Source organism: Mauremys reevesii, unplaced genomic scaffold, assembly GCF_016161935.1.
Source record: "Mauremys reevesii isolate NIE-2019 unplaced genomic scaffold, ASM1616193v1 Contig50, whole genome shotgun sequence".
Lineage (NCBI taxonomy): Eukaryota > Metazoa > Chordata > Testudines > Geoemydidae > Mauremys > Mauremys reevesii.
The window spans coordinates 225,669-295,704 of record NW_024100863.1 but is presented as its reverse complement, the minus strand read 5'-3'; the positions used below and the strand labels follow the sequence as shown (position 1 = coordinate 295,704).

General features: G+C 51.6%; 2 protein-coding genes and 1 pseudogene across 6 annotated transcripts; 1 reads left to right on the top strand and 2 right to left on the bottom strand.

Annotated features, from left to right (window-relative positions):
• Positions 1–15,906: 15,906 nt before the first annotated feature.
• On the bottom strand, positions 15,907–28,092 carry LOC120394319 (zinc finger protein 391-like). 5 transcript variants are annotated; one of them, XM_039518578.1, is made up of 3 exons: positions 28,043–28,092; positions 19,507–19,580; positions 15,907–18,180 (listed from the first exon to the last, which is right to left on the bottom strand). In XM_039518578.1, the coding sequence occupies exon 3, from the start codon at positions 18,025–18,027 to the stop codon at positions 17,362–17,364; it is 666 nt and encodes a 221-aa protein (XP_039374512.1). In that variant the 5' UTR covers positions 18,028–18,180; positions 19,507–19,580; positions 28,043–28,092; the 3' UTR covers positions 15,907–17,361. The 5 variants fall into 5 exon arrangements, with proteins under 5 accessions (XP_039374512.1, XP_039374513.1, XP_039374511.1 ...); XM_039518579.1 differs by lacking the exon at positions 28,043–28,092 and adding an exon at positions 24,800–24,899 and having other exon boundaries at positions 19,425–19,580; XM_039518577.1 differs by lacking the exon at positions 28,043–28,092 and adding an exon at positions 24,800–24,899.
• Positions 28,093–33,538: 5,446 nt separating this feature from the next.
• On the top strand, positions 33,539–49,082 carry LOC120394317 (zinc finger protein 436-like). Its single transcript, XM_039518573.1, has 6 exons — positions 33,539–33,691; positions 34,096–34,222; positions 36,479–37,354; positions 40,902–41,054; positions 42,500–42,616; positions 46,903–49,082. The coding sequence occupies exons 2-6, from the start codon at positions 34,123–34,125 to the stop codon at positions 47,733–47,735; spliced, it is 2,079 nt and encodes a 692-aa protein (XP_039374507.1). The 5' UTR covers positions 33,539–33,691; positions 34,096–34,122; the 3' UTR covers positions 47,736–49,082.
• Positions 49,083–68,239: 19,157 nt separating this feature from the next.
• LOC120394316 overlaps positions 68,240–70,036 on the bottom strand; it is a 7,276-nt pseudogene continuing 5,479 nt past the window's right edge.

The window sequence follows — 70,036 nt, the reverse complement described above, 5'->3', positions numbered from 1 at the left end:
TGTATGTATGTGTGGAGTCCTGTTGGTTTCTTTCTTGGGTTTGTCTTGCAGTAGGAGGCTTCTGGGTACACGTCTGGCTCTGTTGATCTGTTTCCTTATTTCCTCGTGTGGGTACTGTAGTTTTGAGAATGCTTGGTGGAGATTTTGTAGGTGTTGGTCTCTGTCTGTGGGGTTAGAGCAGATGCGGTTGTACCTCAGTGCTTGGCTGTAGACAATGGATCTTGTGGTGTGCCCGGGATGGAAGCTGGAGGCATGAAGGTAGGCATAGCGGTTGGTAGGTTTTCAGTATAGGGTGGTGTTAATGTGACCATCAATTATTTGCACCGTAGTGTCTAGGAAGTGGACCTCCCGTGTAGATTGGTCCAGGCTGAGGTTGATGGTGGGGTGGAAGCTGTTGAAATCGTGGTGGAATTTTTCCAGAATCTCCTTCCCATGGGTCCAGATGGTGAAGATATCATCAATGTAGCGTAGGTAGAGAAGGGGCGTGAGTGGACGGGAGCTGAGGAAGCGTTGTTCCAGGTCAGCCATAAAAATATTGGCATATTGTGGGGCCATGCGGGTGCCCATAGCGGTGCCACTGATCTGGAGATATATATTGTCATCAAATTTGAAATAGTTGTTTGTGAGGATAAAGGCACAGAGCTCAGCAACCAGTTGTGTTGTGGCATCATCAGGGATACTGTTCCTGACAGCTTGTATTCCATCAGCGTGTGGGATGTTTGTGTAGAGAGCCTCTACATCCATGGTGGCCAGGATGGTGTTTTCTGGAAGGTCACCAATGCATTGTAGTTTCCTCAGGAAATCAGTGGTGTCACGGAGATAGCTGGGAGTGCTGGTGGCATAGGGTCTGAGTAGAGAGTCCACATATCCAGACAGTCCTTCAGTGAGAGTTCCAATGCCCGAGATGATGGGGCATCCAGGATTTCCAGGTTTGTGGATTTTGGGCAGTAGATAGAATAGCCCTGGTCGGGGCTCTAACGGTATGTTGATTTGTTCCGGTGTTGGTGTAGAGAGTGTCCTGAGTAGATGATGCAGTTTCTTAGTGTATTCCTCAGTGGGATCTGAGGGAAGTGGCCTGTAGAATTTGGTGTTGGAGAGTTGTCTGGCGGCCTCCTTTTGGTAGTCAGACCTGTTCATGATGACAACAGCACCTCTTTAATATTGTGTAATATTAAATATGATGTTTTTCGTATCATTTAATGTACACATGCAAAATAAACCTCCAAAAGTTGTTGGTGCCCACCACACTCTTCTGAAAACATGAATGTGCTACTGGACACAAAAAGGTTGGGGACCACTGCTCTATGCGTACATGACCCTGTCCTCCGTCTCTGTCCGTACCACCTGCACTGCCCTGCTCAGAAGACTAAACTGGATAAGTTTAAACAAAAGGCATTTTCTTGCAAAGAGGGTAAAATGAAACTATTTTACAACTGAGTTTATGGCTCTGGTAGCATTCATCTGCATCACTCCTTACTGCATATTTACATTCTTCTAAAGGTAGGACTTTTCTAAAACAAACATTTTGCAAAGGCTGTTGCTTGAGATAAAACCTTGATAGCTTATCACAGGCAACCGTGGTGTGGGTTTTGATAAAACCAACTTGTTGGTCTTTTTTTCCTTTTTTTTTTTCTCCAACCATTCTGCCCTAGATTACAAACTTTACAACTTGCAATTACAACATCATCCGTTAAATATGTTATACAAAGCGCAGATTGCAATAACCGATGCTTTTATACAGCTTTCAAACCACACAGCGTAAGAAAACAGTATAGAAAAGCTGGATAGAGGGAGAAGTTATAAAGGCTGCATTTAATGCCCTGAGGTTTTATGGCTCAGGAAGGTTGAAAGAAGTTGAAAGAAGGCAGATTTCTTAAGAATCACCTTAGCTTGAACATTTCATATAATTAAGTAAGCAACTGAAAACCTGTGTGGTTATTGTGACGAAGTGGGGGGTTTCCTTTTTTTTCTTGTTTTTTTTTCAATGGTTTTCATGCAGAGGTGGTGGGATGCAGTTTCCCTGAGTGTTACTGGCTTAATGAGGTGATGGGAGAGGGGGGTTGGTTGTTACAGAGGACTGGACCCCCACCCAATGGCCTGGAGAATGGATACCCCAGAGACTGGTGACTGGGAGGCCCAGTTTGGGAGTCACAACTGGTTCTGGCCAGTGGGAGGACAATGGGCTGTGAAGAGAGGACCCTGGTGACCTGACCAGCCGGTTCCAGCCAGAGGGGTACAAAGGACGGCTGAGAGGAGAGGAGGCCCAGGCGACCCTGTTTACCTGGAGAGAAGACAGAGGACAGAGGCGGGGCTTGGGGGCAAGTGATATCAGATGCCCAGCTGGAAAGTGGTGGGTCTTGGAACTGAGGAGAGAGAGCAGGCAGAGCTAAAATGGATGCAGGGGAGCCTTACATGTGCTGGGCAGAGGGAGGCCAGGCCTGAGGCCCTGAGAGTTTCCTGTGCTGTGTTCAGACGCTCAATAAACCCTCCTGTTTTACGCTGGCTGAGAGTCTCTCCGGGCTAGAGAACAGGGTTGCATTATTCCCTCTGGGAGTGGAGGCCCCAAGGGTCCAGAGTGAGTGGACTCCCTGAGGGGGCCCACGGCGAGATACAGGTGTGCTAAGTCTCAGAGAGGTGCAGTCCTAGGAGGCAAAGGGGCTTAACCCCCGAGAGAGAGAGTGAACCTCCCAGAAGGGCTGTCACACTGAAGGGGGATCCCCCCAGGGACCGTACAGGTCAAGACTGAGCATGACCTGTGAGTCCATGACACTTATATCCTCCAAGCATTGTTGGTATAAAAATAATTGTAGGTATCTGTTAAAATTAAGGCACCGGCATGTTCGGAATGGCCTAACATCAGAATAAATTATAATAATGGTATGAACAACCATTTCTGCATCAATACCGAGGTCTAGCACCTACAAGTGTCCATTTGGATCATGTGTCTATCTGCAAAAGCCATTTCTCTGTCACACAAAGGGAGGGGGTGGATTCGCCAGCCCTTGAAGTCTTTAACTCAAGGCTGGATGTCTTTCAACCACAAGTCCTTGCACTGGATGAAGACCGCACTGCGGGAGGTTCTAAGGCCTGTCTTATACAGGGGATCGAACTAGATCAGTGGTGCTCAATCTTTCCCGGCTACTGGATCCCTTTCAGGAGCAGAGGCAGCAGTTTATATGGGCTTGAGGTGCTCGAGCACCAGGAATATTCAAGGCTGGGGGCTGTGCTCCACCAATATTTGGAGCTGGGTTTCTCCCCTGGCCCTGCCTGGAGCGTCCCCCACCACCTCGGAGCTTCCCTGCCTGAAAAAAAAACCAAAACAGCCAGTGTCTCTCTCCCTTGCTTGTGCTGCAGGCTGCCTGCAGCTGCTTCTGCCTAAGGCTATATAGATCAGTGGCTAGCAGCCTGTTGGAGCACCGAGGGAGGGGGAGAGGGAGAGAGGAGTGGGGAAGAGGCATGCATGTGCTTGGGAGCTCTCTCTCTCCCACCCCCCCCAACCACCTGGAAGAGACGCCAAGGGGGGCTCTGGCCAGGAGATGGCCAGAATTGTGGGGGTAATGCCGGGGGGCAGCACCCAGTTAAAGGGGCACTGGGGTCTTGGGAGGGACCTCACTCACCTGAGCAGCTGGGGTAGACCTCACTCACCTGAGCAGCTGCTGGGGCTTCGGTGAGGTTTGACTCTGTGATCCACCCCCTCCCCCCACAGCCCCACTCCTGCCAAATGCTGGGCAAGGGGCAACCCCATCCCCAGTGAGACAAGGGTGAGGGGCAGCAGGCTGCAGCAGGGGAGGAAGGAAGCCACATGTGCTGGCAGTTCCCCCTGCCCCCCAGCACCCACCCACCACAGGGGAGATGGGGGAGAGGAGCTTCCTAGACCTGAGCAGCTGGGGCTTGGGTGAATTTTGTGACACCTTACACCCCCGCCCCCCAAGCCACCAACCTGCCGTCCCCACTCCTGCCCCACGCTGGGCAAGGGGCAGTCCCATCCCCAGTGAGGCTATGGTGAGGGTCAGCAACAGGGGAGGCCACACTTGATGGCAAACCCTCCCCCCGCCCCCCGGTACCCACCATAGGGGAGGCGAGTGGGCTTTCTGGACCTGAGAGAGTCCCTAGGAGCATGTGCAGTGACCGTGGTGCAGAGTGAGTGTGCTGCTGGGGGGAGGGGGATGGAGAGGAGGGGTCCCTCCTCTGGAGCTTGCTGCTGCCAGTAAGGGGTGGGGGGAGTCCTCTCTGGCCCGAGCCCTAGGGCAGCCTGTCTGCATCCTAAGTTCCTTATCTCCAGCCTGCCCCACCCCAGAGCCTGTGCCCCCAGCACCCCAACACTGAGCACCCTCCTGCACTGTCAACCCCTCATCCCCAGCCCCACCCCAGAGCCCTCACTTGAGGGGAAAAACACTCAACTTAAAGTTAGTGGTGAGTTTGGAGTATCATTGTGTTTAGCACAATACTTGATTATTTTACACCCTTTAAAGTATATAACTAGTCGTATACAGGTGTTACAAAGTGGGAATGTTCTTAACGTTTTCTCTGAATACTGTGTGGGTGACTCAGTTTCCCCTATGCATTTCTCAAGGATCTAGATGGTGGGATAAGGGGGTGTGATTGCTGAAGAGCCCTAGGGTGCCAGTGTGATGCTGTCTGCACAGAGAATGGCCAAAACCCTGTCTCCGGGCAACTGATGGCCTGGGCTGCACTCCTGCAAGGTGCCAACTGAAGGTGTTGGAGAACAAAGAGATCAGGTGGCCTCCTAATGCCTGGAAAAGAGACAAAGGCCAGAGGAGGGAGTGCCCAGGCCATCAGTTGCCTGGAGACAGGGTGTCAGCCATTCTCTGTGCAGACAGCATCACACTGGCCCTCTAGGGCTTTACAACAATCACACCCCCTTATCCCACCATCTAGAGCCTTAAGAAATGCATTGGGGAAACTGAGGCACACAGACAGAATTCAGAGAAAACACCTGTATACGACCAGTTACATACTTTGAAGGGTGTAAAATAATCAAATATTGTGCTAAATACAATGATACTCCAAACACCTTCAGTTGGCACCTTGCAGGAGAGTGGCCCAGGCCATCAGTTGCCTGGAGACAGGGTGTCGGCCATTCTCTGTGCAGACAGCATCACACTGGCCCTCTAGGGCTTTACAACAATCACACCCCCTTATCCCACCATCTAGAGCCTTAAGAAATGCATTGGGGAAACTGAGGCACACAGACAGAATTCAGAGAAAACACCTGTATACGACCAGTTACATACTTTGAAGGGTGTAAAATAATCAAATATTGTGCTAAATACAATGATACTCCAAAGTGACCACCAAATTTAAGTTGCATGTTTTTCCCCTCAGGTGAGGGTTCTGGGGTGGGGCTGGGGATGAGGGGTTCACAGTGCAGGAGCGTGCTCGATGCTGGGGGTGCAGGCTTTGGGGTGGGGCAGGGCTGAGGATGAGGAACTTGGGGTGCAGACAGGCTGCCCCAGGGCTAGGGCCAGAGAGGACTCCCATCACCACCACTGGCAGCAGCAAGCTCCAGGAGGGACCTCCTCTTCCCCTGCCCCCAGCACACTCACTCTGCACCACAGTCACTGCACATGCTCCTAGGGCCCCTCTCAGGTCCAGAAAGCTCCTCCCCTCCCCTATGATGGGTACTGGGGGTTGCCATAACAGGTGGCCTTCCATGCTGCTGCCCCTCACCATAACTTCACTGTGGATGGGTGATGGGGCTGCCCCTTGCCCAGCATGGGGCAGAAGTGGGGTAGGCAGGGTGGTGGCTGGCTATGGGGTGGGGGAGCAGGGTGTCATAAAATTCACCCAAGCCCCAGCTGCTCAGGTCTAGGAAGCCTCCCTCTCCCATCCCTCCTGTGGTGGGTGGGTTGGTGGGTGCTGGGGGAGGGGGCATTGCCTTCCCATGTGGCTTCCTGCCTCCCCTGTGCAGCCTGCTGTGCCTCACTGGGGGACTGGGACTGGGACTGGGGCTGGGGCAGGGGGGGAATCATAGGGTCAAACACTCAAACATAATAAAAAATCATAGGGTCAAACACTCACAGAAGCCCCAACAGGCAACAGCTGCTAAGGTGAATGTCTGTCTGTCTCCTGGCCCGTTTGTGTCTCCTCCAGGTAAGGGGAGGGGAGGGGAGGCCCCCTCCACTCCCCTCTCCCTCCTGAGTGCTTCAGCAGTCGTTAGCACATTCCTCTTACCCCGTCTCCACCACTCCGGATTGGATTCGGGGATCTGAACCCGACTCCCTTTCAATCGGTCGTTAGCACATTCCTCTTATGCTAATGCTGCAGCCCTTAGGCTACCAGCAGCAGCAGCAAAGGAGAGTGAGAGAGACGTGCTGTGGGCTCTCTTTACATTCAGGCAGGAAAACTCTGGGGAGGGGGAAAAATCTAATATTTCCAAATATTGGTGGAGCAGAGCCCCTGATTATGAATATTCCTGGGGCTTTAGCTCCAAGAGCCCATATAAGTTGGCGCCCATGCCTGTGAGGATTTCCAGGAAGCGCATAGTGTGGAAGGGGATGCTGGGATGCTTTGGAACAACTCCATACAAAGCCAGTCAGGACTCTGGGGGAGCCTCCTCTCTCTGAGCAGACTGTCTCCAGGGCAAGAAGCTTACACCTTCCTGGGTCTGACCTCAGAGCATTCAGCATGCCCTTCCACACCATGTGCTTTCCGCAGCGAGTCTGCCCAGGCAGGTCCTGGGGCAACCAGAGGTCCCTGCACCCCAACTCTGCAGTCAGACGTGACTCTCAGCCAGCCGGTAAAACAGAAGGTTTATTAGATGACAGGATCACAGTCTAAAACAGAGCTTGTAGGTACAGAAAACAGGACCCCTCAGTCAGGTCCATCTTGGGGGGTGGGGAGCCTAGACCCAAGTTCTGGGCCTCTCCCCATTTCCCCAGCCAGCTCCAAACTGACACTCCCTCCTCTAGCCTTTGTGTCTCTTCTGGACAAGGAGGCCACCTGATCTCTTTGTCCCCAACACCGTCAGTTGGCATCTTGCAGGGGAAACTGAGGCACCCACACAGTATTCAGAGAAAACATTAAGAACATTCCCACTTTGTCACAACAGGTGCAACAAAATATAATACTGTATATTGAAGCAGGCAAGTGCTGCTTCTGACTTTCCACTTTTAATTGACCCTTGTAATCTTGTGGTGCCGACGCGTTGTAGCTTCATTTTATATCGGCTTACAGGGCGGGAGCGGGGGGGCACCACCATTTTGGGCACCACCAAAAATTATACAAACCTGCCACCTATGTTCAGGAGGCTGATTTGTCTAGGGTGACCAGACAGCAAATGCGAAAAATCGGGACATGGGGTCGGGGGCAATAGGAGCCTATCTAGAAAAAGACCAAAAATCAGGACTGTCCCTATAAAATGGGGACATCTGGTCACCCTAGATTTGTCTTGTGTACCCCCAAGTTTCTCCTCTCTTAAAAACTACTTGCTTCCAAAATCAGACATAAAAATACAAACATGTCACAGCCCACTAGTACTGACAGAGTGTCTGTATGAAATGTTAAAAGCGACAAAGAGTCCTGTGGCACCTTATAGACTAACAGACGTATTGGAGCATGAGCTTTCGTGGGTGAATACCCACTTTGTCAGACAAAAAGTTACTTTGTCCTGACTTCGCTAGGGCTTTTTATGTGACCTGTTGTAAAACTAGGCAAATATCTAGATGGGTTGATGTACCCTCTGGAAGATCCAGGACTAGAGAAGCACAATGGTCCCTTCTGGCCTGGGAATCTATGAATCTAAGAGAGGAATCCTGTTTGTCTGACGTGTTGAAGTTCCTTGTGAAAATCCTCTGCTTGGTGTCTTCTGCAAAAGTATATATGAGCAGCCAGACTGGGTCAGACCAATGATCCTTCCAGCCCGGTATCCTGCCTTCTGACAGTGGCTGAACAGAATAGGGTGATTATTGAGTGATCCATCCCCTGTTGTCCACGCCTTGCTTCTGGCAGTCGGAGGCAACGGACACTCAGAGCATGGGGGTTGCATCCCTGACCAGTATACACGATGTAGTCGTACCATGGATTTATAGTGGCATTATGATATTTTCTGTCTTATCATCTATCCCTTTCCTAATGGTTTCTAACAGTTTGTTAGGTTTTTTGACTGCTGTGGGACATTGAGAGGATGTTTTCAGAATACTAGCCACTGCCACAGTGACTGCAGACAGTTGAGGCTTGTTTGTAACAGCTAATATCTTCCATGGCTCTGGACAGAAAGCCTGCAATGAACCACAGAACCTTGTCTCTGGGTCTCTCACCCTTTCATGCGCCCCCTTGTGGGCAGGTCTGGTGATGCAGGTGAGCCCTGCCTCGATTTCCCCCTCACCTGGCATATATACAGATCCAAGAAGGCTTTCATAGAATCGGAAGGGACCTCAGAAGGTCATCTAGGCCAACTCCCCCCTGCTCAAAGCAGGACCAATCCCCAGACAGATTTTTACCCCAGTTCCCTAAAGGGCCCCCACGAGGATGGAACTTACAACCCTGGGTTTAGCAGGCCAATGCTCAAACCACTGAGCTATCCCTCCCTTTTATTAAAGAGCACCCCGCTGTGGAGGAGCTCATTTATTAACAGAAAAGGCCAACATAAAATATCAGCGAAAGCTGCCTCTTAGCATCCTAGCTGGGGGAGCAAGCCAGTCCCACTCCATCCGCTGCCCCGACTCTGCACCCACGGCTCGCCTGCGTCCAGACTCTTCCCTGGGGTTCTCTTGACTCTTGGGGTCAGGTCTCTGGCTGCTACCGGGGTAGAATCCTGCCCTGGAGTCTGTGGAAATCAGTCCCGTTCCTGTCAGGCTGGGCTTCCTGCCACTTTCCGAGAAAGCCCCTGCTGGATCTGGCCCGGCTGCACGTCTGCCCTCTGAGCACCTTGCTCTAGACAGCGGCTCTCAACCGTTCCAGGCTACTGTACCCCTGTCAGGAGTCTGATTTGCCTTGCGTACCTCCAAGTTTCACCTCACTTGGAGACACGGGGCCTTGCAGTGTGGGGAAATTGGGGGGAAGGTCTGTGACGGGCAGTAACTGCCCCCCATAGGGATCCCCTGTGCCCCCAGCCCGAGGGCTCTGCCAGGCCTCAGGGGATTGGAGGGATCCCTTCTCTGCAGGCTGGGGGGACGGGGAGTCTCCTTCCTGGGGGCATCTCTCTAACCCTGGAAATTCCCTCCCTTCTCCAGAGACAAGGACCTGGAGGCCAGAGCTGCTGGAGCCAGGTGAACTGGAGACCCGTGGGGAGGGAGTGGGCTTTGATTCTGAAAGAGACTGCAGATAGATAGATAGATAGATAGATAGATTATAAGGGGATGGATAGATAGATAGAGGGGTGACCCAGCCAAGCACAGAGCCCTGACTTACTTGGCGCAGGGCGGGTACTGATCTAGTGGTTTGAATGGGGAAGGGGCTGGAAGCCAGGACTCCTGGGTTCTCTCGCTGGCTCTGGGAGGGGAATGGGATCTAGTGGTTAGAGCGGGGGCTGGGACTCAGATGCTCTTGTTTCAGCTCTGAGGCCCTTGGGGGATGGGGCATGAACAAGTGCTGGCAGAAGGCCTGGAGGTAAATGCCCCAAAGCAATGCTGCTCCCCTCCCCCGCCCTGGTGATGGATGTCGAGGGAGGCACCATTTTTGCTCCCTCCCCAGGCATAGATTACTCGTAGCTCGGTCAATCTATGACTCCTCCCCGTCCGTTTCTGCTCTTGCCCCCCCACCACATGAGTGTCCGTGGCCTCACCCCATGGCTCACCCCAGGCAAGCCAGGGTGGGTGAAGGGGGCTTGTGGCCCCGCACAAGCACAGAGTCAGCACTGCTGAGCGTGTGTCATGGCCCCCGTACTGCTCCGAGCTGGGGGGGTGGATTGCCTATACTGCTGGGGAGGATGGAGCTGAGATCACTTCTGCTGCCCCCCGCCCCCAACTTCGCACTCAGTGTGACCAGCTCTGCCTCTGCCTGCCCAGGTCCCAGCTCAGCTGCCCCTCCTCTCCAAACCCACCCAGCCTCAAACCCACATGCTCCCCAGCTCCACTTGATGGCACATGCCCTCCAAATCCCCTCCCTCCCCGCCACCTCAGCCCCTCTGGCTCACCTGTCCGTTCTCTCCTGCCCCCCTCCCCGTCCCCCACCTGGGCCTGATATAGTTGAGGTGATCACCTGGCCATGAGAGGCCAGGCTGAGAAAGCCCTGTCTTGTCACTGGGGGCCAGCAGGGTTCTGGGACTCAGCCCTACGAGATGGGTGCTGGCCTAGGCCGGCTGGAGATGAGGGGCCCGATTCCAAGCTATGCTTGGCCCAGGGATGGGGGAGCTTTAATCTGCCATTGCACACCCCCACCCCCATCCTGAGCGAAGCGCCCGCCTGGCTGTACTGCCTACACCCGGCTGCCTGGGGCCATAAGGAACTCCCCCACCCCCCACCCTGGCACATCCCCTATGCTGGGTCCAGGCAACGGCTCTGATTACAGGGGTCAATCCGGCTCCACCAGCTCCCTGCCCCCAGGCTGGGCTGCTGGGCTGGGTCCTACAGGTAACCGAGCACCGGGGTTCATCTCGGGGCATCTCAAAAGACACCCCCCACCCCCAGCTCCTGGCTTCGAACGGGGGCAGGAGCTCCTGGGCAAAGGCCTTTGGGAAATATCTGGCACCCGGAGCCTCAGCCTGGAGCTTGCAATGGCAGCTGGTGGCAGAGAGGCCAGGGCCAGGCTGGGCAGGGGCTGGGGTGCTGCAGAACCTGTCCCGGGGCAGTGAGGTGGGAGAGGGGCCCTAGCCAGGCGCCAGGAGTTGGTGCCAAACAGGGAGCAGCTGAGTGAAGCCCACAAAAGCTACCAGGGAAGGGTGAGGAGCTGAATTGATGGGCTGGGGGGTGGGTTATGATTCTGTCCCCAGCTGCCGGGGTGGGGGAGGGGGTCAGGGTGATTTCCCTGCCTCTGCCAGAGCCCCCCACCCCAGATCCTGCTAAACCATCCCTCCCGGACAGCTGATCCCCAAGGCCTCTTGACACACATAATCTCAAGGTTTCCCAAAGCCACAGGAGGGGGCGGGTGAGCAGGTTGGACAGGGCTCCCCATTGCTCTCCAGAGGCTCAGCTTTCTTTGAGTCGGAGGGCAGGTGTCAGTCTTTACCTCTTGTTAAGGCTGGGAAGGAAACCTACGAAAAGTGAGCCGATGCAGCAGCACTGCCTGGGTCTGCAGAGAGCCTGAGCCCATCGCTGTGTGTGTGTGAGCGCGGGGGAATCTTCCCGAGTTTGACCAACACAGTGATGCTGCCTGGGTCTGCCGAGAGCCTGAGTCTGTTGCTGAGAGAGCAGGAGTTGCTCTGGGTGTGGGCAATCCAGCGACGCTGCCTGAGTCTGCCAAGAGCCAGCGCCTGTTGCTGGGAGCGGGGGGAGCTGCCCTGCATGTAAGCGATGCAGCGTTAAGTCTGCAGAGAGTCTCAGCCCCATCGCTGGGAGAGGGGGGAGCTGCACCAAGTGTAACTGACGCAGCAACGCTGCCTGAGTCTGCTGAGAGCCTGAGCCAAGAGCCCTGTGAACTGCTCCGTAGCCGGGTCACAGGGCTGAGGCTGCGGGGGGATTGGCTGTGCTGGGGAATTGCTCCTGCCCATGGAGGGGCAGCTGGGCCCTGCAGACTTTGTCCCTGGCCTTGCTGGGCCCTATGTTGTGCTGAGATTTGGGGGCTTGGCCTCATCCTAGCTTGGCCCTCCAGACTACTATGTGTTTTCCCCCTTCCAGGGTAGCAAAATCTCTGCAGACCAATGATCCAGCTGCCTTTCCAGGCTGCTCTCTAACCTAAGACTATGGCCCCTTTCCTAGTAGCAGCCAGGGGAACATGGGTCCACACATGACTCCAGGGTCCAGCCCACAGACCCTCTATCCAGCAACCCCGGTCTGCTCACTCCCAGACCTCATTGCTATTTCCCCCCCACTCCTGCCTCTGTCCCTCTTTCTTGGTGTTCCAGCCCAGCCATGGAGTCCAACTCAAACTCCCATGGTGTGACTGCGGCCTGTTTCTGCTGGCAGCTTCCTGGCTTTCATAGATAGATTAGAGTTAGAAGGAACCTCAGGAGATCATCTAGTCCAACCCCCTGCTCAAAGGGGGACCAATCCCCAACTAGCCCCCTCAAGGATTGAACTCACAACCCTGGATTTAGCAGGCCAATGTTGAAACCACCAAGCTATCCCTCCACCTATCCATCTGTCTCAGATGGGCTCCATCATCAACCCAGGGTCACTTAGCAGGGGCGTGGAAGATGAAACGTTCCCTGGTAGCTCTTCCAGGCTGCTCCTGTGCCAGTCCCGGACAGCCCCCACCCACATGCAAACTCTCAAGCCAGCGGCGTGTTGCTTTCAAGACGGGCTAGTTGTGGAGTGGGGAGGGGTGAGAAGAGACAGCCGGGCTAGTGCGTGTTCATCCCCCACCCCCCAATCCATGGCCACCAAACTGGACTGGAGAGGCCACCATCCATCGGCATCTGCGGCACCTCGCCTCCTCCTGAGGGAAATCTCCCGCTCCGGGTGGCCTGCTGGATTTCTCAGCACCTCTGGTGCTGTAGCATGGGGAGGTGTCGGCCGTCAGCTCTGCTGGAGGAGCTACGGCGAGCGATGCCCATAGGGCATCTGCCCTGGGGACTGTGGGAAAGACGATGGGGCTACGAGGCGGGTAGGGCAAAGAGTATTTATTTCAGATCGAGACAGACATCGTTAGCACGATTAGAAAATAGAGGATAACCCCTGGAAAACACGGCACCAGGAAAACGGGGGGCGGGGGTAGGAAAAGGAGGGAGCCCTGGGAGGCCACTCCATTTCAGCCAGCCGCCCGCCCGCTGTGCCCCTGGCACTGGTGTGGGGCCACTAACAATACAATCTACCGAAGACGAACACGGTAAAATACCCAGCACCCGTCCCCCCCCACCCTGTCCCAGCATGTCCCTGCCCCACGGCAGCATGACGGAGCCTGTCCTCAGCAATCGACCCCTCCTTGCTCTGTGCCCGGTGGAGCAGCTGCCGTGTTGTAAGGAGCAAGGGGACGGCGACTGGGCGCAAACCCCAGTATCCCCCATGCGGCCTCCATCGGAGAGGAGATCATGGCAGCCCCGAGATGCAGCGGACGCAGCTCTCCATGGGGCCTGGTGTCGCCTGGGACAGTCCCGGGAGGTCACGGCCAAGCCACTCAGGATGCCAGTTCTACCCCACTGCGTGGCCCTGTGGGCGTGCCAGCTGCCCCCTTGCTGAGCCGCAGGCCGGGGACTGGCCACAATTGTGCCCCCAGGAAGAAGTGGCTGGGAGCTGTTGGAACGTGACCCATGGCTGGAGACACTGCCTGACCCGAGGGGCCACGCTCCGGTGCCTGGCTGAAAAATCAGATTCGTTAAAGAATAATAATTAGGGGGCAGGGTTGGGGGAGGGGGGAGGATGGGACCCACCTTGTGGTTCTGAGCTTGGCTGGGGAAAGCGCCGGCTCCCGATGGGTGTGAGAACATCTGGGGCTCCGCCTGCAATGCATCCTGCACCCTAGAGCTGGGGGCTGCCTCTCTCCCCACCCGGCCCGGCCTCTCCGCCGTCTGCCCCCTGCCTGCCCCTGGTTTCCCTGTCTTTTTCCTTTGCAGCCCTCCAGCCGTTCCTTCCTGCACCCACCCAGTGCTCCCCGCCCCTCATCCTACTGCCCCCCATGTCCTCCTGAGCCCTCCCTCCTGCCCCCATCCCCTCCCTGCCCCTATAACCACCAGCCCCCACCCCCCTATTCCCATGAGCCCTGCCTCAGCCTTCCTCCTGCCCCATGTCCCCTCATGCCCAGCCCCAGCCTTTCCTCCTACCCTTTCCTCCAGCCTCCCCATCCTCCTTCTGCCCCTGTGCTCTCCCTCCTGTCCTTCAGGCTGCCCCCACCTGCCCCTGTGCCCTCTCAGCTCTCCACCTTTCCCCACAACCCCTCCTGCCCTCTAAACCCCACATCCCTGTGATCCTTCAACCTTTCTGCCCCCCATCTCCGCACATTCTCCTGCCCCCCTTAGCATCCTCCTTGCCCTAGTTTCCTGCCCCAGGCTCCCTGAATGGGTCATTGCAGGGTGAGGGCTAACTCTACAGCACAGGCTGGCTTCATCTCTCCCTGCCAGTCCCCCAAATAAATAGGAGAGAGCGGCCATTTCAACTGAGGGAAAATGGCCAGCCCCCTCAGGGTGTGTCTACACTATGCACTAAGCCTGGCTCTGACTCAGGTTTGAGCAACAACCCCCCCTGCCGTCCACACACACGTCGGTCTGACTTGGCTCAGCAAGCGCACCGGGCCCAGGGCCCTGCTGGGGAGGCGGGTCCCAGCCCGAGGCCCGTTGCAACGCGTGTCCAAGCCCCGTGCATTGTGGACACAGCTCAAGCCGCAGCCCTGAGGCAGAAGGGCCGCGCGCTGCCGTGTGGACGCATGAGCCTGGCTGGGAGACCGGGGCCAGGTTTACAATGCAACATGTATGCTCCAGCGCAGGCTTGGACACACTGAGTGCACAGGCCTGGCTCCACCAGACCCGGGTTTACATGCACTGTGTACACAGCCTCCATGCGGAGATGGGGCAGAAGCCAGAAATATCCTCCAGCAGCCTCGGTGCTCCTCTGACAATCCCACAGAGACCTGCTGGGTCCCACAGCGAGCACACCCCTCCCCTGAGGTGCGGGAACAAAACTCCTCCCTCACGTGTGCGTGTGTCTGTATCTGTCTCTCTGACATACACACACACATACAAGGAGGGTTCTCTCTCACGCACACGCACGAGGGTTCTCTCACACACAAGGAAGGTTCTCAAACACACGTGCATGCACAAGGGTTCTCACACACGTGTGCATGAGGGTTCTTTTACACATGTGCATGCATGAGGGTTTTGTCATACACATGTACAAGGGTTCTGTCTCACACACATGCAAACAAGGGTTCTCACACACACACGTGCATGAGGGTTCTCTCACACGCATGGAGGAGGAGGGTTCTCACACGCACACGAGGAGGGTTCTCTCATACACACACACAGAAGGTCTCTCTCATGGACACATACAAGGAGGCTTTTTTCTCTGTCACACACACAGGTTACACAGACAGTCACAAACACTGGAGGAGGTTTCTCTCTCTCATACACACACAAAGAGTATGCACACATGCATCCGACGAAGTGGGTATTCACCCACGAAAGCTCATGCTCCAAAACGTCTGTTAGTCTATTAGGTGCCACAGGACTCTCTGCTGCTTTTACACACAGGTTTCTCTCTCTCTCTCTCACACACACACACACACTGCCAACTCTCCAGGACTGTCCTGGAGTCTCCAGAAATTAAAGATCAATCTTTAATTAAAGATTATGTCATGTGATAAAATCTCCAGGAATATGTCCAGCCAAAACTGGCAACCCTATTTCTCTCTCTCTCTCTCTCTCACATACACACACACACACAAATACAGGATTCACACACATGAGGAAGTTTCAGATACACACACAGGAGGTTTCACGCACACACAAGGTTTCATAAAGACACATGCACATAGGAAGAAGTTTCACACACACAAGAGAAAGCTTTACATACACATGCACACACATGGAGGCTTCGCACCCCCACACCTGCACACATGGCAGGAAGTTTCTCACACACACATGAGGAAGTTTCACACACACAAGAACGACCAGACTGGGTCAGACCAAAGGTCCATCTAGCCCAGTGTCCTGTCTGCCAACAGTGGCCAGTGCCAGGAGCCCCAAAGGGAATGAACAGAACATCAAGTGATCCGTCCCCTGTCGCTCATCCCCGGCTTCCGGCAAACAGAGGCTAGGGACACCATCCCTCCCTATCCTGTCTAATAGCCATTGAAGGACCTGTCCTCCATGAACTTATCTAGTTCTTTTTTTAACCTTGTTATAGTCTTGGCCTTCACAACATCCTCTGGCAGAGTTCCACACACACACACGGATAGACACACATAAGGAGGTTTCTCACACACTCACATGGACACGTGGGAGGAAGTTTCACACATGACATTTCACACACATGGATGGATGGACATCCACATGAGGTTTCACATACACATGGACACGCAAGGAGGTTTCTCTCTCACACACGGACACACAAGAAGGTTTCTCACACAAACACATGCACACGAGGAGGTTTCTCACACACACACAAGGACACACAAGAAGGTTTCTCACACAAACACATGCACACGAGGAAGTTTCTCACACACACAGGGACACACAAGAAGGTTTCTCACACAAACACGTGCACACGAGGAGGTTTCTCACAGACAAAGGGGGACACAAGGAGGTGTCTCACACACACACGGTTTTTCTCTCTCTCTCTCTCACACACACTCACAAGAAGAGGTTTCTCACCCCCCCCCCACTCTTGTCTTGGTACGCTGTGCGCTCTCACACCATGTCTACACTGAAGGAAGCGGCCCGGACTGGCTGCTCCAGACTAACTACTCCACACTGGCTAGTGCCGTCTAACAGAGCTATTCTAGACTCCCTGGGCCAGGCTGGCCTGCTCCCTTGACGGCCAGCGCCCTAGGGCCGGCCCGCCCTGCTGGGAAGAGATGAGGCCATGCCTGGCAAGGGCTGAGGGGACTACCGCCTGTGACCGGCCTGGCAGAGCAGAAGGCATCTGGGCCTGCCGCCGGGGCTGGGCAGGGGTGTCCCTTTGGGGGCAGAGCCATTATCCTGGGATAGAGTTCCTTTTCCCTTGGAACAGCGCGCCCACCTGGGGCTGCCGTTCCAGTCAATCTCTGTCTGGACGAGGTTTTAGATACGGCTGGATCGTCGTCCCTTCACGGGGCAGACTGGCCCCGGGGCCGGTGACTCCGTGCGCTCCCCAGGCAGCCCGGGTTATCTTCCACGCCCCAAGGATGCCAGGAGCCCAACTCTGGGCCAGATCCTCCTGTCCGGTTGTTACAGCCGCATGGATGTGGGCACGGGGAACGCCGCCCCCCTCGATTCCCACGCCCAGCCCGGGGGGTAGGAGCATGCCAGTTTGTGTCAGCGGGGGCACCAGCTCTCCCTCCAGGGCAGGAGCGCCGCAGAGGGTGGCAGCGTGGGAACTGGTGCCCCCTTGGTTCCCATGCCCTCCCCTGAGGAAGGCACAGCCTGGGCAGAAGTGGCCTAGGAGCTGGCACCCCCTTGAACCCCACGCCCCCTGTGGGTGAGGAGTGCCCCAGCAGGAGTGGGCATGACAGCTGGCACCTCCTCAGTTCCCCATGCGGGAGGGACGCCCCAGTGGGTGGCAACGCGGGAACTGGTGCCCCCTGATTCCCATGCCCTCTCCTCCCATGATGGAAGCAAGCGCTGGGGGTGTGGGGACCACTGCCCCTTGGTTCCCGCATTCCACGCCGGGGCAGCTACTCCTGGTGGGTCCTCTGGTGGCGGAGGAGGTGGGAGGTGGCTCCGAAGCCCTTCCCGCAGTTGGCACACTTGTAGGGGCGCTCACCGCTGTGAGTGGCCCGGTGCCGGGCCAGGTGGGCATCGCGGGTGAAGGTTTTGCCGCAGACCCCGCACTCAAAAGGCTTCTCGCCCGTGTGGGTGCCCTGGTGCCGGGCCAGGTGGGCGCTGCGGGTGAAGGCTTTGCCGCAGACACCGCACTGGAAGGGCTTCTCGCCAGTGTGGACGAGCTGGTGCCGGGTCAGGTGGGCGTCACGGGTGAAGGCCCTGCCACAGATACCACACTGGTAGGGGCGCTCGCCGGTGTGGGTGCCGTGGTGCCGGGTCAGGTGGGCGTTGCGCCCGAAGGCTTTCCCGCAGTAGGTGCACTTGTAGGGGCGTTCGCCAGAGTGGGTCTCCTGGTGCCGGGCCAGGTGGGCGCTGCGCCCAAAGGCTTTCCCGCAGTGGGTGCAGGAGTAGGGGCGCTCGCCCGCCGGCGGCGGAGTCAGGGCTGGGCCCTTGCCACGGTGGCTGCAGGCATAGGGGCGCTGCTCCCCGCCTGAGTGGGTTCCCAGGTGCCGGGTCAGGTGGGAGCTGCGCCGGAAGCCCTTCCCGCAGTAGGGGCATGTGTTGGCCTTCTCACCCATGAGTGCGGCCAGCAGGGGGCTCCAGCAGCCTGGAGTTATGTGCGTAGCCAATCCTCCAACGAGCCTGCCTGCAACCCGGCTTCGCTACTAGGACTGTTCCCTTTGGCTCCTCCCAGGCAGCTTCGGGGATCCCCCTTCCTTCTTCTCTGCTCCCTGTGAGGACAGAGAATCCAGCCGTGAGTTGCTCCTGCTGCCCCATTTCTGGGGAGAGGCAGCACGGCCTAGCGGATAGAGCACCAGGACTCAGGGCACCTGGCTTCTATTCCCGGCTCTGGCCTCCTGGGAGACCATCCCGCTCTGTGCCTCAGTTTTCCCAGGTGTAAAATGGGGATTACACTACCGAGCTTCATCGTCAAGGGCTTTGAATTCTATGGATGGAAAGCACTGGGCATTATTATTAATATAGAACCAAGGGCCAGCAGCTGAGCCTGGAATCACGAGTACTGACTCATGAGTACATCTGAGTGCCAGCAGAACTACTCGGTGGCTGGCCAGCCTGACTGGCTGAAGGAGAGGCAGTTTAACGCTTATGCCTACCACTATGACTGCTCCTGGCCCAGCCTCGCCTCCCAGCCTTCTTCCTGGCCTGCTCCTTGCCTGATTTTTCTGTATCTGTCTCCAGTACTGGGCTTGACCCGGGGTTCCTGACTCCAGCTCCGACCACTAGGCTTGACCGTCCTCACCCAGGCTGTTGACACTGATTCTCATTTATGCCCAGGCCCCATGGCACTGCCATTGGTGAAACTGAGAGGCAGGCCCCCAAGACAGCAATGGGGCTCTGAAGGAGACACCCCTAGCCTTCCTCTAGTGGAGGGGCCCAGGCCTGCTTCGGCATCAGCGCCTCCAGGGAAAGGGGCAGTGGGGGTTGGTAAGACATGGATCTCCATGGGGGAGGATTGCTTGGGTGGGTGACAGCACGGGAACCAGCACCCCCCACATTCCCACCATGACAATCAGCTGTGTGAATAGGCGACTCTTCGGTTGACTGGCAGTGCCAAAAAAACAGGAAAAACACATCATTTTGGGGTTGATTTTTTTTTAAATGCTGGTGAATCTTAAAGTCGAAACAATAATTGTTTTGGGTCAAGTAAAATCTTTCAGTCAACCCAAAACATTTTGAGTCGATTTAAAGATTTAAAAAAAAAAAATGCATTTGCCTTTTAAAAATAAAATCGAAGGCAGATCCTAACCGGAAAGTCATTTCAGCCGGCAATTCATACAGAAAATGTCATAAGGAAACTCTGGACTTTTGGGGAATTTTTGTTGTTTATTCTCCGCCGCGACCAACAATTTGGTGAATCGGACATGAATTCGGGAAGCGTTTTTGGCCTCACCGAATCTGCAGTTTTTGCTGAAAAAAACATTCCACTCAAAAAATGTCACCAAACTCTAGTTACCTGCTAGAGAGGCTCTGGGAGGCTTTGCTGGGACTCCCGTGCCGCCCTGCAGGGTTCACAGCTGGTCTAACTTCCTGCTCACCTGATTCCTCTCCGGTGTTGTCCTTTCCTCCTGGTCCGACTGTGGTCGCATCCCCAGGAGCTCAATAGAAAACCCTACTGAGAGAAAGCATCAGGGTAAGCTCAGGTGTTCCGTGACAGCTCCTGGGACGGTTCTACGCTCTCTGCTTCAGGGATCCAGCCAATCTAGAACTATTTGGGGATGAGACGGGACTAGAACAGGGGCAAATAATGGAGTTTTTGATTAACTGGCAATTTTGAAAAGTTGGGTGGGAAAAAAAGAGAGTTTCTGGTCAGAGCAAAAATGAAAGTTTTCAAAATTGTAAAGTTGGACAAAAAGTTCCGCATCGAGTCGTATTATTAGCAGGAGTGGTGTTGTATTAGCAGGAGTGTTGTGAGCAAGACACGAGAAGTCATTCTTCCACTCTACTCCGCACTGATTAGACCTCCACTGGAGTATTGTGTCCAGTTCTGGGCATCACATTTCAGGAGAGATGAGGACAAATTGGAGAAAGTCCAGAGAAAAGCAACAAAAATGATTCAGGTTTAGAAAACATGATCTGTGAGGGAAGACTGAAAAAATTGGGTTTGTTGTCTGGAAAAGAGAAGACTGAGAGGGGACATGGTAACAGTTTTCAAGAACATAAAAGGATGTTACAAGGAGGAGGGAGAAAAATTGTTCTTCTTAGCTTCTGATGGTAGGACAAGAAGCAATGGGCTTAAACTGCAGCAAGGGAGGGTTAAGTTGGACATTAGGAAAAACTTCCTAACTGTCAGGGTGGTTAAGCACTGGAATAAATTGCGCAGGGAGGTTGTGGAATCTCCATCACTGGGGATTTTTAAGAGCAGATTAGACAAACACCTGTCAGGGATGGTCTAGATAATACTTAGTCCTGCCATGAGTGCAGGGGTCTGGACTAGATGATCTCTCGAGGTCCCTTCCAGGCCTACTATTCTATGAATCTTGAGTCAGAGGAGACAATTTTGACCCTTTAAAAATCATTTTGAATTAAGAAACACTAAAAGGGAAGGAAATTTTTAGACAAAAAGCCACTTTGAACCAAAACAACTGTAAATGCTTTGATTTTCTCTGGATTTTTTTTAAGGTTTTAATTTCCCCCAAAATGAACAATTTGGGGGATCCGAGCTAATTTGCAAAATGTATCAGTGAGTTGACTTTTTTTTTCTGGAAGAAAGGTTTTGTGCTAAAACTTCTGCTCAGCTCTAGCTTGGACAGCCCATAGCACTTCCCTGAATTAATTCCTCTTTGAACTAGAGCAGAGCTTTTAGGAAAACATCCGCTCTTGATTTAAAAATGGTCAGTGTGATGGAAAATCCACCAGGACCCCTCAGTAAGTCATTCCAATTTCCATCGCTGTTAAAATTTTGCATGTTATTTACAGTCTGAATTTGTGTAGCTTCAACTCCCAGCCATTGGGTCACATTAGACCTTTCTCTGCTAGACTGAAGAGCTCATCCTTAAATACTTGTTCCCCCTCTAGGTACTTATAGAGTGGGATGAAATCACCCCTTAATCTTCACTTTGTTAAGCTAAATAGATTGAGTTCTTTGAGTCTATCACGATGAGGCAGGTTTTCTCATCCTTCAATAATTTTCGTGGCTCTTCTCTGACCCCTCTCCAATTTGTCAACATCCTTCTTCACTGTAGGCTCCAGAACTGGACACAGGATCCCAGCAGCGGTCCCACCTGCGCCAAATACAGCGGTGAAATAACCTCTGAGATTCCCTCGTTGACCAGGATCACATTAGCTCTTTTGGCCACAGCATCGCACTGGGAGCGCATGTTCAGCTGATTAACCACCACAACCCCCAAATCTTGCTCAGAGTCCCTGCTCCCCAGGGTAGAGTTCCCTACCCTGTAAGTATGGCCTGCGTTCTGTGTTCCTAGACAGAATTTAGCTGTTCTAAAATGCATATTGTTTGCTTGAGCCCAGTTTACCAAGCCATCCAGATTGCTCTATATCAGTGACCTAAGTTCCCTCTCCCCCGGCCCCAACCCAGCCCCAGCCCAGACCTGCCACGCAGGGAGAGGCGTCTCTCCTGCCCCGCCCAGATGTTGCTGCAGGGAGAGAGAGCTGGGGGCAGTTCTTTCTTCCTGCCTTAGCCCTGGGGCAGCCTGCACCCCAAAGCCCTGGCCCCACCCCAGAGCCTGCACCCCCAGCCAGAGCCATCATCCCCTCCGCCTCCCACACCCCAAATCCCTGCCCCAGCCCAGAGCCCCCTCCCACAATCTGAACTCCTTGGCCTCACCCCCCATCCCAGAGCCGCCTCCTGCACCCCAACTCCTTCATCCCCACCCCAGAGCCCGTATCCCCAGCCAGAGCCCTTCTCCCCCCTGCACCCCAACCCTCTGCCCCAGCCCAGAGCCCCCTCCCACATACCGAACCCCTCAGCCCCACCCCCGCCACATGAATTTTGTTATGTGCGCCAATATGAAGGTGATGTGTCACCCATCACTTCCCTATTGGTGCACATAACAAAATTCATTCCACACAGGGGTGGGAAAAATTAGAGGGAACACTGTCAGTGACCCGTCCTCTTCATTATTTACCACTCCTGCAATTTTGGGGTCATCTGCAAACTTCACCCGTGATGATTTAATGTTTTCTTCCACGCCATTGATAAAGATCTTAAATAGCATAGGGCCGAGAACCGATCCCTGCGGGACCCCCTGGACACGCATCCCTCCCAAATGATGATTCGCCATTTACAGTTACATTTTTGAGACCTATCAGTTAGCCAGTTTTTAATCCATTTAATGTGGGCCACATGAAATTTATATTGTTCTAGTTTTTTAATCAAAATGTCCTGCAGCACCAAGTCAAACACTTTGCAGAAGTCTAAGTCTATTATGTCAACACTATTACCTTTATCAACCAAACTTTTAATCCCATAAAAAAAAATAGCATCTTAGTTTGACAGCTCCCAGCGTCTCACAGATGTTAAGGCCAGAAAGGACCCTCGTGATCATTCCTGTCTGACCTCCTGCACATCGCAGGCCACAGAACCTCACCCACCCACTCCTGGAACAGACCCATAACTTCTCGCTGAGTTACTGAAGTCCTCAGATCATGATTTAAAGACTTCACGTTACAGAGACGCCACAATTTACACTAATTTGAACCTGCAAGTGACCCGTGCCCCATGCTGCAGAGGAAGGTGAACCCCCAACCAGGGTCTTTGCCAATCTGACCCTGGGGAAACTTCCTTCCTGACCCCAAATACACCAATCAGTTAGACCTTGAGCATGTGGGCAAGACTCACCAGCCAGACACCTGGGAAAGAATTCTCTGTAGTAAGTCAGAGCCCGACCCATCTAGCGCTCCATTATCGGCCATTGGCGATATTTGCTACTAGCAGTCACAGATCAGCTACATGCCATTGTAGGCAGTCCCATGATACGACCCCTCTATAAACTTATCAAGTTCAGTCTTGAAGCCAGTCTGGTTTTTTGCCCCCACTGTTCCCCCCTTGGAAGGTTGTTCCAGAACTTCCCTCCTCCGATGGCTAGAAACCTTCATCTAATTACAAGCCTAAACCTCGTCATGGCCAGTTTACATCCCTTTGTTCTTGTGCCCACATTGGTGCTTGATTTAAATAACTCCTCTCCCTCCCTGGTGTTTATCCCTCTGATGTATTTATAGAGAGCGATCAGTTCTCCCCTCAGCCTGCGTTTGGCCAGGCTAAACAAGCCAAGCTCATAAAATCTCCTCCTATAAGGTGCGTTTTCCATTCCTTGAATCATCCTAGCAGTTGCCCTTCTCTGCACCTGTTCCAGCTTGAATTCATCTTTCTGTGGGAGACCAGAACCGCGCACAGAATTCCAGCTGAGGGCTCACCAGTGCCTTGTATAACGGCAATACCACTTCCCTAGCTCTGCTGGAGACTATGAGAGAAGCTCGGCTTTCATTAGTTTATTTTAAACACTTTAAAAAAAAATCTCAGCTCCCATTTGTGTGTTTCGCTTGTTTGGGGGAGCGGCGGGGGCTAATGGATAGAGCACTGGGCTGGAACTCAGGAGATCTTTGGGTTCTTTGCTACTGGTCTACTGGGTGACCGGTCCAGTCACAGTCCCACTCTGTGTGTCAGTTTCCCCATCTGTAAAATGGGGATAATGATACTGAGCTCCTCAGTAAAGAGCTTTGAGAGCTGCCGGCGGGCCCCAGTCCCCTCCCACCTCCACCCTCAGACTCCTTTCCCCCATCCTCCTCTCCTGGCCACCCCCAGATCCCAGCCCACCACCATCTCCAGTTCCCAAACCCGGCTCCCTCCTCCCCTCCCCAGTTCCAGCCCCCTCCCTGCAGCCCCTTTTCCCATCCCCAGATCCCAGCCTCCCCACCACCAGCTCCCACCTCCGTCTCCCCCAGCTCCCAGCCCCCCAGTGCCCCTCCCTGGCTGCAGCTTCCTGCCCCTTCTCAGCCTCAGCCACCGGCCCCCCAGCAGCAGTTTCACCCCAATCCCTGCAGCCCCTCTTCCCCCCATACTCAGCTCCCAGCTCCCATCCCCAGCTCCCTGCCCCCTCTCCAGCTGCAGCACCCAGCTCCCTGCCCCCCATCCTCCCCAGCTGCAGCTCTCACCCCCATCCTGCACATCCCAGCTCCCTGCCCCCCATCCTCCCCAGCTGCAGCACTCACCCCCCATCCTGCATATCCCAGCTCCCTGCCCCCCAGCCTCCCCAGCTGCAGCTCTCACCCCGCATTCTGCAAATCCCAGCTCCTGCCCCCATCCTCCCCAGCTGCAGCTCTCACCCCGCATTCTGCAAATCCCCGCTCCTGCCCCCATCCTCCCCAGCTGCAGCTCTCACCCCCATCCTGCAAATCCCAGCTCTGCCCCCATCCTCCCCAGCTGCAACTCTCATCCCCATTCTGCAAATCCCAGCTCCTGCCCCCATCCTCCCCAGCTGCAGCTCTCACCCCGCATTCTGCAAATCCCAGCTCTGCCCCCATCCTCCCCAGCTGCAACTCTCATCCCCATTCTGCAAATCCCAGCTCCCTGCCCCCCATCCTCCCCAGCTGCAGCTCTCACCCCGCATTCTGCAAATCCCAGCTCTGCCCCCCATCCTCCCCCGCTGCAACTCTCATCCCCCCATTCTGCAAATCCCAGCTCCCTGCCCCCCATCCTCCCCAGCTGCAGCTCTCACCCCGCATTCTGCAAATCCCAGCTCCCTGCCCCCCATCTGCAACTCTCACCCCCGCCCCTCCAGCAGCACCCAGCTCCTGCCCCTCTCCAGCTGCTGTAGCCCCCAGACTCCCCCATCCCCCAGCTGCAGCCCAGCCGCCCCCGCCCGCTCTCACCGCCGGTGCACACGCTGGCCTGAGCGCAGGAAGGTGCCCGGGCCCATCTCTCGGTCTCTCCTCCCCCAGCCCCGGCTCCGCTCTGCACCGCAGCGGCCTGCCAGCTCGATGGTTGTTAACCCTTCCCCCGCCAGACGGCTGGCAGACATCCCCCCCAGCCCCCGGACGCCTGGGTTCCGCAGGGCGCCCCTGGAGGCGCCGAAAGGCAGCGCCGGGATCCCCCTGGGGGCCAAGCAGAGCTGGGCCCAGCATGGAGCTTCCGGTCCCTGGCTGATTCCCAAAAGTGGGGGGAGATTGGGGGGGGGGGGGAATATTTCAATTTAAAAATATCTGAAATTTTTAGTGACTCAAAAGGTCAGGAGGAAAAAAATTCATTTTTCCTTTTGACTTCCTGTGGGGTCAAGTCGTTTAGCTCTTGAGCATTTTCAAACATTTAAAAATAAAAATTTCGAAACAAAACGCCGTTTGAAACCGAAAACTAGAAACGCGTCCCCCATAATCTGCCTCTGGGGGAGAGACGAACTTGATCTCTTTGTTTGATGAGATTACGGGTTTGGGGGATAACCGTGACGTAACAGACGTAGACTTCGGCAAGGCGTTTGGCTTGGTCCCCGCACGGCATTCTGCATAAACAATCTAGAACGCTATAAAATGAACATGACCCACGTTGAATGAATTAAAACACAGCTGATAGGCCTCAAAATGTAACTGTAAGCAGGGAATCAAGAGGCTGCATTTCCAGTGAGCGGGGTCCCGCAGGGATCCGTTCTCGGCCCTGTGCTGTGAAACACGTTCGTCAGTGACCTGGGCGAAGACATAAAATCATCCTGGATAACGTCTGCAGATGACACAAGAATCGGGGGAGTGGTAAATAACGCAAAGGACAGGTCACTGACTCAGAGCAATTGGATAAACTGAGTGCAAGCCAACAAGAGGTGCTTTAATGTGGCTAAATGTAAATGTCTCCATTTAGGAACAAAAAGTGTTGACCATACTTAGAAATGCTCTCTCCTGGGAAGCCGTGACTGGGAAAAGAGATTTGGGGGTTGTGGTGTGGGAGTCACAAGAAGTGGAATCTGTCCTGATGCCTCTACACGACTGGCACGCTTGCAGGGTTTCAAGATAAGAACATAGGAATGAATGGCCATACTGGGTCAGACCAACGGCCCACCTAGCCCCATATCTTGTCTTTGACGGTGGCCAGTTCTAGATGCTTCAGAGGGAATGAACAGACCAGGGCAAATGCAAATGACCCCTGGCCCTGCCATCTAGTCCCAGCTTTTAGCAGTTGGAGGTTTAGGGATACCTGGAGCCTGGCCATCTTGGCTGCTAGCCACTCTTGGACCTGTCCTCCATGAACTTATCTAATTCTTTTTTGAACCCAACTTTTGGCCTTCACAACATCATGTGACAATGAGTTCCACAGGTTGACTGTCTGTTGTGTGAATATTTCCTTACGTTTGTTTAAAACCTGCTATTAATTTAATCAGGTGACCCTCCCTAGTTCTTGTGTCACATGAAGGGGTAAACAACACTTCCCTAGCCCCTTTCTCCACACCAGTCATGATTTTATAGACCTCCATTGTGTCCCCCACTTAGTCATCTCTCTTCCAGGCTGAACAGCCCCCGTCTTTTTAATCTCTCCTTGTGTAGAAGCTCCCTCCAAATTTTTTAATTGCTCTTCTTTTCACCTCTTCTGACTCTTTTCTGCGACGGGGCACCCAGCACTGCATGCAGTATTTCAGGTCAATAGAAAGGACAGGTCACTGACACCCAGCAATGTGGATTGCTTGGCAGGGCCGCCCAGAGGATTCAGGGGGCCCCTGCTGCCGAATTGCTGCCAAAGACCTGGCACTTCAGCGGCAGGTCCCGAGGCGGAAGGACCCCCCGCTGCGGGTCTTTGGGGTGCTTCAGCAGCGGGTCCTGGAGTGGAAGGACCACCCCCCCCCCACCGCCGAATTGCCGCCGAAGACCCGGAGCAGAAGCAGCTCCGGGGGCCCAGGCCCCGTGGGAGTTTTCCAGGGCCCCTGGAGCAAGTGAAGGACCCTGCTCCAGGGGCCCCGAAAAACTCTTGCTCCACTTGCCCCCCCCCTCCCCCCGGGCATCCCTGTTGCTTGGGGAGGTGGACACAAGCCAGCACTATATGGAGCTATACCTATCTCACAGAGCTGGAAGGGACCCTGAAAGGTCATCAAGTCCAGCCCCCTGCCTTCACTAGTAGGCCCAAGTACTGATTTTTGCCCCAGATCCCTAAGTGGGGCAGGACTCTATCCTGGGAAGCAGTGACTCTGAGAAAGATGTGGGGGTGGATAATCGGTTGACGATGAGCTCCCAGTGCGACGCTGCGGCCAAAAGGGCTAATGCAATCCTAGGATGCACCAACAGGGGAGATTTCAGTAGAGCCAGGAGGTTCTTTTCCCTCTAGATTTGGCACTGGGTGACCACTGCTGGAATCCTGGGTCCAGTTCTGGGGCCCACCGTTCAGGAAGGACGTGGATAAATTGGAGAGGGGTCAACAAGGAGCCAGAAGAACGATGAAAGGTTTGGAAAACACAGTGATAGAAGCTTTATGGTGTCAAACTTTTGAACAAGTGCCCTCCTGCTTTCTCCCATCTTGCCCCTTGGCAGGGGCACCGGAACGGGGGGGGGTCCAATGGGCCATGACCCTCCCACTTTTCACCACAGCCCCAGCCCCCTGCCTCTCCTCTTCTCCCAGAGGCTCTGCCCCCCGCCAGGCTGGAAGTTGGAGCCTAGCCCAGAGAAGAGCAGCCTGGGGAGCCCAAGCAGCTGTGGGGAACTGCAGACCCTCCACCTGCCGGGGGGGGGGGGAGAGCAAGAGCGAGAGCAGCCCCCAGCCTGTGTCCCAACCCGGGTGACTCTTACAAGGCCCCGCCCCCCAGCCAGGCCAAAATCCAGAGCTGGGTCAGGAGCTGTGGGAAGCCATGGCCCTGCCTTGGGTGGGGGGTCTGGGGAGCAGGCGGAGGGGCCGGGCTCCCTGCTCCATGGCTCCAGCTTCTGGTGTGGCTGGGGGGGCAGGGCATCGAGGGAAGAGGAGGGGCTTCATGCCCCTCCCCCCATTTTTAGGAAGAATCCTTGGCTCCTGCCCCTTGGGAGGAGGCCACAAAGCTGCCTCATTAGCCACTTTCAAATCCCTCCTGAAAACTCTCCTTTGCCATGGAGCCTCTCAAAAACCTGACGAGAGTTTGGCCGCTGAGGTGTTGAGACCCTGTTTGTCACACTGACCAATATTATCTTGTTGTTTCCATGAACTCCCCCGTCTGTCTGCCTCTCTCCGTCTCTTGTCTCCAGCTGGTTGAAAAATGGATTCGCCATCCCATAAAACATTTCAAATTTTTCAGAAAGAGAGAAAGATCATCCTGATTGGAACAACTAGCCACATTTTTCAATTTTTGCACACAACTAAATCCCCCCCCCCAAAAATCAGGTCTGTCAAAATGTTTCTTTTGCATTTTGACCCTTTTAAATTTTTTTAAAGGCTCTTATGTAAAATAAAGTAAATTTCAGAACAAAAAGGTAGCTTTTGAGGCAAGAAAAATCAAATATTTTGGTCTTGCAAAATGTCGACACAGGATGGTTCCACATTGTCGAAACGTTCCCCCGCCCCAAACATTTTTTGAAATAAAATCTTGTCATCATTTCACCAAATAAATGTATAAATAAAGAAAAATTGGTTGTGTCAAAACAGCATTTTCCAATGGAAAACTGTTTAGACAATTTTTTTTCCAGTCAGCTGTACTCTTGTCTTACACGAGGATTATAAACTCCTTGGGGGGCAGGAGCTGTCTCTTTGTACAGCGCCTTGCACAACGGGGTTCTGGGCACTGACTTTGGCTCCTAGGTGCTACCGTAATACGGCTAATAAATAACGTACAGCCTCTAACACAATGGGGCCCTGGGCCATGACTGGGGCTTTTGGGTGCTGCTGTAATAAGCCTAATAAACAATGTACAGAGCTACATTAGTAGAGATAACAAATAATAATTCACATATTGGATGCAAGGAGAACAACCTAGTTGCCCAACCTCTCTCCAGAATTGCAGTAGAGGTGGGGAAAAAACACAGCTGTTCCAGGCATGGCTGACATGTAAATTGGGCTGGAATCTATTCATCCAGTGGACTAGCATATGCCCAGTGCTGCAGGCCTGGCCTGCCCTGTGGCGTTCTGCCAGCACCGCTATATTGGCGAGGAGCATGAAACGAATCAGATCCCTAGATAAACAAGACAGATTTTTGCCAGCGAAAAAGGCAGATTTAGTGACTCTGGAACATTTTGCTAATTCGTAGCCGAATTGCTCGTTTAAAAAAGAAATACCTAAAAATAAAAACAACCCACCCTAAAACACATACCTAACATAACATAACTAAAAAATAATAAAGGAATAATAATAAAATGATAAGAAATACAAAATAAATACCTACACAAATTAAAAGAATTCCCCCAAATATCTAAAACAAATACCCAATCACAATTGTAATACATAATTTTTAAGCATTACAATAAATAATCAAGTAATAACAATAAAATGGTAATAAGAAATAAAAAACTCCTACAAATATTTCTTTAAAAGTCTCTAAAACAAATACCTGCAATAAATGTTAATAATAAAGTAATACAAAAGTAATAATAATAAAATGATCAGAAAGAAAAAAACACTATTCAAAACATCAAAAAATTCCTCAAATATCTAAACTAAAAGAAATAACTGTTATTAATAATAATAAAGGAATATTAATAACATTATAAGAAATACAAATAAATACCTAATTAATTATACCTAAAACAAATACCTAAAATAAAATAAACAATTGTTAAGGAATAATAATAAAATAAGAAGAAATAAAAATAAATACAACAAAAATCGAAAAAATCAAAACCTTTTGTTTTGACATTTTCTAACCAAAACATGCTGACATTTCAGTTCAAAACAACTTTTTGCTTTGAAATTGCCTTTACTTTCATCTTTCAAAAATTCAAAAACATTGAAAAATGGTGAAACCAAAAAGGAAACTTTTTGATTCGGGTCAAGTAAAACGATAATTCAATCAGACATGATTTTTTTTAAAAATGAATTTGCCCAAAATCTCAAAAATGTTCACTTTCGGTCTGACCCAAAATTATTTTTTTCCCCTTTTCAAACCAGAAAAAATGATTATTCTCCTGGTTCTAGCCCTGCCAGCGAAAACCCCAGTGGAGATGAAGTTTTATTAGTAAAAAAAGGCCCTTTTGCTGGCAGAGCTTATTTGGTTCAGGGAACAAAGCTATTTCTGCAGAATCTGCATCTTATCTAGGAGCGGTTGCCAGGTTAGCTCTGCTGGAATCACTGTATTGCCAAACCCTTTCTAGCATAGACCAAGCCTAAAGGCAGAAGAATAAAAGAAGCAGAGATTAGTGGTTAGAAAACCGCCATGAGTTCAGGGCTGGCTCCAGGCACCAGCTAAAGAAGCAGGTGCTTGGAGTGGCCAATACCAAGGGGCAGCCCTCCGGCCGCTATAGGGGCAGCACATCCGGGTCTTTGGCGGCGGGTCCCTCAGTCCCTCTCGGAGCGAAGGACCCACTGCTGAATTGCCGCTGAAGAGTGGAGTGGCATGATCGCGCTGCGGTGGTTTTTTTTTTTTTTTGCTGCTTGGGGCAGCAGAAAACCTGGAGCTGGCCCTGCGTGAGTTCAATTTCCTGCTATGCCACAAACTTCCAGCGTGACTGTGGATATATCTACACTGCAATCAGCTGAGAAATTGGGGCAGGGAAATTGCAGTGTAGCTATTCGGGCTCTGAGACCCCTGCGAGGCGAGGTGGGTCCCAGAGCCTGGGCCTAAGCCTGAATGTCTAAACTGCAATTTAACAACCCCGCGAGCCTCAGCCAGCAGTCTTGGCCCAGCTGCGGGTGTTTTATTGTGGCCCAGATGAACTCTTAGTCTCTCTGGGTGCATCTACACTGCAAACCCCACGCCCCCCCCCAAAAAAAAAAAAACAAAAAACCCAAGTCTCAGAGCCTGGGTCGACTAACTCGACTAACTCAGAGCCTGGGTTGACTTTCTCACCCAAGCTCTGAGGGCCACCCCCCTTCCTGGGTTTCAGACCCCGGGCTCCAGCCTGAGTGGGAACATCCTCACTGCTAACTGTAGCCCCACACTAGTCAAAATCAGTTGCCCTGGGCTCTGAGCTGCTGCTGGGTTGTTTTTTGCCGTGTAGACATACCCACCGTGCCTCAGTTTCCCATCTGTACAATGGGGCTAATGGCACTTCCCCACCTCCCAGGGCTGTTGTGAGACTGAATGTATTAAAGCCTGTGTCGGAAAGTGCTAGATAAGAGCCAAGTATTATTACAGGTCAATGTTTTACCGACGTGGGGGTGTTTTCTGCTGACATGGCAACACTAGGAAAATCCCTGATGTAGCCACAGGCTATGGTTACACTACAGATTTCTGCCAGCACGGCTGTGTCAGGAGGGGTACAACGGCTGACTGAGAGACCTGTGCCAGAAAAGGCTCTCGTGTAGACGCAGTGACACCAGCAAACCTGTGCTTTACTAATATAGCCTATTTCACTCAAGGGGTGGTTTTACTAACATGGACACAACCCTCAGTTCTTATCATAGAATATCAGGGTTGGAAGGGACCTCAGGAGGTATCTAGTCCAACCCCCTGCTCAAAGCAGGACCAATTCCCAACTAAATCATCCCAGCCAGGGCTTTGTCAAGCCTGACCTTAAAAACCTCTAAGGAAGGAGATTTCATCAACTTCTAGGTAACCCATTCCAGTGCTTCAGCATCCTCCTAGTGAAAGAGTTTTTCCTAATATGAAACCTAAACCTCCCCCACTGCAACTTGAGACCATTACTCCTTGTTCTGTCATCAGGTACCACTGAGAATAGTCTAGATCCATCCTCTTTGGAACCCCCTTTCAGGTAGTTGAAAGCAGCTATCAAATCCCCCCTCATTCTTCTCTTCTGCAGACTATCTTGCGCTGCTCCTGGGTTGATCTCCGAACAATTGACCAAGGAGGGCAGTATCTTTATCATTTCATAGATGGAGAAACTGAGGCACAGAGTGACATATCCCCCCCACCGATTTGCTTAAGGTCACCCAGAGATGGGAAGAGAAACCAGGTGTTCTGCATCCCAAACCAGTGCTCTCTCCATTGGTCCATGCTGCCTGTAGCTGCACCAGCCTTCCTATATTAGTCAAGGCCTTGTAGTGTAGACATAGCCATTGGTATAACTGCGGATGGGGTATGTGTAGGCTGTGGTCTGAGGGGCGTGCAGGGGACTGTGGGGGGGCAGGACTGGAGGGGTGTTGGGGGGTCTGTGTGTGGGGCAGGACTGGAGGGTCATTTGGGGTCTGTGTGCGGGGTGAGACAGGAGGGGCTTTCAGGATCTGTGTGTGTTGGTCGGGGCGGGAGAGGTGTTTGGGGTCTGTGGGGGGGGACTGAAGGGGTGTTCGGGGTCTGTGTGTGGAGGTTGGGGCAGGAGAAGCGTTGGGGGTCTGGGTGTGGGGCAGGAGGAGCATTGGGGGTCTGTGTGGGATTGAGAGCGGGACTGGAGGGGAGATGTGGTCTGGGTGTGGGGCACGAGGAGCATTGGTGGTCTGTGTGCAGGGTGGGAGGGGCATTGGGGTGTGTGTGTGGGGCAGGAGCGTTGGGGGTCTCTGCGGGGGTCAGAGTGGGAGGGGTGTTAGGGTCTGGGTGTGGGGCAGGAGGAGTGTTGGGAGTCTCTGCAGAGCTCGGGGTGGGAGGAGCATGGGGGTCTGTATGTGGGGTGATTGGGGCATTGGGGTCTGGGTGTGAGGCAGGAGGGGCATCGGGGGTCTGTATGGGGGTGGGAGGGGTGTTGGGGTCTGGGTGTCAGGCAGGAGAGGTGTTGGGGGTCTGCGAATGGGGCGGGAGTAGGGTAACCAGATTGTTCCTATTTTATAGGGACAGTCCTGATATTTGGAGCTTTTTCTTAGATAGGCACCTATTACCCACCACGTTCTGTCCGATTTTTCACACTTGCTGTCTGGTCACCCTAGGCAGGAGAGGTGTTGGGGGGTCTGGGTGTGGGGTCCAGGTGTGGGGCAGGAGGGGGGATTGGGGTCTCTGGGGGGGTCCAGCTGTAGGGTGAGAGGTGGGTCGGGATCCCTGTGGGGTCCAGCTATGGGTCAGGAAGGGGGTTCAGGGTCCCGGGGGGGGGTCCATGTGTGGCACGGGAGGGAGGCTTGGGGTCTCTGGGGTCTGGCTGTGGGGCGTGAGGGAGACTCAGGGTCTCGGGGGAGTCCGGATGTGGGGCGGGGCGGGGTCTCTGGGGTCCGGCTGTGGGGCAGGAGCGGATTCAGGGTCTCTGTGGGGTCCGGATGTGGGGTGGGAAGGGGTTCAGGGTCTCGGGGGTCTGGCTGTGGGGCGGGAGGGGCCAGGGGTTTCTGTGGGGTGCGAGGGAGACTCAGGGTCTCGCGGGGAGTCCGGCTGTGGGACGGGAGGGGCTCGGGGGCCCATCCAGGCTCTGGGGGCGGGGCTGGGGCCGATGGGGCGGGCGGGGCGCTGTGCCGGGAGCTCCGGGGCTCTCAGCGCCGCTCGGCTCGGCCCCGACCCCGGCCCCGGCCCCGGCTCCCCGCTCACCCCGGCGGGGCTGAACTTCCCGGGTCAGCGGCGTGCGCAGCGCAGCGCCCGCCCCGGGCCCCGGCCTCCCCGCGCCGGCTGGGGCTGCCCGACCGGGACCGGGACCGGGACCAGGCCCAGGTAGGCGGCGGCGGCCTGGCGGGGCAGATCCCCCCGGCAGCCGGGCTGGAGGCTCCCCGGGGGGCGCGGCCAGCGCAGGACGCCTGGGTTCTGCTCCCCGCCCGCTCCGTGCCTCAGTTTCCCCCTCTGCGCAGCGGGCTGAGGCGCTCCGCAAAGCGCTAGGTAAGATTAGGGCTCCGCTTTCTTGTTTGCGGTCGCAGTCGTGGCTCGGAGAGCCCGGCACACGCCAAGACCCCCGCTGTGCCGGGTGCTGTACATTGTTTATTAGGGGTATTACGGTAGCACTAGGCACCCCAGTGATGGCCCAGGACCCCAGTGTGCTAGGCGCTGTAGGGACACAACACATAGCAAGGGGGCAGGGCTGGGTAGGATTTGGGGCTGGGGTGAGTGGAGCAGAGCTGCAGGGATGTGGGGCTGGGATTAGAGGGGCAGGGCTGAGTTGGGGGATTGAGGGGGGGCAGGGCTGAGCCAGCGGATGTGGGGCTGGACTGAGGGGGGCAGGGCTGAGCCAGAGGATGTGGGGCTGGATGCTGGGTTGCCGCAAGCTTAGACCCTTCTCGTTCCAGGGCGCTGGGACATTAGAGGCAGGTCCAATGTATTTTGCTGAGATCCAGTGGGCTCTGCTGGACCCCGCTCCAAGGCCCGTCTACAGGGACATGGTTCCGGAGAACTACGGGACGCTTCTTTCTCGGGGTAAGGATCCCCCTTGATATTCGGGGCTGGGCAGGCTCAGATGTGCCCAGATTGGCTCTAACTCTGGGGTCTCCCCCTTAGATTTGGGGTGTCAGTTCCCCCATCCCCTGAATCCAAGTGAGTGGGAAGGAGACAATCGCCTCCACACCTGTGATGAGAAAGAAGGGTCAGAAATGCCACGGCTAGAGCTGAGCTAATAACTGATGTTTTTGATTACGGGGCAGATCTGGAAAACGGAGGGAAAAAAAAACCTTAGGGGTCATCCTGCAACAAAAATTTTGGGTCAGACAAAACATTGTGTTTGATGTAAACCGAAGCGTTTCCTTTCGATTTCAGGCATCTTTTTACTGTTTTTAAAATTACTATTTAATAAAAGCAAAGGAAATTTGGAAATGAAAAGTCATTTTGATCCAAACATTTGGATTTGTCCCCCCCCCCCCCTTTTTTTAAGCAACTGAAACAATTTGCCATGCTTGACTCCAATTCACACAGCGTTCAGGCGACCTGGGCCTGTGTTTTTCGCTGAAAAAAGGGGTTTGTCCGAAGAATTTTGCCGTGGCATTGCTCATAATATCTGGCTGTCGTATTGCGCTTTCCCTCAGGAGAGCTGTATCCTTATCCCTATGCTATAGATGGGGACACTGCGGTACGGAGAGATGAAGTGATTTACCAAGGTCACCCCTCAGGCCGGTGGCAAAGCTGGGGCCTGAACCCCAGTCCAGTGCTTTAGCCACTAGTTCATAGTGCTTCCCACCCCGTCTCTTCTCCCCCACCCAGACTTACCCACTCTCCAATCTCTTCAGCTTTGCCAGAACTAAATTATAGCATTGTTACCCTAGCACTCAGAGACTCCGCAGCACCCCGTGGTGCCAGGCCCAGGCCAGGGCTGAACGGACCCTCAAGAGGTCGTCAACATATTGAGAGACCCTCTCTGCCTCTGAAAGCTCACAGCCTAAGTAGCCAAGGCTCACGAGGCGGGAGAAAGAAAATGTGAGGCAGCATGGCCTAGTGGATAGAGCCCTGGACTGGAGCTCAGCAGACCTATTGCCATCTCTCCGGCTGGGTGACCTCGGTCAAATCGTTTCAGTTCTGCCACATTCAGCTTCCCCGAAAAATTAAATTAAATTAAATTCCCCCCAAAGTCAGAGTATTGGACAAAATGTTTCGATTTTTCAGTGTGAAATGACTTGGTTTCAAAATTTCCTTTATTTTTATATATAATAACCTACCCCCCCCCCCCCGAGAAAATGGTTAGAAAGGGTCAAAATAAAAACAACACATTCTGATTTTCTTAAAATGAAATGTCCCCTTCCACCCAAATCAATATATAGATGTGTATATATTTGACTTTTTGAATACCTGAACATTTTGAAAATTTTTATTTTCAATTGTACCTGAAATTGATTTTTTTTTTAATTTTTCCAAATTGCCAGTGGATCGAAAAAGCCATTATTTGCCCAGCTCTACTTGTGAATTCTCTCAATTGTACCTCATATAGGAGAGGATTACAACTGTTATCATTGTTATTTACTGGGCGTATTACGGTAACACTGGGAGCCCCGGTCATAGCTCAGGACCCCATTGTGCTAGGTGCCATAAATTATGTATTAGGTGTATTACGGTAGCACCTAGGAGCTCTGGTAATGGCCCAGGACCTCATTGTGCTAGGCGCTGTACAAACCCAGAACAGAAAGATGGTCCCTGCCCAAAGGGGCATGCAGTCAGGAGTGGCGGATGCATCACTCGTGGCTTTCCCCATCCTACCCCACATTGGGCAGTAGCTCCCTCCCCTCATCACTGCCTGTCCACGTACGAGGTGGAAGAACAACTGCGGAAGGGTTATTAAGGCAGCTGGGTTTATTTTTCGGCATTCTAATGAGTTAATTTCCATGCCCCTCAGTTCTTCTTCTTTCCTCCCCAGCTCTGGCAGCAAATTGGGTGGGATGTGGGGGAAGCTGGTGCTACCATTCCAAGCTCCATGTGTAAAATAAACTTTGCCCGCACTTCTCAGAACCATTGTTCAGTGAATTCACACCTCACACAGCAACAGGCTCAGGCTCTCAGCAGACTCAGGCAGCGTCAGTTATGCCCTCAATTTGCATTTTCCTGGTTTTCTTCACAACCATAGCAGCTAGAGACTTTTTTAAAAAATAAAATGAAAGTTAAGATTCTGGGGAACAAGGAAACAGAACAGAGAGGTGCTGATGAGATAACAGTCTGGAAAATCATGTTTGGATTCTCTCTTTATCCTCGCAGATAGTGGAATTATTAACCCAGCCCTGCAGCAGGGAGGCCCCGAGACAGCACAGTCCCACGGGACATTACCAGGGATGAGATCCGAAGGGAACGTTTACCAGGCCCCAGGCCACGCAGCCACCTGCCAGAGCCAGGCCAGGCTAGCAGGAAAGCCATGGAGCAAAACGGCTGCCGACAGCGAGGGCCTGAAGAAACTCAAAGAGGGCAGTGCTGCCCTGCAGCGGGTCCAGGCCCTGCCTCTCCCCCAGCCTGGAGGGAGCCAGACCGTGTGCACCCAGTGTGGGGGCAGTTTTGGCCAAAGTGTGCGCCCTGCCCAGCTGCCGCCGCAGCCACCCCAGCCGCGGGTCCCGGCAGCAGAGAGATTCTACCAGTGCCCTGACTGCGGGAAGAGCTTCTCGGTCAGCTCGCACCTGACCATCCACCGGCGGATCCACACGGGAGAGAAGCCCTACCGGTGCGGCGAGTGTGGGAAGAGCTTCAGCCAAAGCTCCACCCTGGTGCTGCACCGGCGCACCCACACCGGGGAGAAGCCCTACAAGTGCACCGAGTGCGGGCGGAGCTTCGCCGTCAGCTCCCACCTGGCCAAGCACCAGCGCACCCACACCGGGGAGAAGCCCTACCAGTGCCACCACTGCGGGAAGCGGTTCAGCCAGAGCTCCACCCTCAACCTCCACCAGCGGACCCACACCGGGGAGCGGCCTTACCGCTGTGCCGAGTGCGGCCGGGGCTTCTCCGTCAGCTCCCACCTGACCATCCACCGGCGGATCCACACGGGGGAAAAGCCCTACCGGTGCGGCGAGTGCGGCAAGAGCTTCCGTCAGCGATCAGGGCTCATCACCCACCAGAGAAGCCACGCAGCGCACAGACCCTACAAATAAAGGGGGGTGTTGGTCCCTTTAAGAGGAGGCAGGGCCAGCATCAGCTGTGCCAGCCTGGTTGTCGGTCTCATGCTTTGGGGGCTCTGGTGAGGTCACGCCCACTGCCTTTTAAAGGGGCCATTCGCCCGGTGACGGACCCAGTCACATATGGCGTAGAGACCATACAAATAAAGGGCGTGCTGGCCCTTTAAGAGGAGGCAGGGCCAGTCTCAGCTGCACCGACCTAGTTGTCCGTCACATGCTCTGGGGGCTCCAATGAAGCTATGCCCACCCTGTCACAGACCCAGTGTTGCCAGATATCACACGGTGGGCTCTCTTTAGAGCAGTCTGGCCTCAAGGGGAGGGCACTGGCCTGGACTGGCACTCACAAGACCTGGGTTCTATTCCTAGCTCTCCCCTGCTGCAAGTCACTTTCCCTTTCTGTGCCTCTTTTTCCCCATCTGCAAAGTGGAGGTAATGATACTAAAGTGCTTTGAGATCTGTTGATGAAAAGTGCTAGGTATCATTATTAATGAATTGTTTTTCAGCTGGAAAATTGGGGGGTTGATCCAATAAAATGTGTCTGGTTCCTCCAGAAAGTTTCAGTTTTTTTTGTCAGAAAAACATCAGCCAAAACCTGAAATTTTTCTATTCTGAAATACTGCTGAACTGCCTCATGGGAGTTGTAGTGCAATTGCTTCATGCCCTCATTCTCCACTCTAGGCTGAGCTTCTTGGTTGGCCTGCATCTCCCATGATGCACCATGATTTCCCCTAAAAACATAACAAGGAATGGCACCTTAAAAACTAACAGAATCATTTGGGCATATGCTTTCGTGGGTAAAAACCCATTTCTCCCTAATCTCCTGTTACTGAGCCACTTCAGTGTATCATGGGAGTTGCACTTTGGTTGCCTCATGCTGTAGGCCAGGCTAACCATCAAGATTACATCTCCCATGATGCAATGTGGGCATGATAGGTCATCTGCAGGGTGACCTGAATGCATCATGGGAGATGTAGTCGAACCAAAGAGGATGGCATATGGAGAAGAATGGGAGCATGAGGCTCCTGAACTGCAATTTCTATGAGGCACTGCAGTGTTTTAGAAAGAGGAGAGACTGTTATGCATCATGGGAGATGTAGTCTGACTGAGAAGAATAGGAGCATGAGGTCCCTGAACTACAACTCCTATGAGGCACCATCGTGGCATTTCAGAATTTTAAATATTTTGTGATTTGGCCAAAAATATGTCAAGTTTTGAGGAAAATGTTTCAGTTTTCAGGCAAGAGCGTTTGTATTTGGGATTTTTTTGGTTTTTTTTTTCCAAAAGCTTGAAATTTCCTGTGGAAAATTTCAGCAAAAACTCTCCCTTTCCCCTCCCATTTTTGTCTAAAGTTTCTGTGGCAAAACCTCCTCATTTTCCCCACCAGCTCTGCATATAAATGTCCTGTTCGAGGCTGACCAGAAACACCACCTCTCCTTTCTACCAGTGTTCTTTCAAGTCATGAAATGCTAAAATTACAATTTAGGGTTGTACTTTGCCAATTCCCGAGTAGATCAATGGCCTATTGAAGCAGGAAATGCTAGTTATGGTTTTCTGGATAACCTTAACTCTGCCCCTTTGTGTGTAAGAATCACAAGAGTCTCTAACTACAGTGCCATTATTATCTGTTAACCACATCATGTTCCTCCGTGCTCTTTCAACCTAGCGCCTTAGTATGGTATTTTCTAGTTCTTTTCTTAAAAAACAAAACAAAACAAAAAAAATGCAAAAAGAAAAACAATAGACAAATATATCCTTTCGTGTGGAACTATTTTCATAACCATATTTTAATGGACAGTCTGCCTTGTGGATGATTTCCTCCCATCGATGATCATGTCATATCCCTGCAACAGTGAAAGTGGCTCCCTGTTTGACAAAGGGTCATTAGGCCGGGATTTGATTGCGTCTTTTTTTACTTCTTTTCATGCAGTTTGGCAGATGGAACAACAGAGGGAAAAGTTTTGTGTTGGAGAGGCTTGAAGGTGTTAAGATTGGAGCTGGGCAAAATTATTCTGCTGGATTATTATTGGTCACAAATATAGATTCGCTGGCACCAAAATATTTGGTGACTTTGTGCTGGTTTCCCAAAAATATAGATTTTCTTTTGACACTTGCAAAGTGAAACATTTTATATATGTGGTTTTTTTTAATTCAAAGTGACTTTTTGTCTCAATTTCCTTCTATTTTTGTTTTATAAAATGCGTAGAGTTGAAATAAAATGTTTAATTTCGGGTCAAATGAAATGTTGATCTGAAACAACTTTCTGCTTTGACTTTGCAATCCAAATTTCAAAAAATTTCCTTTTAGCGTCACTCTGCAATTCATTGTTTATTTATTTATTTATTTTTTCCAGCATTATCAGCGAACCGAAAAAATCCGTTCTGTGCCCAGCTCCAATTTTAAATGTTTTTAAGAACCTTGGCTTTGCAATATTAAGCCCTTTTATCATATTCCAGAGGCTGTGTTGAGTGTCTCTGGCCTGCTTGTGCCATAGCGACCCTACGATAAAGATGCTTTCAAATCTTTATTATGTACAGAAGAAATAACGGCAGAAACATTAAAGCACTTGACATTCAAAAGCAAAACGGCTCTTTGCCATTATTTCTATTCCTGTAGCTCTTTGGAGCCGGCTTTTGGTTCTGTGTTTGTACAGCACCTGGTGCAGTGGAGTTCATGCCTGGGCCTCCTAGTGCTACTGTACTACTCTGAATAAATAACGTACAGCACCTAGCGTAATGGAGTCCTGGGCTATGGCTGGTACCACCACCGGAAAAAAAAGTGAAACTTGGGAGGATAAAACAAGACACGCCATGGAGACAGACGAGAACAAGGAGACAGCATTGGGTAGCATGACAGGCAGTGGTCATAACACACCAGCCGCCCAAGCATTGTCAAGTTTTCTGTGGGCAGCACAGCAAAGGAGAGTGTTAAGCAGGGGGTTCCCAAGGGAACCCTTTCAATCTCTCATAGGGTGAGCAGATGTCCCGATTTTAAGGGGTTTGTCCCGTGTCCTGACCAGAATACGGTCGGGACGCCATTTGTCCCGATATTTTGTTTCCTGGTCTCTGGCAGCAATTCGGCAGAGAGTCCTTCAGTCGCGGACGGCCTTTGGCGGTATTTCAGCGGCGGGTGCGTCTGTCTTTGGTGGCAAGGTTTATTACCCACCACCGAAGACCGTCTGCAACTGAAGGGCTCTCTGCAGAATTGCTGCCGAACTCCCAGACGGGTGAGTGTAAAAAACACCCCCAAAAAACGCCTCCCCCCCCCCCCCGAGGTGGGCCCGATATTTCCCCCTTAACGTCTGGTCACCCTAATCTCTCGGCACCCAACGTTCCCCAGCTCTTCCATCGATCTGTCGCACTGACTCAGGGCGTAAGGAGAAGCACATGCAGGAATGTAATTTTTTCACAAGGGCCTAGGTGATTTAGGAGCTCAGACTTAGGTTCCAAAGTCGCTCAGGCTTGATCCACACTCCCGGAGGGTTGGCAAGCCCAGCGCCCCGGCGAGGGGCGGGTTAAAACCAGCGAGCCGGCGGCCGCGGGGCAGAGCGGTGCGGGGGGCGGGGCCGGAGGATGCAACTGAGACCGGAGCTTCCGGGTGTGGCAGCCCGGCCAGGACGGGGCCATCCGGCTGCGCGGGGCCCGGGGCGGCGGCGGCGCGGAGCAGCGCCCGGGGGGGTGAGAGGGGAGCCCGGCATGAGGGGGGATGGGCGGGAGTCTCCCCATTGCCCCGCCGGGGAGTCTGTGCGGGGATCCCCCCTCCCCCCCGCCGGGGAGTCTGTGCGGGGATCCCCCTCCCCCACCCATGCCCCCGCCCCCCCGGGGAGTCTGTGCGGGAATCCCCCTCCCCCACCCATGCCCCAGCCCCCCCGGGGAGTCTGTGCGGGAATCCCCCTCCCCCACCCATGCCCCAGCCCCCCCCCGGGAGTCTGTGCGGGGATCCCCCCTCCCCCCCGCTGGGGAGTCTGTGCGGGGATCCCCCCATCTCCCCCACCACTGCCCCAGCCAGCCTCACGGAGTCTGTGGGGATCCTCCCATTCCTCCCCGCCTGCTCTGGAGAGGCTTAACTGGGATCCACCCATTCCCTCCCCCGCACCCTCGACCCAGGCAGTCCTGGGGAGTCTATCTGGGGATCCCCCCCATCTCCCCTCCGCACTGTCCCAGCCAGGTCCGGGGAGTCTGTGCAGAGCTTTCACTGCCACTTACCCCATTATCCCTCCTCTTCATCTGAGCTTTGATTTCCCTCTCATCAAAGTTAATAAGCAGCCCTCTGAGCCTGCTGTACTACCCAAGCGCTCCTCCCCCCACCCCCGCTCTGCCAGGGCCCGAGTGCTGGGCTTGGTGCTAACGCTGCAGATACCGAGGGCAGCTTGCCTAGTTGCTAGAGCAGGAGACCAGGGTTCCATTCCTGGCTCTGCCATGTAGCCATGGGCAAGTGTCTGTGCCCCACTGTGCCTCAGTTTCCCTCTCTGTACAATGGGGCTAGCATCCTCGCCTACACACACAGACTGAGTGAGCACTGCGGCTGGGGAGCACTCGGTGATAATATTGAGGGTCTGGGGGGCGAGTGAACCCACTGTGGTGCCGTGCATGTTATGGGCATAGTAGGGTCGGTGTGGGGAGGCGGAGCCGTACAGGATCATGGGCAGGCCCTGATGGAACTGGGGAAGGCCCCATTTCCCTGGGGTATTAGGAGCCGAGTGTCTCTGATATTCTCATCTAATCTCCAGCTGGGCATCAGGGTGGTCCCTTCTGGCCCTGGAATCCCCCTCTTCATCCCTTTCTTTCTGGGGGGAAGCAATATTGCTTGCCTGGGGGCATCCCCATACCTTCCCCCCACTGACCCATCCAGCACTGGGGATTCTGTGCGGGGATCCCCGCCACCCATCACCTACCCTCAACCTGCTCAGACCACTCCCAACTCTGCCTTAAAACAGTGACTTTAATCCAACCTCATGCTTCAGGGCTTCAGCCATGTGCCTGCAAGGGTCAGGAAGGATTCTCCCCTCCCCCCCAACCCAGTTGGCCCACACCCAGTACAAAGAGGAGGCGAGTCGAGATCACGCAGCAGGCTTCGTTGCGCTCATTTGACCTTTGATCCTGTTCCCTTCCCCCATGAACAGGATTCCCAGCCCCCTGCCCCCACGACGTGCTGTTCCAGATGAGGCGAGGGGAAGGGCCCTGCGCCCCGCATCTCCAGGACTCCACGGAAAGGGTGGTCCTGAGGGGAACCTGTGCAGGTGAGGAATGCGGGAGATCAGTTTGGGCTTTAGAAGGAAGAGTTGCATCCTGAATCGGTCCTAAAAAGCCATACGTTTTGAAAGTGGCTAAACAAAATCCCAGATATGGCTTAGCGTTGGGTCAGCTGAATTGCTTTCTTTTGATTGTCCAGTATTTGCATCAACACCAGGCAGCCTTTCACACCAGAGCTGGGTTTATTGGTCACCTGCAACCCACCACAGGGAAATCCTTAGGTTAGCACAGAGCCATAAAGGTCAAGACCAGGGGTTCTCATACTTTTTTTTTTTTTTTTGCTGGAACCCCCTTTAAAAATATTTCAGGCTGTGACAGCCGCCCCAGAAATGACTATCAACCCTACCCATACCAGGCCACCCTTACTTCTGTGCTGCTGCTGGCGGCGGCGCTGCCTTCAGAGCTGGGCACCTGGCCAGCCGCCACTGCTGCCTTCAGAGCTGGTTGGCTGGAGAGTGGAGAAGCAAGGGGGGCAATGCCGTGACACCCCCGCCCCCTTACAATAGGCTTGTGACCCCCTTTTGGCTCAGGACCCCCAGTTTGAGAAACGCTGATCAAGAAATTGTCCGTCCTGGCCATGCCAGCGCAATCTGCCAGCCAGGCTCCTGTGGACTCCGTTTCAGGCTCTCTTCCTCTGACTGTTTCACATCCCAAGTGAGGGCAGATGAGCCTCCCCCAAAAGCCGACTTTTCTCACCTCTCAGTCCATTGTCCTCAAGTGAGGCCAAGCGGAGTTCACCTACCAAGAGCAGCGCTCACCCTTGCGTTCCCACTGGGTAGCAATGCAAAGTAGAAATGGAGGCGGGTATAGGTGTCACGCAAATATCACAGAACATTCCCACTTCGTCCCATTGGTCCTGTGAACAAGTCAATTGGGTCTTTTCGCAACATGTCAAAAAATGGGCCGTACTATTGTCCTCGTTTTGCACAGACAGGGGAAAGTGGCATGCACAAGGTCACCCAGTGCAGACCTGGAGAGAGAGCCCAGCTGACCTGTGTGCTGTGCTTTATCCACTAGGCAGCACTGCTATGAAGAGTACCCACTGCGATATTTGGTGCTGTTGGGTCTGGCACAGGGTGAGCGGCCCCTTTAAGGGGAAATGGACCGAGCCTGATTTACATCCCAGAGCTCGTGACTGACAGCCTGGTCTGCAGAGATATAAAAGGCCCAGGTGGGATTGACCCTGCCTCCTTTTAAAGGGGTGTTGTGGCAGGGCACATGGGTTCTACTCCGCTCCAGACCAAAATGAGAGTGGTATGATTCTCCACTGGAGCATCTCAAACCTCACCACCTTCCGCTCCGAGTGCAAAGCCTCCCTTCTCGAACTGCATGGCAACACGTCTGGGTCGGTGGGTATCCAGACCAAACCAGGCCACTACACACTTCTCCTTTTTTGCTTGATGTGGAATATTTTGCTATCCCTGAATGGAAATGCTTCACTGGGGAGCAGTGAGGTGACCTCAAAATGCTTTGTTTTCAGTCGGCTTTGAAGGGTTTTTCTCGGTAAACGTTGATTTCACTGTGCACACATACAAACTCCTAAAACAATGTTTCCATTGCTAAAAATTTAAATTTACAGATAAGCAAAGTAAGAAAAATGCTGCTCATCAGAGTCTGATTTAAGAATATTTACTTTGCTCATTTTGATCGGACATTGACCATTTTGTGTTTTAACGATTATCAAGCTTTAACTTTTTGAATCTCAACATCTACTGTCATAAAATAATTGTCTGACCCTCCTCCATTGTCTGATCCAATTTCCCACAACTGTGAAAATTTAAATTGATAAAAATAAAAAAGACTTAAACCCCATAATTTTATGCAACTGTGAAAATTCAAATCGATAAAAACAAGAAAAAAATCTGAAAAATAAGCATTGATATAATCTATTAAAATTATACATATTCAAAATTGAATTTTGCCAAACCTTGTTTTGAGTTAGTGCAGTATTAAACTTTCATCATGGTGCATCATGGGAATTGTAGTTCATGTGCCTCATGCCTCCCTTCTTGCCTATGGGCCAGGGTGCCTGGCCAGACTGCATCTCCCATGATGCACCACATGGCTCAGTGAGGGGGAGACTATGTTGCATCATGGGAGATGTAGTCCAGTCAGGGAGCCCAGCCCATATGGGAGAATGGGGATCTGGAAACAACTCCCATGAGGCAATGGACCACAATATGGAAATAATAATAATACCTAGCTGTTTTTCATCAGTAGATCTCCAAGCGCTTCACAGTCCTTAATGATTTTATCCTATGAGGGAGGGAAATGCTGTTTAAAGCCGAACTGATTTGCAACTAAATGTTTCAGGCCAGTTGAGCAATCCAAAATATTTCAATTTGGGTCAAACTGACCTGGAACAAAATCTTCTGTTTCCGTTTCGCAATGGAAAATTGAAAAGAGTTGGCAAAATTAAAATTTCCACCAGGAAAATTCTGAATGTGATTTGGAGTAGGCTGACAGATCTGCAGGATCCGTGCTACGCCCCAGCTTTTGAACAGCCCCTGGGAAGAACCCCATATGTATGGTGGACCCCCAAGGGGTCCCACTCTTCCTTCATGTAGGCTACACGGCATCAACGCCTCTGAGACTGAGCTTTTGAGCTCCAGCATTCCTTCTTCACACTGAGCTCTGCCCAACGACTCCAACAGAGCTAGACTCCTGGTCAGAGACTTGTACACCCTTCAGGGACCCATCCATCTCAGCGAGTATTTGCAGTGACGCCTGGCAGTGTTTGCAAAGCAGAGCAGGGTTTATTAACTGGAACCCAGCATCAGGAAGTTGTAGGATAGAGAACTAAAGGTTAAGCTGTAGTCCTTTCTGGCTAAGCCAGTGGTCCTCCCAACCACCCTGCTGTGGAATCCCTTTCTCAATCTCTCTCCATCTCCCTGGTAGTCCCAGAGCTGCTGACTCTCTCCCAAAGCCACCCTTATTCCAGCCACCTGATGCCTTTCGTAGACCATAAGGCCTGAAGGGACCATCATGATCTAGTCTGCCCTCCTGCCTGTTGCAGGCCACAGAACCTCACCCACCCATTCCTGTAACAGACCCCTAACCTCTTGCTGAGTTACGGAAGTCCTCAAATCATGAAGACTTCAAGTTGGAGACTCCACCATTAACACTAGTTTAAACCTGCAAGTGCCCCATGCTGCAGAGACAAAAACCTCCCATGGCCTCTGCTGATCTGACCCAGGGAAAAATTCCTTCCTGCCCCCCAAATATGGTGATCAGTTGGACCCTGAGCATGTGGGCAACACCCACAAGCCAGACACCTGGGGGCGGATTCTCTGTAGTAACTCAGAGCCCTCCCCGTGCAGTGTCCCATCACCGGCCGGTGGAGATATTTGCTGCGAGCAGTCACAGATCGGCTACATGCCATTGGAGGCAGTGTCACCATATCATCCCTTCTGTAAACTTATCAAGCTTAGCCTGGAAGCCAGTTAGGATTTTTGGCCCCCACTCCTCCAGAACTTCACTCCGATGGCTAGAAACCTTCATCTAATTTCTAGCCTAAACTTGTTGCTGGCCGGTTTATATCCATTTGTTCTTGTGTCCACACTGGTGCTTAACTTAAGTAATTCCTCTCCCTCCCTGGTGTTTATCCCTCTGATGTACAGTAGAACTCTGTTTATCCAACCCTCCGTAACCGGCTTGCTGCATTTACCGAACAACCAGAACTGCAGGGCCAGAAGTAGGTGATCTCTCCTATGGCCACTAGATGGTGCTGCAGCATCCTATTTTCTCTTTCTCCGGTTTATCCAACGTTTTGATGATCTGATCTGGGCCTGATCCCAATTAGACTGGATAAACGGGGTTCTCCTCTACTGATAAAGAGCATCATATCTCCCCTCAGCCTTCTTTCACTGAGGCTAAACTAGCCAAGCTCTCTGAGTCTCATCTCCTTATCCAGCTCCTGCAGACCCATGCTGCGTTCCCACATGCAGCCCGCCAGAGATTCCTGAGGAGAAGCATCAGTTGCTCTGTCCCTGGGGTTCCTGCCGTCTTTGCGGAGCCTCCATTGATATGGGTTAATTTCAGCCTTTGTCCGGCTCTGCCCCAAGAGCGGATCTTTAACCCGGGGGGTGGTCATGCAAAGCACCACGCATTGGAATTGTTGGAATGTTACAGAAATTCCCCCTTCCTCACAGGAGGAAAGTGCGTTGGCCGTTGAAATATCGTCCCCATGAGAAATTCCCAGCCAGCTGCAATGAGCAGCCCCTGGCGTCTCCCTCAGCTCGGGGAGTGACTCACCCCTCTCTTGTCTCCACAGGTGGCAGGAGTGAGCCTGAGGTGGGAGATCTCTGGCAAGAGGCCGCACAGCCACACAGGATGTCCACGAGAGGCTCCGCCGGGAACGATCCCCGGGGCCCGGACCCAGAACTAGCCTGGGGGGCCGAGGCCGGGGGGCAGCAGAGGGACTCTGAAGTGGAGTGTCTGGGCCCAGCCTGGAGGGATGAGGCTGAGGCCGGGGGCCTGGAGGGAAACTCCCCGGTGGAGCGGCTCGGCCAGGCCTGGGGGAGTGAGGCAGAGGACCAGCCGGGCCAGGCCCCTCCCTACGCTGGCGTCCCGGCCCCCCGCCCGTCACCGGGGAAGCCCTACAAGTGCACGGAGTGCGGCAAGGGCTTCAGCCAGAGCTCCCACCTGATGCGCCACCTGGGCACCCACACGGGGGAGAAGCCCTACAAGTGTGGGGCCTGCGCCAAGAGCTTCACCCAGAACTCCAACCTGCTGCAGCACCAGCGCATGCACACGGGCGAGAAGCCCTACCACTGCCCGCAGTGCGGCAAGCGCTTCTCCTGGAGCTCCAACCTCATCCAGCACCAGCGCCTCCACACCGGCCAGAAGCCCTTCCAGTGCGCCCAGTGCGGCAAGCGCTTCTGCGAGAGCTCCCGCCTGCTGGAGCACCAGCGCATCCACACCGGCGAGAAGCCCTACCGCTGCCCGCAGTGCGCCAAGAGCTTCAGCCGCAGCTCCCACCTCATCCGCCACCAGCGCATCCACACCGGCGAGCGCCCCTACAAGTGCACCCAGTGCGGGAAAAGCTTCAGCCAGAGCTCGGCGCTCATCTTACACCACGGGACCCACGCGGCCAACCCGCTATGAGCAGCCTGCCGGGGGAGGGATGGAGGGGAGGGTTTGGTGCATTGCTCGTGCCTTGTTAGAGACCCACGCTGGGAGTAAGGACACGCCAGGCACGTGGGCAAAGGGTTCCCGTGGGAATGCAATGCTAATTACGCCTCAGACACAGGTGAGCTCAGGGCTTATTACACCTGGGAGAATCCACAGGGGACACGTGGACAAAGGGCTTCTGTGGGAGATCAATGCTCATTAGATCTTGGAGGATCCACATGGGATGGTGACCGCGGAGACGGGAGCTCAGTGCTTGTGACACCTCGGAGAGTCCACATGCGATGGTGACCGTGGATATGGGGGAGCTCAGCGCTTGTGACACCTCAGAGAGTCCACATGGGATGGTGACCATGGACACGGGGGAGCTCAGCGCTTGTGACACCTTGGAGAGTCCACGTGGGATGGTGACCGTGGATATGGGGGAGCTCAGTGCTTGTAATACCTCAGAGTGTCCCTGGGGGGCAGGGGAAGTGAAAGAGACACTTTGTCCACCTGGGGAAAAGATTCCTTTTGAATTCACAATGTATTCCACGTGTCTCAACAAAGAGAAACCCAGAGCAGGGAGTTTAATCATAGTGGACATGTCTGCTGTGGATCTGTGCTGCGCTCGTTGGTACCTTAGTTGCTGACAGAGTGGAAACCATGGGAGAAAAGTGTATGCGGGGGGAGGAGGGGGTGTGGTTACACCCAGCAGAGACTCCGCTCGAGGAGAAATCACTAACCTAGAGGAAAAATAAACCCAAGACATTCGACTTCACCTGTCGCTCACCGGTCTATCCAGTTCTGGTGCCCACCATTCAAGAAGGATGTTGGTGAACTGGAGAGGGCTCAGAGAAGAGCCACGAGAATGATTCAAGGATACGATTTATTCATGGAGGTGTCAGAGTCTGTGGTATTTTAATGGACGTCTGTGACTTCTTTGGCTTCAACCCCACCCGGCGGCAGTGGTGGGGGCTGGCGCTGCCTCCTGCCCCACAGCCAAGGTGGTCAGTGGCTGGGGTGGTTAGCGGCTGTGGCCAGAGCAGTCAGCGGATGGGCCTGGAGCTGTCCCCCATCTGTCCCCCCCACAGCGGCCGTGGCTGTCCCACCTCGCCACTGACTGGGGCCAGGGCTGTCCCTTCATTCCCCACTTCAGCAGCCGGGGCCGGAGCTCTCCCTCCTGCATTCTCCCAATGGCCATAGCTGGTCTTGGAGGGACCTGTGGCTCCCCCCTCACACATACAGACACGGTGGGACTCAGGCTGCCAACCTCTCCCCCCTCCCCCAGTTATCTTTAGTAAAAGTCTCAGGTTTCAGGCTTCCATGAATTTGTGTTTCTTGCCCTTGTGTCTGGGAAGTTACTAAAAATAACTGAGACAAAATCTTAGGGTACGTCTACACTACTCTGCCGTTGACTCCGGAACTCCACCGCGGCGAGAGGCAGAAGCGGAATTGGGGGAGCGGCAGCGGTTGATTCGCCGCGGTCCTCACGGCCAGGTAAATTGACCTAAGATACGCATAGCTGAAGTTGCATATCTTAGGTCAAACTCCCCCGCCCCCAGTGTAAACCTAGCCTTAACCTCCGCAATGATTAAAGGATCCTAAAACCTGCCTCATAGCGAGAGCCCAGGAGCTCAGTTTGTTGAGCTTAACATGGAGAAGGTTGAGGGACGACTTGGTCACAGTCTCTAGGTATCTCCATAGGGAGCAAATGTTTGATAATGGGCTCTAAGGTCCAGCCCAATCCAATGGCTGGAAGTTGAAGCCAGACCAATTCAGACTAGAAATATCATTTTAACCACGAGGGTGCTGAACAATGGGAGCAAGGGTGGTGGAGGATTCTCCCTTGCTGGCCATTTTAAAATCAAGATTGGATGGTTCCCCTCCCCCCAGCCCCCCAAAAGATCCACACTACTTCAAACAGGGATTCCTTGGGGGCAGTTCTCCGCCCTGTGCTATGCAGGAAAGTCAGACTAGATGATCCCCGTGGTCTCTTCTGGCCTTGGGATCTACGATCCTAGGAAAGTCCATCCCTGCACCACTGGCTCCGAGACGGTGTTGAGGGCAGGGGGCAAAATTCCACCTACCTGCTGAGAGGCAGCAGCCTAATGCCGTCGCCCTGCCCGAGTCTTACTCTGAAGGCTTAAGCCGGATGTACGTGGAGGAGAGGCCTTTTTTAAAATTAATTAATTAGATTATTAAGGAAGTGCCCACTGGTTAGCTGAGAATGGGGCTCCAGTGTGCGACACAGACACTGAGTAGCAGGAGAGCTTCCTCGAACAGCTGATGATCTGAACAGACGGGAGAGGCGGTGGGGGTGGGGAATACTGCACCAGCAGAGCAAAGAACGGGAAGGCTGGTGCATCGCACTTCAAGAATCCCCTAAGGAAACTGTACATATTAAGGGCAAAGCAAATGTGAGCTCTGATACACTATCCAGGCAAAAAATGGACAAGCTGAATGGCAGCTTATTAAGAGCCAGTGGCTGCCCTTACTGTAAGAAGAGAGGTGCGACCCAGAGAAGAGAGGTGTGACCCAGAGATCCTGTGAGGCAAACAGCCAGAGGGCATAAGGGGGCACGTGGGGTTTCCGGGCATCCCCTGGGTCTATCGTCTACCTAATAGCGCGCCAAAGGGTGGCGTGTGAGGTCTCTGCCAAGAGCCAGTGATCCACTGGTCATCTTAAGCCTTGTGAGATGGATGAGATTTAAGGAGTTCTGTCTCTATACTGAGGTTCTTAAGGGGCGTTAGTTAAGAGTGGACACCAGAAAGTGATAAACAGGTTTTGTTCAGGCAGGGGGTAGGAGGCACTTGGGCTCCCTGGCTGCCATTGTGTGTCTCATGATGGGCATCTGTTTGCACTGCTAATTGAAGTTTGCAAAATTTACAAGAAAGAAGCCTACAAGGTAGGGTGTGTGTGTGTGTGTGTGTAATTAAAAACAACCAGCAAGGGGTGTATGTGTGTGGGGGGGTGTTCCGTGATTTTTTGAGAGGGAGGTTGGAGGGGATCAGCTAAAGGGAAGGGAAGGAGGGCAGGTGTGGAGTGAAGATGAGGTGAAGAGACTGTGAGAAGGGAGGGGGAGGCGTGGAGCAAACAGCTGATCGGCACAGGGCAGAGACAGGCTGGTCAAAGCTGTAGATTGTTCTCTGAAGAACCAGAAATCCTGGCTTTGGCTGCCTCTGCCCCCTGCTGGCTGGCTTCTCTCTGCAGTTTCCCCCCAAGGCCACGTGGGGGGCAGGGGGAGCGGAGGCCTAGTTCCCCTAGAACAGGGGTAGGCCATTTGTTTTTCATCATGGTCCAGATTTCTTGGTCAAGGTCCAGACTCCAGAGAAAATAATAAAAAAATCAATAATGATAATGGTGAAGTAAATTAAGAGATTTCAGGGTCCGTTCAAAAGTGTCTGGTGGTCTGGATTTGGCCCACGATCTGCCTATTGGCTATCCCTGCCCTAGAATGTGTGTGTGGTGTGTGTGGGGGGAGGGGGGTTTCCCTGCACAGGTCTGGGTCCAGCAAGGTGGACTAGAGATCAGGGAGACAATAATGCACCAAAGGTACTGACCAAAGCCAGCTGTGTGATGGATGGATGAGTGGAACCCATGGCAGACCAGCCTGAATCTTCTGAGTCCTGGGAAATGATGCACTGGGCACATGCATTGCTGAAAACATGCTGGTGAAATTGTTGGGCTCTGAAAGAGACACCTGTTTGTGCAGGTAAGAGCAACGGGGCTCTCTCTGACCCCAATATCTAAGGGTGGAGGACTGACCAAAACACTTGCTGATGGCAGACAAAGAATCCTTCAGGGAAAGCCATAGCCAGCCGGCAAGAAACTGCTCTATGAAGAGGGTAGAAATCCAGCTCTCTCCTCATCCAAAACCCGCTGCAGTCAATCACCAGTCACCCATTTGAAGTCAACAGATTCTGGATCAGGCTCTAGTTCTGCGCCTCAGACGCATGGAAAATCGAGGGGAGGTTTCATTACTGCTTCCTGTGAAACAGAGTCTGAACGTTTCTCTCTGGGGAGGTCTGAGCAGCACGGATGCTGCTGGAGGACGTACAGAGCTCCTGGGCTCCCATCCCGTCCCTGGAGTGTACTCTGGGCAAAGCGGAGTGAAGTGGAGTGAGAGAGCTGAAGAGCCTGCTACAACAGATGCATTTTTGGGGATGTAATTCTCTGCATTGAAGTCTGGGAGTTGCTTATTCTGTTTTTTCCCCTCCTCGCCCTGTGTGTGTACCTGAGTGCATGGCTCAGTGAGGGGGATTCGGTACTGAGGCAGCTGGAATCCAGAATTTATAGAGGGGAATGTAAATATCCCTAGCTAATATTTCTTTGATTTGGGGGGGGGGGGGGAGGTGGAGGAGAGGTTGAAGAACCCAGTGATCATTCCTGGTCTCAGCCAATGATTATTAAAGGGTGATTTTTACAATTCAACAGCAGGTAGATTGGGTAAAGTGAAAACTTCTTTTGTACATTAAGCTCAAGCTGAGTTTATTCAAGAGTGGTTCTCTGTTCCTCAGTATCCTTTCTCCTATAGCTTCTGGCTTATTTCCCCAGATACTAAAAGGCATTTGACTGGGTAAAGTGGACTATGGTACAGAGCTCCTATAGCGAAATAGCTTCAGAATAAATCTCATGAGGTGGTTAAATGCCCCAAATAAACTCCGCAAATGTCAGAATCTCAAGGGGAGCGAAAGTTTCAACTAGAGCGAGGTGAAGTTTTTTGGATGAGACTTATTTTTTGGCAGTCTGGTTGACTGAAACATTTTAGGAATTTGGTTTGATTTTGTTGTTTTGGTAAAAACATAACCCACCCACTTCCCCCCCCCCCCGGCAAAAAAAAAGCCTCTAAAAATTCAGAATAAAAGTGTTTTGTTTCAACATTTTTTAAATAAAGTGTTTTGATTCAAAATGATTTTTTGTTTAGAAATTTCCTTGACTTTTATTTATTGTTTTTTAAAAGGCTCAAAATCAAAACAAAATGTTTCATTTTGGGTCAAACTTTTTTTAATGTTTTTGTTGAAATTAAAAAAATTGTTTCTGGTCAACCCTGAATGATTTTAAAAATTTGTTAGTTTTTGGAACTGACAGTAAACCAAAAAAATGAGTTATTCACACAGCTCTAATTTAAACTCTGTTACATATCGCAGGGATGCACCTAAAGTTGTCTGCAACCTTCACACCTATCTGCCCTTTTTCTCAAGCACTTAGCTACTAAAGCTGTGTCTGCACTAGGGAAAAAAGATGTGTTCTTAACTCAGATTAATTACCATGATGTAAAATCCTCGTGAACTTCCGTTAGTTAAATTAAGAACATATTTTATTTTGTCCTAGTGAAGATGTGTCCTTGGTTTGGAGAATTCAGAGATCTTTAAAGCTATCTTCCAACCCTAATCTTCTATGATTCAATGAATCTTCTCTGGTAAAGTGTATGTCTTCACTTGTGTAAAGCGAAAACTTCTTTTGTGCATTAAGCTCAAACTGGGTTTACCCAAGAGTGGTTCTCTGTTCCTCAATATTATTTCTCCCATAGCTCCAGGCTTATTTCCCTGGACACTAACAGGCATTTGACTGGGTAAAGTGGACTATGGTACAGAACGCCAATGGCAAAAGAACTATTTATTGGGAACTCACCCTCTTCCTGCCAAAGTCCTCTCTGTCTTGTCCAGGTTCTGTTTTGGGCAGCTGCTTTTGAGCAGGGCGCTGATTCAAATCAAGACTGGATGCTTTTCTGGAAGATATACTTTAGTCAAGCAGGAGTTATTGGACCCAATGCTGGGGTGCCATAGTGAAATTTAATGGCCTGTGATTTCCAGGAGCTCAGGCTAGATGATCTGATGGTCCCTTTCAGCCTTAAAATCTATGAATTCAGAAAAAATGCTGTGGCTTTCAAATGCAACAGTGATGGGGTACTTCGTTGCCCCCCTTTACTGCAGTATCTGAGAACCCCACAAATTTAAATTTATTTATCCTTCAGTATAGATACTAGCTCTGCCACCAGGCGCTGGTGATCTGCCTCCCTGAAAGGCAGGAGCTAAGTTGACAGAAAACCTTTGTGATCATCTCATCTCACCTGGGTAGCACCGACCAGAGAATTTGCCCCCAAAGGTTCGCTACCCTCACTGTTAAAGATGTGTGCCTTATTTTAGTTGGAATTTGTCTGGCTTCTTCTCCCAGCCATTGGATCTCATTATGCCTCATTGATAGGATGGCACAGTGTCTAGACGCCTCTGTCCAGATTGGGCCTCCGTTGTGCCAGGTGCTGTACAGCCATACAGCAAGAGACAGTCCTTACCCCAAAGGGTTTACAGAGAACTTATTGCTCTCCATAAATACATCAGGGGCTGAACAATAGGGAGGCAGAAGAGCTATGGAAGCTAAAGGACCAAATGGGGATAAATGGGCCTGAGGGCTAGTTGGTGGCCATTTCTTCGCTCATGGTATTAGCAAGAAGCCTGCAAGCTGCTACTGTGAGCTTTGGCCACCTTGTATGGCAGTCACTAATGCATGCAAGGGTGGGAGTGGTTGGTGAGTAGAGCTGGTGGCAAATGTTTTGTGGTTTTTTTTGGCTGAATTTCAGCTTTTTGGCAAAAATTTAAAATTGGAAATATTTCTATTTGGAAACGTTGCCACAGGTTCTCATGGGAGGTGTAGTTCAAGAGCCTCATTCTCCCATTCTTCTCTATAGGCTGGCCTCCTTGGTAGGACTACATCTCCCATGATGCATCACAGTCCACTCTTCTGAGCCACAATAGTGCCTTATGGGAGTTGTAATTTAGGTGCCTCATGCTCCTATTCTCCTCTAAGACCAGGCTCCCTGGTTGGACTACATCTCCCATGATACTTCATGATCTCCTGTCTTGGAGAAAGGGATCTGTGGATGCATCATGGGAGATGTAGTCCACTGAAGAGCCAGACTCATGGAGAAGAATGGGGAATTGAGATAACTGAACTACAACTCCCAGGAGGCACTGGGCTGGCATTTCAAAGTTGGAATATTTGGGGTGTAGGGTTTTTTTTGATGAAAGGCGGCAGCTTTCTGAAACAAATTTTTTTCTGAAAAAAAAAATTCCATTAAAAAAATTCAACAGACTATTTCAGAACAACTCTCCTTGTGAGTTCGTATGCCAATGCACAGCACAGGGGCTGCTGAGAGAAACAGAGAGCTGCCTGCTGAGGCCAGGAGCAGACTCTGATTTCTGTGTTGCAAAGGGATAAGGCAGTAAGGTCTGACACATAGACTGTAGATTGGGCATTAGAGATTCATAGACTCCAAGCCCAGAAGGGACCACTGTAGTCATCCAGTCCGACCTCCTGTCTAACCCAGGCCAGAGAACTGCCCCCAAATAATTCTGTGGAACTAGATCAATTAAAAAAACAAACCCAACACAAAACATTCAATCTTGATTTAAACATTGTCAGTACCGAGATTCCACCATGACCCCTGGTAAATTGTTCTAATGGTTAATTACTCTCACTGTTAAACATTTACACAAGTGGTTTGCAAACTATTGTACTGGTGACCCCTTTCAAGCCTCTGAGTGTGACCCCCCCCTTATAAATTAAAAACACTGGTTTATATATTTAACACCATTATAAATGCTGGAGGCAAAGCAGGGCTTGGGGTGGAGGCTAACAGCTCACAACTCCCCATGTAATAACCTTGTGACCCCGAGAGGTCCAGACCCCTAGTTTGAGAACCCGATTTACACCTTATTTCCAGTCCGAATTTGCCTATCTTCAACTTCCACCCATTGGATCATGTTAGATCTTCCTCTGCTAGATTGAAGAGACAGTTATTAAATGTTTGTTCCCCATGTAGATACTTACAGACAGGGATCAAGTCACTCCTCAACCTTCTCTTCGTTAAGCTAACTAGATCACGTTTCTGGAGTCTATTACTATAAGGCAGTTTTCCTAACCCTTTAGTCCATCTTGTGGCTCTTCTCTGCCCAATTTGGGCACCAGAACTAGACACAGGATTCCAGCAGTGGTCACACCAGTGCCAAAGACAGAGGTAAAGTACCCTCTCTACTCCTGCTTGATAGTCCACTGTTTATGTCTCCCAGGATTGTGTTGGCTTATGAGACTTGGGTTCTTTCTGTTCCCCTATTTCCATTCCCATCTTTTATTTAGACTGTAAACTCTTCGGGGAAGGGCCTGTCTCCCTCTCTTTGTGTGGACAGCTCCCATCTAGGTGCTAGCAACCTGGTAATTTTAAAATGACGTATTTCTTTAACAAAAGCTCTCCTGGCATCTTTGTGACGAACACCTCACTGCTTGGCGTCTCGTTGGCCAAGCTAAGCAAGGTCTTACACGCAAATCGATGGCATTGTCTGTCTGGAATGCGACGCCTTCTGAGTGCCACATTGGCTCAATTCCTAAGCTTCAGGGAATGTTCTAGGCAGAACCCTACTGATTTGAGGGAAGAGCGGAAAACAGGAAGGAGGAATGGGGGACTCTGGTATATAGAGAAGGGGGGAATGGGGAGCACATACAAACGCTGGCATGAGGTCATCTTCTTTCGTATGGCATGGGTAGGTACCAACGATTACAAATGTATATCTAGATTGATAGCCAGCACATCGCCGCAGCAGTGAGCTGCTGAATGTCCTACCTAGATCACACCCAAAGCAGAAAAACAATAAGCGCCTGTGATAAAGAGGACAGGGATCAATTGCTCTCCATGTTCACCAAGGGCAGGACAAGAAGTAATGGGCTTAATCTGCAGCAAGGGAGATTTAGGCAGGGGAGGATTAGGGGTTTGTGGGGCCTGGGGCCAGAGCAAGTGGGGGGGCCCCTCCCCACCCCTTCCACCTGCAGTTCCCCCCGCACTCCTGCTGGGGAAATGGGTCGGGGCATGGGGGCTTGCTCTGCCCCCCTTCCCCCCCAGCCCGGCACTCCTGTTTATTTTCTGCATTGTTTTTGAGCTGAGCAATGAAAACTTCTCCTGCAATAGCCCATGGGAGGATTTATTTAGCTTGTTTCTACTGGAATTCAGGAAAATCCTGGGACTGTTTCTATTGGACTTTGGGTCAGTAACATTTTGCTTTTAAACATCCAAAGACCTGAGTAGGAGGCCATGTTTGACACAATACCATCTCTAATCAGAAGAGCAGATTGGGGAAGGGGACCCAAAAAATGCTGCTTCAGCACAAGAATTCCCCGGGGCAGAAAGCTTGCAGATGGGACCTCATAGAAGCAGGGGACCTACGCACCACCAGCCACTTACTGAATATTTGGGGGCGGCGTCTTTCAGCCCCTGTGTGCTTGTTCCAGCTTCAACTGTGGAATGGTAACGACTCCTAGAGCAGGCCAGGGCCTTTAGACATCAGGGTGATTGTTACACCGTGACTACTTACCAGGTACATGAACTTGGACTCCTGGAGTGCTGGGTGAGCAGAGTGGAGCAGGCCCCCACACCCCAACCCTGCTCCCCAGCAGGAGCACTGGGTGGGTGGAGGGGGTCAGGGCGCTGGGGTGCCCATTTTTCTGGTGCCCCCAATTGGCTGGGGTCCCTGGGCACAGGCCCCGTTGGCCCAGTGGGTAATTGGCCACTGTTGGTTGTGCCTCATTAATTTAATTTCAACATATATTAAAATATTGATTTTAATCTTATATTTATATATACAAATATTTTTGTCAGTATTGCTTCCCTTCCTTTCATTTAAACTTTCCTATTCTATTACAATTCATATTTTAATATTATATATACACATAGTTTATCCAATCCATTATATTTAATGCTTTACTATAATATAAACGTCAAAACAAAATGAATTGACACCGAAATGAAATGTTTTTACTGTACTGAAATGATTCACCGCTGTCACCATGATGATTCTGAATTGAAATACTTCTGATTTTTTCGGCCATGGGAAATCTTAAAATTTTGGCTTTTTGTTCAGTTTGGAATGTGGAAAATAGAAATGTCAGATTTCCTGCAGGACGGAATTCCCAGTTTCTGACCATCCCGACTCACCAGCAGCACCTGCTGTAAGGCAGGCCACAGAATACACTGAACAGAGGGCCAGCTATGAAAATGCCTCTCGAGATCTGCTGGGTTCACTGCAAACAGGAGGAAGCTTCTTGCTGGTTAAGACACAACACTAGGCCTGGAGAGGTGGATTCAGTTCCCAGCTTTTTCACACTCTCCCTGTGTTAGCTTGGGACTCCATCAACGTATGACTCACTTTCCCCAGCCTTCCTGCCTGCTTGTTGTGGGATAAATTCATTAACGCTTATGAGGTGCCCAGTTAATGTGGCACAGGAGGCCTCTGGTGAACATGAGAACACCTTCAGCTCATTTTCCCCGTGATCAGGGGAATACACATGATAGGGTGGGTGTGAAAGTGGCAGGTTCCACGCACGGGGCTCATAGGACTGGTGATGAAATCCCAGCTGGGCAGCTTTCTGTTCCCTTTGCTGATTACATGACCTGTTTGCTTCTTGCTATAAACATTAAGGGGTCAGGTTCCTGGGTAGTGTAAATCGGCCACCACTCTATGGGGCCAGATCCCAGATGGGGTAAATCAGCCATAGCGCCATTGAAGCGAAAGACGCTAAACTGATTTACACCAGTTGAAGAGCTGACTTGAAAACCTAGCTGACCCGACCTATATTTTTTCCACCGAGTCACTCCCACCTGGTCCTTTCATACACGTCTTCGATTCACAATAACGCAGCCTAAACCCACCTTGACCCAAGCCCCAGCTCCAGTTTTCTGAGAATAGATATTTGGAATGGAGAGTGTTTGGATTTCATCATCTCTTTGGCATAGCATCAAACTTCTCTGTCTGTGCAGAAAAGTTTCCCCGTGGGGGGAACGGCCCACTGGCACACCAGGAATGATGATGCAAGATTGCAGCCGCTTGCACCGGGATTTATTAAAACACTAGTCGTCTCCAGCCATCTCATGATGGGAAGCGTAAATAAACATCAAGGGGATGAGCGAGGCCTTTGGGGCTTCCCAGAGACGCAGCCAGCAAATTAGCTACATCAGGAGCTATTAAAAGTTTCTTGTCTGAAATTGCAGTTACACTCCGGTTATAATAGCCCTGGGGAAGTTCCACCATGATTGGTCTCCATGGGGCCGACTCTTCTTAGCCACATGTTGCCTTGTGCAAGGGGAATGTAAAATATTCCCAAAGTGTTTATTCTGCACACTTTGGTCTCAGGTAAATGACTGCACCAGGTAAGGGTCATAGATTCACAGATGGTTTTAAGGCCAGAGAGAACCCTTAGGTCAGCCAGCCAGACTGCCTACATAACACAGGCCAGAGAATTTCACCCTGTTACCCGTGCATTAATTCCAATAACTTGTGTTCGGCTAAAGCATCGTCCAGAAAGACATCTTGGGATGTATAAATAAGGAAATTTGAGTAGGAGTAAAGAAATTCATTTACTCAGTATTTGGCACTGGTGTGATTCTTGTTGGACGACTGTGTCCCATTCTCATGCCAACCATTCAAAGAGCATCTTTATAAACTGGAGAGGGTTCAAAGAAGAGCCATGAGAATGACTAAAGGATTGGAAAACATGAGTCAAGGAGCTCAATCTATTTCGCTTAACCAAGAGACAGTTGAGGGATGACTTGATCCCTGTCAATACTTACCCAGAAGACAAGGTTGAACAAGATCCAATAGTTGGAAGTTGAAGCTAGACAACTTCAGATGGGAAATAAGGTGTACACGTTTTCAATAGTGAGTGTAATTCATCAGTGGAACAATTTACCAAGGGCTGTGGTTGATTCTCCATCACTGGCAATTTTTAAATCAAGACTGGGTGCTTTTCTAAGAGATCAGCTCCAGTTCAAACAAAAACGAAAAGATTCGAAGGCAAGAAGGGACCATTGTGATGATCTACTCTGACCTCCTGTATAACACAGGCCAGAGAATGGCCCCAAAATAATTCCTAGAGCAGATCTTTTAGAAAAACATCCAATTATTTGGGGGCAGTTCTCTGGCCAGTGCTATGCAGGAGGTTAAACTAGATAGTCACAGTGGTTCCTTCTCACCTTAGGAGCTATGAATCAGTCTGGATTTGAAAATCTCAAGAGACGGAGAATCCAGTGGTCAACTACCCTCACTGTTAAAAAAAATTGTGCCTTATTTCTAATTTGAATGTGTATGGTTATCAACAACTTCAGCTAAGATCTGCTTAAAGATTTTTTTTTGTAATACTTTTAATGTATCACCAGTTGTGACAGCTCATGGTTGTACTGATGAGGCATAAGCCACAGTGGAATCCAGCTTACTCATGGTTAACAAGAACAGAGCTGGGCAAAAGGTTTGGAGCACATAATGGGCTCAGTGAATTTTGCCTTTTTCCATTTGCCAATTGTCCATGTACAAACGCAGTGTCAAGACACTACTGATGCATTTAGGGCCATATTCTCAGCTGGGGTAAATCAGCGTAGTCTCCTGCTTTGAAACTTTAGCCTGGCAGACAATGGCCTAAGGCAATCCAGTGGCTGGAGGATGGAAGCTAGAAAAATTCAAACTGGAAAGACGATGCAAGTTTTTCAAGGCGATGGTCCTGAGCCCATGGAACAGATTACCAAGGGATTTGTAGACTTCCCATCAGAATTGGATGTCTTTTTCTAAATGATATACCCTGCCAAATGGTTAGGCACAGTGCAGGAATTACTCGGTGAGGTTCTCTAGATGGTCAAAATGGGCCCCTCCATCTTTAATCTATGAGCACGTGACAGTTTTTCTCAAATGCATTCATGATTCAAACGTATTGGCCATTATCGGCAATTACTCTTGGCCTGAGGTTCACGAGCTGTTAACAGTCAACATTACAGCTGGTTTGACTGAAAGTGAGGGTTCTGTTCTGTGCTTGGTTGAGCATAACTCTGTGCTGCGAATTCTTACCCTAAATGTTCAGGTCATAATTGAATAACTGAATGTCTACACCACACAAAACAAACAAACAAACAAAAATAAAAATGTGCCAGCAAGTCTCAGAGACAAGGTCAACTGAGCCAGACTTGTGCTATGGGGCTAAAAATAGCAGTGTAGACATTCAATCTTGGGCTGGAGCCTGGGATCTGAGACATACTCTGCTCCCAGGTTTCAGAGCCCGGATTCCAGCTTGAGCCTGAATGTCTACACTGCTCCTTTTAGCCAAGTAGCGTGATCCCCGCGATCCCGAGTCAGTTGACCCAAGGCTGCACTGGGTCTTTATTTGTGGCGTAGACGTAACCTTACTGTCTGTGAAGTTTTACGATCTTCGCTTCCCATTCAAAACCTCCTGCTGCCAACACACCACTCCCACAGAATCACAGAAATGTTGGGCTGGAAGGGCCCTTGAGAGGTCATCTAGTCCAGGGGTCCCCAACCCCGGGCTGCGGACCGCACCGGTTCGCGCCTGTTAGGAACCGGGCCGCGAACCGACCCGTAGCACATCAAGCGGCGTGTCTCGGCGGGGCCCCTGAGCCCCACCCCGCTCAGAGCCGCGTGGTCAGGGGGCGGGGCTGCGAGCTCGGGCTGAGCTCAGCTCCTCCGCTCGGCGTGGAGCTCCCAGCCCCACCTCACCATGCGGCTCTGAGCGGGACGGAGCTCAGGCCCCGCCGGAGGCACGCTGCAGCTGTCAGGCGAGGCGCTGAGGCTCTGGGTGAGGAGGGAGCCGGGGGTAAGAGGCTGGGGCCAGCGGGGTTGGCTAAGGGGCAGGGAGTCCTGGGGACAGTCAGGGCACAGGGAGGGGGCGGACGTTGGGGGCGGTCAGGGGCAGGGAATGGGGTTGGATTGTGGGTGTTCCGTGGGGTCTGTCAGGACTCAGCGGGGATAGGGGTTGGGGCAGTCAGGGGACTGGGAGAAGGGGTGGGGTCCCTGGGTGGGGGGGGTCTCTGGGGGATGGTGAGGGGACAAGAAGCAGGATGGGTCAGGGATTCTGAGGGGGGAGGGCAGTCGGGGGCAGACAGTGGGTGGGGTTAGAGAGGGGGCAGGGTTCCCACTAATTCTGCATTATGGTCAGTTGTATAATTATTTCATTATATATTACAATAATAATAGAAATAAAAGTACAAAAATAAATGTAATGCGCTTGAATCATCCCAAAACCATCCCACAGGTCCGCAGAATTTTTTTTTCTACGAAACCGGTCCCTGGTGCCAAAAAGGTTGGGGACCGCTGATCTAGTCCATCCCCTCCCTTTCCTAACCACCAGCATCCAGTGCTTTATTTACTAGACTACTCTGAGTTGCATAACTTCAGTTGCAGTTACACTCCCAGTGCTGGTTATAATGGGCCCCGGGAAGTTCCCACCAGCGGTCATGGTGGCCATTTTAATATCAAGAGTGGACGTTTTTCTTCAAGATCTGCTCGAGTTCAAACAGGAATTATTTGGGGGCAGTTCTCTGGCCTGTGTTACACTGGAGGTCAGACTGGATGATCACAGTGGTCACTTCAGGCCCCAAAGCTAGGAATAAACTAAAAGGCTGATTTTTAAACCAGGGCAAAGCCAGTTTCAGAGCATCTTATTGCAGATTATAGAGTCAAAGATTCCAAAGCCACAATGGACCACTGTGATCAGCTATTCTGACCTCCTGTATGACACAGGCCAGAGACTGTCCCCCAAATCATTCTGTTGATCTAGATCGATTAAAAAACAAAACAAACAAAACATTCAATTTTGAGTTAATAATTGCACTGATGGACAACCTATATCAACTCCTGGTAAATTGTTCCAATGATTAATTCCCCTCCCTGTTAAAAATTTCCTGTCTGAATTTGTTCAACTGCCAGCCACTCGATCTTCTTAGACCTTGTCTGCTAGACTGAAGAACCCATTGTCAAATATTTGTTCCCCATGCAGGTACTTAAAGACTGGGATAACTGTCACCCCTTAACCTTCTCTTTGTTAAACTAAACAGATTAAGCTCCATAAGTCTATTACTACACAACCAGTTTTCTACTCCTTTAATCATTAAGTTTAGGTTAGGCTGATTCCTAACTGAATTAAACTAACCCCAAATAAGCCTCATTTAAACCAATATCAGAATGTCTGGTCCAGTTGAAAAATGGAGTTTTGTTCTCCAGTGGAGCATTGTGAAGGTTTTTGTTGAAAGATTTTTGCCCAAAAACTGAAACATTTTCCAGCAACAAAACAAAAATACAACACAAAAAAAAAACAACCAAAGAAAACCCCACAAAAAATAACCCACAACCAAAAATTGTTGAGGAAATCTGACTCTTTCCACAGGGAGAAAATAATTCTGTCAAAAAAGCAAATTGGGAATTTTTCAACCGAGCCCTAACGGGATAAGATTTTCTAAAGTGCCCACATGGCTTGAACCAGGCCTACAGCCAGAATTTGTGCTAGTAAAAAATATTGTCTGCAGTGTTGTTGTAGCTGCGTTGGCCCCAGAATACGAGAGAAACAAGGTGGGTGATGTAATAGCTTTTATGGGACGTTGGTGAAAGAGCTGACGAGCTAAACAGCTCTGTGAAAGGGTATGTCTACACTTACTGAGGATCAACACTGTGGCAACTGATCCACCAGAGGTTGATTTAGTGGGTCTAGTCGACTCCGGTACTCCACCAGAACAAGAAGTGTAAAGTAAGTCAACAGGAGAGTTTCTCCCATTGACCCAGTGCAGTGTAGACACCGCAGTCAGTTGACCTAAGCTAGATGACATAGCCGGAGTTGTGTAACTTAGGTTGAGTTAACCCTGTAGTGTAGACCTGCCCTAAGCTCGAAAGCTTGTCTCTCTCACCAACAGAAGTTGGTTTAATCAAAGGTATTACCTCAAGCACCTTGTCCCACTAGTAAAAATTATGTCAGTTGGGTGAGGGGTAGGGGGAGGGATTTTTAAAAACTGAAATAGCGATCCCTGTACAACCCCTGGTGTGCATGCAATTATACTGGTCTAAAGGTTCATTATGCCATTATAGCTTATTCCCCTTCTGGTGTGGGTACAAGAACCTTTATACTGCTTTCATTACACCAGCCCTGAAGAGGAGATTTGCACTGCCAGTATGAAAGCAACTCTTCAGCGATATGTCATGAAAATGACACTCCCATAACTGAGTCAGTCACGGGATGTCCAGGCATAAGGAAAGCATAGGAACACTCTGCATAAGAGGTACTACTTTTGTGTGTAGATAAGGGCTTAAGGGTGCCTAAGCCACTTAAATGCAGAGTTTTAGACGTATTTAGGTATTGCTGTGCTCAGCATTGCAAAGCCTAATTGGTTTAAATTACTGAAAAAGGGTAATGCAATTCTAGGATGCATCAGGTGAGATATTTCCAGTAGAAGTAGGGAAGTGTTAGTATCATTATACAGGGCACTGGTGAGACCTCACCTGGAATATTGTGTGCGGTTTTGGTCTACCACGTTTCAGAAAGATGAATTCAAACTAGAGCAGGTGCAGAGGATGATCTGAGGAATGGAGAACCTACTTTAGGACAGGAGACTTAAGGAGCTTGACTTGTTTAGCATAACCAAACACATTTCTGAGGGGAGATCTGATTGCTCTCTATAACTACATCAGAGGGATAAACACCAGGAAGGGAGAGGAGTCAAGTCAAGTGCCAAGTCAAGTCAAGTCTTCAAGTCAAGTGCCAATGCTGGAACAAGAACAAATGGCTATAGACTGGCCAACAACCCATTTAGGCTTGAAATTAGATGGTTTCTATCAGAGGAATGAAGTTCTGAAACAGCCTCCCAAGGGGAGCGGTGAGGGGTGAAAACATAACTGGCTTCAAGCTTGAGAAGTTTATGCGTGGGATAGTGTGATGAGATTGCCTAAGACCAGGGGCGGCTCTAGGCACCAGCAAACCAAGCTGTTGCCTGGGGCGGCCAAATCTAGGGGGCGGCAGGCTGGGCCGGTGGACCTGCCGCAGTCATGCCTGCGGGAGGTCCACCGGAGCCGCGACGACGGACCTGCCGCCGCAGGCATGACTGCGGAGGGGGTGCTCGTCCCGCGGCTCGGCTGGACCTCCCGCAGGCATGACTGCGGCAGCTCAAGCGGAGCTGCCGGACCCGCGAACCGTCCGCAGCCATGCCCGCGGGAGGTCCGCTGTTCCCGCGGCTCTGGTGGAGCTCCCGCAGTCATGCCTGCGGCAGGTCCGCTGCCCGGGCCCGTGGACCTGCCGCAGGAGCTCCACCGGAGCCGCGGGAAGAGGGGACCCGCCGCGGGACCGAGGAAGGGCGGCGCAGCACACCGCGCTGCCTGGGGCAGCCTATTTTCTAGAGCCGCCCCTGCCTAAGACATCTGGCCCAAATGCAAATGAGAGCAGCAAATATCTCCAACAGCCAGAGATGGGGCACTAGATGGGTTGGGCTCTGACTTACTACAGAGAATTCATTCCCAGGTGTCTGGCTGGTGGGAGGGCTTGCCCACATGCTCTAGGTCCAACTGATCAGCGTATTTGGGGTTGGGAAGGAATTTCCCCCAAGGTCAGATTGGCAGAGACCCTGGGGGGGTTTCACCTTCCTCTGTAGCATGGGGCACGGGTCACTTTCAGGGTTAAACTAGTATAAATGGTGGATTTTCTGTAACTTGAAGTTTTTAAATCATGATCTGGGGACAGAGGTTAGGGGTCTGTTACAGGAGTGGGTGGGTGAGATTCTGTGACTAGATGATCACAGTGGTCCCTTCTGGCCTTAAAGTGTATGACTTGCGACCATCGAGCCCCCCCTCAGAGTCTAGACTGCTCTGACTGGCAACGTGAGCTCAGATCCTGCCATTCAACCATCCTGACTCTTTTCAGCCCCACAGCAAAGGTTGTGGCATGTCCAGACCTGCTGCGGAGGAAGCACGTGTGTGATTTGGGAGAGTAGAGGATGGACGTGAAGGAATCAATCAGAACCCTGCAGGTTGCAGGGTCATTCCCTGCTGCTGGGAAAACCCCCTGCATGCAGAGTGCTGCAGTTAGCTGAATGCTCCATATCCGCAGCCAACTCCAGGCTCATACTTTTAACTCCCTGAACCAACTGGGGTCCCATGAAGTGGGGCACTCACACCCCTCCCTCCAGCATAGACAAACCCAGTAGACATGGGCTCCAATGGAGCTGGAGGACACCTCATCTCCAGGTCCACGCCCAATGCTAAAATCTAGAGCCTGTTAACAGAAACACCTCCCCTGATCTCAAGTGGGGTATATGGGACACCGAGAGGGGCGGTCTTCATTACAATTCACCGTCAGTCCTCAGCAAGTATGTTGATCAATTGGAGGGTTCAGAGACGAGTCGCACAACTGATTAAAGGATTAGAAAAAATGCCCTGCAATGACAGACTCAAAGAGCTCAAGCTAATTAGCTTTACAAAGAGAAGGTTCAGGGGTGCCTTTATCTCATCTATAAGTACCTACCTGGGGGACAAATATTTAATAACGGGCTCTTCAATCCAGCAGAGGAAGGTCTAACATGATCCAATGGCTAGAAGTTGAAACTAGACAAACTCAGACTCGAAATACATTTTTGACAGTGACGGTAATTAACCACTGGAACAATTTCCCAAGGATGGTGATGGATTCTCCATCACTTGAGCACTGATCTCCTCCAACGCCTTTCCCTGAAGGACAGATGAGTTCTTCCACAACTGATGGGGAAAGAGTCCTAGAGTGTGCATGAAGAATAGTAACATGGGTACGGGGCTTTGCTGTGAGGATGCTCGCTCCTGGGCTAGCTTAACCTGGGTGCTAATCACCAGGGTTAATGGTGTAGCAAAGACATACCCAAAGTCATGGAAAAAGCTCAGCTGTACCTCAGTATGGCGCACGGCCAGAGACAGCAGTGAGCTCAATAAACCCAGATTATGTCCCACACCAAACAGGGGTGGGATCCATTCCTTCTCCGCAGCTGACTCCAATCTCCAGCCCCTGAACTGGTGGGGCCTCTCCAGTCCCCATGGCTGGGCACTTCCTCTTTCCTCCAGAATTTGCTACTAGCTAGGCCCACACAGGGGTTCAGAAAGTGACTCTCTGGCTCCCAGGTATAGTGAGCAGGGTTCTGGGTGGTGGCTGTGGCTGATGCTATACGTAGGCTTGGAAGGATTCAATTTTTATCAGTCAACGTCGATGAACATCTATTTCACCAGACAACCACAAACTGAAGCTAAAATATTTCCATCGATAATAACTGAAATTCACAGCTAGGCAAAGTAAGACAAGTGCTGCTTGTGAACTTCCTAAGTTTGACTTAATGCTATTTAGTTGTACATTTGACATATGATGGCGACAATTTGCGTCTTCACGGTTAAAAAGCTTTACCTTTTAATCTCAATGTCTATGGTCATTAAATAATGATTGTCTCTGCCCCCCAATTTCCAGCAACTACGAAAACTTAAATTGATAAAAATCAAGGGAAAAAAACCACTTAAAACCCATAATTTTGTGCACCTGTAAAAATGTAAATTGATAAAAATTGAAAAAAAATGCTTAAAATAAACATTGATATTATCCATCGAAATTATAAAAAAATTAAAATTGAATTCTGCCAAGCCTAGCTATAGAGAAGGTTAGACAGATGATCTAATGGTCCCTTCTGGCCTTGACCTCTGTGATGCTAAGTGGGGGTTCCCCCAGGGCTTCCATGATAGAGGGGACTCATTCCCAGACCCCAATCAGCAGCAGCCTAAACTGTTGTGTCCTGGTCAATGTCCCCTTGTAGTGACTGAGGCAGAATATAGGTGTGTGAGATCTTTGCCCCAGGAGCTGGGAAAAGTTCAGGTCCGGCCAGGGTGTCTCTGCCTGGAGCAGCATGAACAACACAACAGGAACTGAAATGGATCAGCCACAGAACTGCTGATTACTGCAGAGGATCCTGGGTATTGAAGGCATATGATGGTTTTATCACATTATGAACGAAGATGCAAGTGTTGAGCCCAGCCGGCCTCCAATGTCTTCCCAAATGACTCAGGTGGCTTGGCCATATGCTCAGTACATCAGAGTCAATATCAGCCCACTAGGTTTATGCATGATCCAACAAAAGCTGGATGGGAAGACCTCATGATCAGCCTCACACATGTTGGAGGAAGGTCGTGGCTTCCAACCTTGCCCGCCTCAGCCTTAATATAGAGCAGGCCACAACATTGGCAGGAGGCTGGGCTCTTTGGAAATGGGTGATCCAATGTGTTCACTCTATGCTTCACCAGCAGGAGAATGCATGAATGAATGGGCACTGGGAAAACAGAAGAAAGTGACTCTTTAATCTTGTGAGACTAAGAACAGGTCTTTTGGTTCCTTGGCGATTTTAAAAATTGGGGGGAAAAAAAATCATTTCAGGTTGGACTGAAAAGGAAATTTTTCAGCAAATGAAAGTAAAAAAAATTCATTTAGGGTTGAAACATTTTGATCTTGAGTATTTTAAACCTTTATTTACTTTGAAAAAGTAAAATTAAAGGACCTTTCTAAACACACAGTCATTTTGAAACAAAATATCTAAATATTTTGGCTTGATTATGAGCATTTTTAAACATGCGACCTTTTTTAAAATAAAAGGAAATTTTGAAACAAGTCATTTTGAACCAAAAAAAGGGATAGGTTTTGTTTTGAGCATTTTTATTTTTAAAAAATAAAATTCAAGGAGTTTCAAATTGAAAAACCAAAAGGATTTTCCCCCCAGAAAAGTCCAAACGAAACATTTTGATTTCTTCAGAATGTTATTTTTAATTTTTTCCCCTCAAAACCATTTGGCAAAATTGACACGAATTTATGAAACTGTTTGGCATTGCCAAATCTGCATTTTACATTGAAAAAAGGTTCAGTTAAAAAATGTCACCAACTTCTGCTCTCTAATCTCCTTCCATTTAAGTGTTCTCAGGTGTGACTTATGGGTGCAATATTTTTAGACGGAAGGAAGGGTTCACCGGCTGCCGGCAACCCCTTCATCAGCGCAATCAGTGCCTTGTCAGTGTGTTATTTATTTTATATTGAACTCTAGTTACTCTGCTCTTAAATTTTCTGTGCCCCACTGCTCTTCAAACCCTATCTTATACACGTTCTCTGGGGGCGATGGGGGAGTGAGCGGGGAGATTTGAGAACTGGGGAATTGTTCGGCATTGTGGGACAAGTACGTTAGCTGGTTGTTGCTGCTAAAACTACTGGGAGAGCAGCAGTTAGTGATGCCGACATTTAAATGGTCATTGTTAGGTTTCAGGGTTAATGACCAAAGGGGTAGTATGCGCCTCTCCCAGGGCCTGTTTCAGGCTGTCCGCAGACTCAGGCAGACGTCGGGAAGTTCCTCTTTGCAATGACAAGGGCTGCTGGAGAACGCCGATGGCAAGTGAGGGATTCTGTAGGCAGGGAGTAGCTAGAACTCTGATCCACCTCTGAACGCCTGAAGATGGAGGAACAGCTGCTCACAAAGGAAGTTTTAGGGGCTCCACAGCTGTGCAGTTCCTTTCTGTCCCTTCCCCAGGGAGCCGAACAGACTCTTTGGTCACTGCTAGGGTTTCCGTTGGTTTCTACCCAGGATGTCACCTGGCTCAGAGATGGCCTGCTGGAGGTGACGGTACCGCTCCCAACTGCTGTGACTGGGAAGAGGGAGCGTTCACAGGGCATGGCCCATTGGGAGGCTCGGAAGAGATGTGAGCCCACAGACAGAACTCACCTTGGAGATCAAAACGGGACTTGCCCAAGCCAGTCGGTCCTGAGCGCACGTCGTACCGGCTGGGGTGGGGGGCATCAGGAAAGTAACTGGTACCCCAGATGCCTCTCTGAGCTGAGTGGGTTACTCTACGACTTCTCTTTCCAGGGCACACGGGTTGTGCTAGGCCTGGGACCCTTTCCAGGCTGGCTGGGCTGAGATGGGCTCACTTTGGTCCCCTCTTTACCTGTGCCCACTCCAGCCGGGCCCCTCTCTTAGGCCGTGTGGGCTGGCATGGTGCCATCTCCAGCAGGGTCCCCTTTCCACGCAGGCTGGGTGGGGAGAGCCCCCTCTGCACCAGAGTCCCCTTCCAGGCCGTGATGGTGCCTTCCCGCCTGGGTCCCCTTTCCATGCCACCATGGTGCCTTCCCGCCCGGGTCCCCTTTCCACGCCACCATGGCGCCTCGGTGGCTGGGTCCCTTTCCAGGCGGCGACGCTGGCGCCTCTCCCGGTCAGGCTTCTCCTTCCAGGCGCCTCCGGCCACGTCGGGCTCGCCGGCTTTCCAAGCGGTGTGGGTGGCCACGTGGCGCTCGAGCAGGGTGCGGTGGGAGAAGTACTTGTTGCAGATACAGCACTGGAAGCGCTCGGGGCGGTGCGTGCGCATGTGGACGTTGAGGGAGCTTTTCTGGGTGAAGCGCTTGCAGCAGATGGAGCACTGGAAGGCTCGTGACGCCTGTGTGCGTCACCATGTGCTTCAGCA

What these genes read in the sequence shown, in the direction of transcription:
- LOC120394317 (XM_039518573.1), top strand. Translation starts at nt 34,123, where the DNA reads ATGTATTTTGCTGAGATCCAGTGGGCTCTGCTGGACCCCGCTCCAAGG. An exon ending in AGCGCACAGACCCTACAAAT is followed by an intron (nt 37,355 to 40,901) that starts AAAGGGGGGTGT and finishes GGTTAAAACCAG; the next exon opens with CGAGCCGGCGGCCGCGGGGC. An exon ending in CCTGAGGGGAACCTGTGCAG is followed by an intron (nt 42,617 to 46,902) that starts GTGAGGAATGCG and finishes TTGTCTCCACAG; the next exon opens with GTGGCAGGAGTGAGCCTGAG.
- LOC120394319 (XM_039518578.1), bottom strand. Translation starts at nt 18,027, where the DNA reads ATGGGTGAGAAGGCCAACACATGCCCCTACTGCGGGAAGGGCTTCCGG.